The 72,089-nt window shown below is 39.6% G+C and overlaps 1 protein-coding gene across 2 annotated transcripts; it reads left to right on the top strand.

The window, feature by feature from the left end:
• The first annotated feature begins 29,005 nt into the window (after positions 1–29,005).
• Positions 29,006–33,733, top strand: LOC147618448 (uncharacterized). 2 transcript variants are annotated; one of them, XR_015262122.1, is made up of 3 exons: positions 29,006–29,573; positions 29,684–29,877; positions 29,980–33,733. XR_015262122.1 is itself a non-coding variant. In XM_086774884.1 (3 exons), exons 1-3 carry the CDS (start codon positions 29,354–29,356, stop codon positions 30,041–30,043), a joined length of 363 nt encoding a protein of 120 aa, XP_086631010.1. In that variant the 5' UTR covers positions 29,006–29,353; the 3' UTR covers positions 30,044–33,733. The 2 variants fall into 2 exon arrangements, 1 of the variants encoding a protein (XP_086631010.1); XM_086774884.1 differs by having other exon boundaries at positions 29,684–29,762.
• Positions 33,734–72,089: the final 38,356 nt, after the last annotated feature.

Here is a 72,089-nt window from a genome sequence, read left to right on the forward strand (position 1 = left end):
CCATCCACTATCATAAAGTTTCAATTATACAATTGTCTTTGAAAGCCAAGGAGAGTTGTTTGCAAAATGAGGAGAGAGAGTGGATTGTGCTGGTGTTAGTGGTTGTTTAGTGTTTCCCCACTACTAGATTGGAGTGAATCTTAGCTAGCTATAGAGACATTTCATATTAAAGCCCAAGTCTCACAATGGTATACTGGGTTATTGGTCAACTGTATGCTACTTAGGTCATGACAACGGCCCTATCCACGAGCTCACAAAGTGATAGTACACTTTAATATGTTTCATGAATCCTAGCATGGTATACTAGGTTATTAGCCAACTATATGCTACTCATATTGTCATAATAAATGACAGCGGCTATATCCACAAGCTCACCTATATCACCAAGTAGCTTTTAAAACCAACCTACATCATAAGGTGCCATAGCAGCACCCTGTACTCTGCCTCCATACTCAACGCGGCAATTGTCGACTATTTCTTGCTACTCCACCTCACAATAGCACTCCTAAAAAAAAACATAAAGCCACTATGGTAGATAATGGGATTCTAACCCATGTTTTCAAATTCACAATCTGACACTCTGACCCATTGAGTTATACCGCCCTTGGGGATAGCTCCTTGCCCCTTTAGATTTAGAAGGGGCATGTCCTTGAAATCAATTCAAACACATCCATAATCACTATCAGATTTGAACTAATAACCTAGAATATATTCAAAGTCTATCATCTCTTGTTTTACCAATTCCACCAAGCAAGTATGCTCATTATCGATAACCCTTTGAAATTGAATAGATTGTAATTATATCGTGTTTACCATTTTCACTATGAGAGCAAATGGGGGAAGTAAAGCTCTTTTGAGAGAGAATGGATCAAATCTCTTACTACTCTACCCAACCCACTCAAGCCCTCATCTGCCACTTTCTTCTCTAGACACCCCAGCTCCGCTAGATGGAGCTTGCTTTGGACTTGGCCAAACCCATGGTTCTTTACTAAGGGTTCTTAGCAAGCAGGAGGGATTAAGGTGACCATGCCGACCCAGAGCAGCAACCCTATGTTGCTAGCTCAAGGTCGCCTACACTTTTTTGTGTTCTTATCACATCAATACTTTATTTTGCCTTCTCTTCAAATCACCGGTGTGTTCACATAGCATAGTCTTGTGTATAGCCTCTAGAGACACGGGACCCGTCGTCCAAGTTATTCCTTTTATTATTATTACTATCTCTTTCTTTTGGTTGGAAATAGATTGGTACGAGGAATCCCATTATCCTCATGGTGCTTTCACCTCTCGCCTATCGAAGTGATGTTCTTTTGCTTGGTAGGAGGAACAAGTGTCTAGAGAAGGATTTCCTACTTACATGCTTTTAGCAACTCTTCCCTACCCCACTGCTTAGATCTCTTGGCTACAACAATACCAGCCCATACCCATGTAGTTGTATCTCTATGCTAGATTCATTAGAAAAGTCTATAATCAATTGTGGACTTTATGTACCTAAGAATTAATCTAGTGACATCCAAGTGTGGCTTTCTAGGCACCTGTATAAACTCACACACAAGTCCAACAATCTAGCTCAAGTCTAGCCTAGTAATGGTCACATAGATATCAAGCCACCCACTATGTGCTTGTACATAGTGGGGTCCTCCAAAATCTCACCTGTATCTTAGGAAAGATTTGGGTTCTACTCCAATGGCATTGAAATAGGCTTATAGTATGTTATACCATACTTAGACATGTCCAAGACATATTATCTCGATAACAATAAAATACCATAAGGTAATCTTACCACCTCTATACCCAAGAGATACCACATCTCACCCAAATCCTTCATCTCAAACTTTTGCTTCAAAAGCATCCTGACATCATGTTGTCAGAATCACTATCACTAGTGATAATCAAGTCATCCACATAAATGCCTAATAGCATGCATGATCCCTCTATCTGTCTTTTTCACATAAAGTTAAAAAATTACATTGGATATCTAAAATCCAGTGATAGCAGGATACTCCCCGATCTTGTTTGACCATGCTCCAGGTACCTTCTACAAGCTATACAAGGCTTTATGTAACCTACACATAAAATCCAGGTGTGTCACTCTCATAATCTGGTTTTTTTAATTTTCTACATATCTCAACCACTTACCACCATGATTGGTCATGGTGGTCAATGGTTAGAGGTGCCAGAATCCACATCCTAAACCATTAGGAAAATTTTTGACTTAAATTGGGCCCTTTAAGGATTGCTACACAATCTCTCTCTGAAAAATGGTTTCATAGTGAAATTTTTGCAAATCAACTCAGAAGTGAGCGAAGTTTGGACATTTGGCCATGTCATCACCAAATTTGAGGACCTTGAATATGAAAAATTGCCCCATCATCTTATATATCATTGGAAATGTCTTGAAGGGTAGATTCCAAATGTCCAAACTCCGCTCACTTTCGAGTTGCATGCCATGTCATCACCAAATTTAGGGACTTCTTGAATATGCAAAATTGCCCATCATGCTATATATCATTGGAAAGGTCTTGAAGGACAGATTCCAAATGTCCAAACTCTGTTCACTTCTAAGTTGATTTGCAAAAATTTCACCCCATGAGTCCATTTTTGTAGAGAGAGAATGTGTAGTGATCCTTAAAGGGCCCAATTTGAGTCCAAGTTTTCCTTAATGATCTTTAGATCCTTATATATCTCTTTTTATGGAACTGGGCATATGTTACATCACAAACAACTTCTCACTTCTATCATCACCTTCTTTGCTTGATGATGCATAGTTCCTTGCTATACAACTTTTCACTTTTGGAATCATTCTACTTTTTATAGTCATCCTTTACCATATTCCATGTTTGCCACAGTATTAGTACTCTATGCTATTTGCATTTTGATTTCTTTGCCAACCACCTTGGCCTGTCTCGCTCCCCTTTCCTCTAGGGTGACCTCGTCCATCTATATGAGATTAATTTATTGTTTTTATTGTTGTTATTGTTGCTAGTTTTGATTTCCAAATCGACTATCACCTCTTCCTCTAGTAGATGACAACCTACCTATGCCTCTACCTGTATCTAAGTAGAAGTCCTACTCATTTTCATTTTTAGAGCCTCCCCTAATATTTATCTCTTCATGGATGAGGAGAGTAATCAATACTTGAAAAATAAGAAAGCTCTCTTGAACTCTAATGGAGGTCTGAAACTTACTGTAGTCTTTGCCAAGACCATTCAAGGTCATCAAAACATATCATCATCATCTATTAGGGTGATCAAATAGTAGCAAGGCCATCTACTAAGGAATCATTTATACTCAAATTTCATTTGGTCACTTTATGTAGCTCCTGCTTTAGTTGCATCTTCACACTAAGTAATCATTCACTAACCTTCACAAAGTAATCATTTATACTAAACTTTCCTCTGATCACATTATGTAGCTCTCTTGCTTTATTTGAATCTTCCAAGCTTGAGTGTTTTTTGTGCTATACATATTCACCAAGGTGTCCCAAGTCTCCTTAGGTGTTTATTATGTATCATGTATATGCATAATTAGTGAATCTGTTACACTAACAAACAACCAATATGACGCCTTTATGGCTCTTTCATGCCATGCTTTATATTCCTGTATGGCTCCAATCTTTGGTTCCTTTTCATCACCTATGATAAAATCTCATACCCTTGTCCTATAAGAAAACTTCTCATCATGAACTTCCATGCTCATAATCTATTGACAAGCTATTAGAAATCTTTATTTGTAGCAACTTACCAAACAATGCTTGTAAAAAAAAACCTTCTGCAATTGTAGTAGCAAATCTATAGTCTAAAGTGATAGTGTAAACCTGTTATAATGGCATTGTATGTGAGCCAATCATATAAACATATATGACACTTAGATTCTCTACACAGACTATTCTATAACCAAATTTCTACTACAACTTTGCACCGAAACAAAAACTAGGCATACATAGTCAAAATTCACACTTCATAGAGTGCTTGTGAAAAACCTATAAAGCCAAAACAACGAGGTTTGAATTCACCCAAATTGCACCAAAGCATGAAAAAACTCAGTTTTAACATAGTTAACTACACAAAATATAGTCTTCTTTCTTTACCCAGGGGGATACTTCAATCTGAGATAGTGATCTCCTTATCTGCTCTTATAGCTCTCACAACTACCAAAGGTGTTTCTCCGAAATCAAAGAGGGAAAGAGATGAAAATACCCTTATCCATTTATGGTGTAAGATTCCTCCCTCCAGCTTTTGAGGTGTACAGGTGTAGAACCTCCCCTTCTGATCTTGTAATTATTCCTCTCTTTGAAATAAAAGAAAGATTTTGTTTTACCCTATTTTGACCTAGAGAGAGAAAATGTATAGAGAGAGATAGTCCAAAATTGAGATATTTTTGGATATAGAAATCCTCCTAGTGTCTAAAATGGTTTTCCCTGAAATAGAAATTCAAAAAGAACTTTCCAATGTGTAATTGGAATTAATTGAAAATAGGTAAAAAGGACCTTAGCCTAAGGGTCCTGATTTTCAGTTCTCCTATTATCCTCTAAAAATCCTCTACAAATTGAAGAGATTAGAGCTTCTCTCTCTCTTCAATCTTCCTTAGAGTCTTCATCAATATACCAAACCAATTGATTGGTTGAGGACCTCTACTTTGATCAAAGAGTCAAGCAATTTAGAAGGTAAATTGTGGTTTATGGTCTTTTTTCTTTAACCTCCAAATGTTTCTCTCTTCTCAACCCCTCTCAAGCTTGAGAAGCATTTAATTGAATGGCTTTTTAATACAATTGAAGTTCTTTAATGAATTGTGGTGATAAACTTACATAAATTTCCATTTATGCTTAAATTAAATATTTTTTTAAGCATGTCTCTCTCTCCCCCAAAGAATGGTCATTCCTATGACCTATTCTATATTCAAATGAATCTTCTCATGAAGCAATTCTCTAATCTAAAAGTAATTGCTATGCTTGTCAAATTAGAGGCCAAATAAGTGGCTTTTTAATGCTTTTATGCTATTTAATTTATGGAAAATTTAAGAATCAAGTCCATAATTGGATATTGATCCAATAAATGGTTATTCTAATCATAGGGATTACTAAACTTTATGCTTTCAAATTATTGAGAATTATCAGTAATAGCAGCGGAGCTATGGTAAAATTTTAAAAAAATTAACACAAATCATTTTAATTCATAATATGAAAAGAGGAATGAAAAGAGGACTTCCTACCATATTCTAGGATTAATCATCCTAGATTAATTGAATAATTCTCATTATAATCATGAAAATTTTGATTTTTATGTTTATGCATAAATAGTTAATTAGAAAAAAGAGAAATTTTTAGTAATCCATTTTTATGTTAAAAGAGTAATCCCCATGACAATGGAAATCCATGTATTCCAATGAAGTAAGAGAAAAATTGGGATGCTAAAATAATGTATATTTTACTTAAAAATTAAAAAAGGATTTTAGTTAAATTTATCTTTTTTGCATAGATAAATTTAAATGATGAAAGAGGAATTCCCACCATATTGGAATTCAACTATTTAGATGGGAAAAGAGAAATTCCTAGTATATTGGAATTAATGAGTATTGTATTTAAATTCAAAGATGAATTTTAGATAAATTTATTTTATCTAAGAAATATTTAAATGTTAAAAGAGGAATTCCTATGACATTTGGAATTCCATCATTTAGATAGGAAAAGAGAAATTTCTAGCATATTGGAATTAATGAGTATTGTATTTAAATTCAAAGATAAATTTTAGATAAATTTATTTTATCTATGAGAAATATTTAAATGTAAAAGAGGAATTCCTATGACATTTGGAATTCCATCATTTAGATGGGAAAAGAGAAATTCCTAGCATATTGGAATTAATGAGTATTGTATTTAAATTCAAAGATGAATTTTAGATAAATTTATTTTATCTATGAGAAATATTTAAATGTTAAAAGAGGAATTCTTATGACATTTGAAATTCCATCATTTAGATGGGAAAAGAGAAATTCCTAGCATATTGAATTAATGGGTATTTTATTTTAGATGAAATTACTTTATGTTGATGATAAAAGAGGAATACCCATGACATTGGAATGCAATTAATTAAATGCAAAAAGAGGAATTCCCATGGTATTTGAGATCCAAGAAGCTAAATGAGAAGAAGAGGAATTTTTAGTATAATTCAATTTATGATTATTTATCAAAAGTGAAAATATGGGTAGAATTGATTTCTATAAATCCCATAAATTCTTTTATTCAAAAGAGGAATATTGAATATAATTCAATTGAGAAATTGAGAATGAATATGGAAATAGTCGTCGAGAAAAAGAACCTTTAATTAGGCCAAGCAATTGGCAGAAATTTAGAAAAAGTTCCATTATCGAGATCAACCTCGAAAAAGCTATTAAATGGGAATAGCATGTGAATGGATGAGATAAGGTGAAAATAGGATACGACAAGATGTGTATGGGATGTGATAGGATGTGATAAGATGTAAACAAGATGTGATAGAATGAAAATGGATGTGATAAGAATGTGTATGGGATGTGATAAGAATGTGTATGGGATGTGATAGAATGTGAATGGATGTGATAAGAGGTGTATGGGATGTGATAGAATGTGAATGGATGTGATAAGATGTGTAGGGGATGTGATAGGATGTGATAAGATGAAAATAGGATGTGATAAGATGTGATGTAATGAGAATGAATGTGGATGTGTATGTAGAAGAATGGATGTGGATGTGGATGTGTATGTGGAAGAATGGATGTGGATGTGTATGTGGAAGAATGAATGTGGATGTGTATGTGTGGAAGAATGGATGTGGATGTGTATGTGGAAGAATGATGTGGATGTGTATGTGGAAGAATGGATGTGGATGTGTATGTGGTGGAAGAATGGATGTGGATATGTATGTGGAAGAATGGATGTGGATGTGTATGTGAAAGGATGTGATGTCGATGTGAGTGAATGAATGAGATGTGATGTGATGTGAACGGGGATAAGAATGAATGAGATGAGATGTGATGTAAATTGAGATAGATGTGAAATGAATGAGGTGTGATGGGATGTGAATATGGGTTAATGCGAGTGAATGAGATGTGATGAGAGTAAACGAGGAAAGATGTGATGAGATGGAAAATGATGTGATTGGATGAGAATGGGTATACATATGAATTGGATATGGATTAAGTAATGTGGACGGATGTGGAACAATGTGAAAGACGAGAGTTCATTATAAGAACTGTATTTATGACCTGTTTTTAAATGACTATTTCATGTCAAAAATACTTGGGAAGCATTTTGACCGTCTTGTGAATGAGGTCGTGGAGACCTAGCTGCTGGTAAAGTTGCAACAGCTGACGGAGAGTCAACGAAGGACGTCTCATGTAGCAAGGTCGACCGAGGTCTTGACCAGCCTCGGTTCGATTCAAATGGTGAGCTTCCGGTACGGTGGATGAGGGACCAAGGAAAGCGGCCTATGAGTGAAGCGCTAGGTGACCTACGAAGGATCCTAGAGAGTGCTGACCATACGGTGCTTGGGCTCTGGGTCACTGAAGATACCCACACGTGCGTCGGGAAAGATATTGGAACAAGGAGTAAGAGTTGTTTTCTAAAACCGAGCATGGATCTGGTTGATTGACATTGCTGGTCCTCAACGGATGAGTCCATGGCCGTGGTTGATCTTGCTGATCTTCAACGGAGATTCCATCTTGATTTTTATAAGTGAATATATTGTCAGGTACTATGAGCTATTTAGGAACTATCAAAAAGGCCCTGAGGGACAGGTGGTGAGCATTCTAGTTGCCAATGATGCCATAGGTACACCGATGAGAAGGTATGATTGGAAATTAGGATTCAACCGGATATTTTGGAGGATTATGATCAGTGACACTATGGTTTCATTAAATGATTGTTTTAAAGATAGCTGAATCTATGAAAAAGGTAATTTTGGAGGATTATGATCAGTGACACTATGGTTTCATTAAATAGTTGTTTTAAAGATAGTTAAATCTATGAAAAAGGCAATTTCATATTGGGTGTGTAAGTGGTGCGACTCACATTAAATTTGCATGAATATCCGGCTAGGGGGCCTGGAAACTCTTTTCTCTGGTACCCGAGACAAAACCTAACCAAATTCCTAATTGGATCCCATCACTACAGTGGTTGGGTGGTTGGCTAACCCATGGGACTGAGGGTTAGGCTGGACTGATGGATCCCTAAAATAAGACTCAATTCTGTTATAGTACGATAGATGAAGTAAATCCCAAATAGTAATTGTTCTATGGAAAAAGAATCAACGGATATGCCTCTCGATGGGGAAAAAAGCGTTGGTTTCTATGATCCAAGTGCAAGTTTCTTCCTTGATCTGACCAAGTGACTCATAGGCTCGGTCGGATCAATTTGGTCAGTAATGACCCTGACTACATTAGAGTATAAATATCCTGGTGGAATCGCCCGTGCTTTCCGGTAGGGGGAAGTTTTTCTGGGTTTGGTTTTGGAAGAACCAAGGGATTAGTCTCTTGACCGGATATCCATGGGTGAGGCCCTGAGTGAAGGATCTTGGCCCGTGCAAGAAGTGCTACTTCTACTCTAGCACCCCCGAATTCGTTGCATGGAGGGGGTAGGGATCCTTCATATGGCTTCATTTCTTGCCTTGTTCTTACCTCTTGCATGCCTCCTTATCTCTCACATAAACTAGAGCTCTAATACCATCATAAAGAGAATGCAGGGGGGAGAGCGAGAGCTTGACAAAAAACCACACACATACAAGCACACACATACAAGAGAGAGAGAGAAAGGCACAAGAGAGATAGATGTCTATATTTTCTTCTATTCTCTTCTCCTCTACAACCATTAACATAAAGAAATAAGAGTACATACTATAAGGAAAAGTACTCTCCTACTTTAACATACAATGATCGGTCCATAGTGTGAACTTAACTATATGAGATGGTGCTATATCTATGTCATTCCCTAGTAATCCAAATATGTATGTCACACAGCTTGCCATCCACTGGCATCATATCATAATCTCACCAACCATGCCAATGGCATAAGTTTGGAAGCTATCCATAGCACTAGGTAACCGTGATATCTTTATATACAATGTGGTCCTTTTGGTGGTGTGGTTGTCTCACTGGCTTATGTCGACCCTTTCTCTTTGGTGCCCATATTTGCTTTTTCCCTTCATAATATAGCCTTGTCCCTGGATTATTTCTTTTGGTACCTACTATTTAGCACCTTCATCATGGAAACATTGGTGTTGCTATAGGGATTGGTGGGTTTGGGCACCTACAATTTTGATTCTACAAGGTTAGAAGTGTTAGTGGCATGGGTGTTAATAGTGTTAGTTCTTGGAGAGGCAAATAATGTGGTACTTGATGGAAAATGTTGATCTTTCTTGGGTGAGGCATTTAATGGAGCTTGGTTACTTATCCCTACAGCCAAGTAAAAGGATTTTTGAGTAACATGGTCAAAGTATGTTGATCTTTCTTGGGTGAGGCGTTTAATGGAGCTTGGTTACTTATCCCTACAGCCAAGTAAAAGGATTTTTGAGTAACATGGTCAAAGTATGGGTTGCCTTTGAAGCTAGATAAGTTCTAGCACTTCTTTAATTGGAGAAGGGTTTTTTGGTGTTGAGATTAAGCATGGGCTCCTCTTCTTCATCAGAACAATTACCTATCTTGAGACTAGTTACAAGATAGTGATTCATGTTCTAGTCTGTTTGGCATCAATTGTTTCCCACCCACCCTTATCCAAGAAGCGTTTCTTCATGCATCGTACAACTTCCCTTCCAATGGGCTATTCCCAATGTGGAACATGGTAGTGATGAACCTATACATGTGGTTTTTAATGCATTTACTACTTCCACTTGTGCTTTTGTGTGTGTCAATGTGAATGGTTGTATCATTCACTATCTCATGGGACATTAGGTTATCGCCTAGCACTTGTGTCGACACTAACATTTGTTCTTACCGAGTCTTTGTGGTCATTCCTAGCCACAGTCTAATGGGCTTCACCTCCTAGTCTTCCTCTTTTAGGTTAATGACCTGGGCCATGTTAATGGAGATGTGGTAGTTATGCAACTTGACTTGCCTAGCCTTAACTTTGCATTGGGCCTCTCGTTCCTCTTTTATTTTTTCCTTATTCTTCTAGTGAATGACCTCCAAAGTATTTGCAGTCAAAGGGCCATAGTACCATCTTAAATTGCTACTCTAATGTTGAATAATCCTTTTATCTCCACACTATCAAGTGTTTGGATGCATGCAGATCCTTGAGGTGTGAGTTTGCACACTAGGAATGGTACCATTCATTTGTACTTTAGCTTGCACTTTTGGTTCTCCGTGGCATACATGAGAACCATGTCCCAGAATTTGATTTCTTTGTCCTTAAACTTTTCATTGAGCCATTGCTTGCGCCTTAAATTTTCAATGATCATTCCATAGACTACATGTAGTTGAGCTTCACCCAAGCAGTTAAGCTCAAATAATCAATCGGTGATGATATTTTTTGTCAACCTTTCCTTAATGTAAATTCTTAGAATTGGTACTAAGAATTCCATGGGCATGACAAAACGTGTTCCATATGTCAAGTTGAAAGGTGTAGTGTGCATGGTCACCTTGTAGGTGGTTTTATAATCCCAAAGAATAACATGTAACTTTTGTTCCAAGTCATTGTGGGGGCCTTTAACTATATTGGTCAAGATAGCACAAATACTCTTGTCATCTGTGCTTTCAGCATGGCCACTAGCTTGGAGTAAATAGGGTGAGGATTTGTGGTATACTACCATTACTTTTTTCAACATGAACTTGATCACATCATTGATAAAATTGGTCCCTCTACTATTGCTTATTACTAGTTTGAGTGGGTACCCAAATCTAGTAATTATATTCTCATTAAAAAAATTGGTCATTGTCGTGTCATCAATCTTTGTGGTGGCTGCACAGGCCTCAACCCATTTGATAGTGGCAATGATAAACCATTCTTGAGTACCTCAAGTAGTAGGAGTGACTAGTCCGACAAAATTAATAACCCATTTCTCAAATGGTTGAGAGACTACAGGGTGAAGAGGCATTCTGTCGCATGGTAAATTCATTGCAACCTTTTATGAATTTTGTTACACCTTCAAACAAGATACTCCATCACAAGCTTGCTAATAAGACCTTCTTTGCAACCACCCTGGGCTTGCTCAAGAACATTGACATACTCAAATTCTTGAGAACATTACCTCATGATTCTATTTCAGCCTAGCTTGTAGAATTTCCCCACAATCAAGTAGGGGATTTTCTTTTTAATAAGGCATCACGCTTTGTCTCAATTAAGGGTCTCCCTTGGAAAAGACCGTTAGCTAAATAGTTAGACAATCTCTAGAAAAATGTAGAGTTTAAATAGTGGGTGTCTAGAAGTCCATCCTCCAAGGGATGCGCAAACAAGTGGTCGGCATAAACATGCTATGAGCCCTTCTACACACGGTCACATTGAAATCAAACTCTAGCAAGATCAAAAGCCATCTGGTTATCCTTCCTATAGCACAAGTCTTATTCACCAAGTAGAGAAGTGTCTAGTCTACGAAAAACTTGAATTTATTTTCTGTTTTAGCTCATCCATGAAAACCTTAAGGAACTCCCTAAGGTATTCCTTGTATGCTATGCACATAAGCCTTTGTGGAAAGTTCCTGGGGTGTTAGGGATAAGCCGAATGCAATAACTCTATACGTGTAAGTGTCCCATTCTATGGGGTAAATGTAGTCTTATGTTCATCATTCGGGTCTATCTCCACTTGGTTATAACCCAAGAACCCATCAAGGAAGCTATAGGCCTCCTCTCTCGTGCATATACACAGTGAATGGAAAATGGCAATGAGTGATGGTCTTTTGATATGGCTACAGTGACCTTTTTGAGGATAATGCAAACCTGGATTTTTCCATTTGTCTTAGTAGGCACTATGACTATCAGGGATAGCCATTCCGTGTGCTCTATCTCATAAATGAATCTAGCTTTGATGAGTTTTCCACTATGACTATCAGGGATAGCCATTCCGTGTGCTCTATCTCATAAATGAATCTAGCTTTGATGAGTTTTTCAATTTTATCCTTGACCATTTTGGAGTATTTTGAATTCATCTGGCCCTCTGTCTTGACGGCTTTGCTCCTTCAACAATCAGAATAGTGTGTTTAATCGCCCATCGAAGCCTTTATGCTAGTGTATTTTCAAGCAGCGAAGTAGTCTTGGAACTCTATGAGTAGTTCAATAAGGTCTTTTTCTTCTTCTAGAGATAGGCCTTTCCCAACATACACTGGCTTTGGATCTTCATCAAGTCCCGCTAGGTTGACCTCCTTAACTTCAGCTTGTCCATCATAAGACATTACAAGCTTCCCATTAGGGGTCCTCTTTTCCTTCTTAAAATGTATAAAGGGGTAACCCATGTTATACATTTTTAAGTGCTCTAGTACCTACCTACGTTTCTTAAACTGGTAGCTAGGTGAAAGCATGAAAGGGTGCATATACTATTGGCCAAAATAGTACAAAAATTCAAGAGTACTAATATCCTATGTGAGAATATTGCTTAACAATTTTCTTTCACAAAACATTACATCCAGTGTAGCCAAACCTAAAAAGTACGCTAGTTTGACATGCAAAAAAATCAAAGTGCTCACAAGTACAAAATTAGTACCAATTTTTCCTTGGTATTAAAAGGAGTACTTTTTAAGACACCCTTTCATGCTTTCACCGAGCTGTAGAGCAAGGTGATTTCTTTTATCACTTCTCTCTACTTGATCGACAATGGCTACACAAGATCCTTCTCCCTTTTTTGTGTGCCATTCCTCATTATAGTCAAGTGTATCCTTTATCAAGTGTTTGAAAGCTTCCTGTTAGTACTATTGTAGACTATTTTACTAATGTACAATTCTGTACATCACCATGTCCTTTGAGATCTTAATCATCATCCTCTCGATCATATTTGCAACCTTTTAAAGTTTGGATATAGGTAGTGTTTTAAAGCACTCTTATCACATTATTGTCTCTTCGGGAGCTCCTTTTGACAATATAATAAGACTATATTATGGGTAGCCAACTTGACATGGTACCCAAGGATGATTTTTGTCAGGTTAGGTCACCCTTCAAATTGATAGGTTTAGAAGATGAAATGCCTGTATTTTCATAAATTACCTTATTTTTTTATTGTCATCCAAAATAAATGTACGTATCGTATGATCAAAAATCCCAAAAAAGAGAATGACACCAATTAAAGAGAATGACACCAATTAAAGAGAACCTTAGTGGCACCTACTACTGTTGAGCTTAGTGAGTACCTTGCATAGTGCCTATTTGTTGTTGCGACCTTTTAAATTTTGGATGTAGGTGGTGTTTAAAACAAATTTAATAATTATAGAATTATCTTTTCAGGAGCTTCTTATAGTAAAGACTGTTGTGAGTTGCCAGCTTGATGTGGTTTCCCGTTGAGCTTGGTTGACTCACATTATGCCTAGTTGACTTATGTCTCATGTCTCATGTCTAGCTGAACTTCCGCCTAGGCTCACGCAATGACTTATGTCTCATGTCTAGCTGAACTTCCGCCTAGGCTCACGCAATGACTTATGTCTCATGTCTCATGTCTCATGTCTAGCTAAACTTATGCCTAGGTTCACATTTGGTGGGCTCACGCAATGACTTATGTCTTATGTCTCATGTCTAGCTGAACTTATGCCTAGGTTCACATCTAGTGGGCTTACACAATTTTAGAGCAACTTGGCTCATGCAAAGTTATGGGCTCATGTCATTTTGCTAGCTAACTATGTCATGAATTTTTGTATGAAATGGCTACGTGTCATGGCTCACGTCTGGTGTTTGGTGAGCTAAACTCATGGCTCATGGGTCTCACATCTCATGTTTCATGATTCATGGGTGGCTAGCTAGCTAATGAAATGGTTGACATGGGTTTGGTGAGCTAGACTCAGAGCTCACATGTCTTGTGTACTTACCTCTTGTGGTGGCTTATGGTGGCCTCACACTAGAGACTCACACCTTGTGTGCTGGTGGACTTACACCTTATGGTGGACTCATGCCTCTTGTGGTGGCTTATGGTGGCCTCACACTATGGTGGACTTACACCTTATGGTGGACTCATGCCTCTTAGCTCATGTCTAGCTGGACTCACAATTTTTTAAGCAATCTTATGTCACAATAATTTTGCCTATGCTAACATGTAGAAACAACCTCTTCCAAGAATTTTAAGTAGCCATATCACCATATTTTGTGAACGTATGAAATAGTTAGAGCAAAAGCAAGGTGCCTGAAATACCTACTTTTAATACCTCAATCAAGATATGGCTCATGTGTAGGGATGTTGGGCATCAATGGAATGCAACATATGGAGGTGCATAGGTGGCGATACATACGCATCGATCGAGGTATGGCTCATGTGTAACGATGCCCATCAATGGAATGCAACATACATAGATGCATAGGTGGTAATGTATACCTCAATTGAGGTATGGGCATTAAGGCATGTAGGATTGAGTGACACATACTGGTGACCCTTATCATTCCCATTTCTCCTAGGAGAGATAGCAATGATAATGTTGGTGATGCAGCTTTTATGTAATAGTTGTAATGGTTTTCTTTGCTATGTTTGCAAGAGTGTTGCTTTCTGTCTTTCACACAATTATGTGTGCTCCAGTTTTCAAGTTTTCATGTTTACAATAAAGGGATTTTAAATGTCCACTTGCATACTGTGATTATAGATTTTCTACTTTGATGGTTTTCATCAAGCGCTTGTTGCAAGCATAGTTCACTCTATAAATATGCACTTGCATCTATCTTATAATAAAATGGTTATAATCTTAATTTTCATCACATGCCTCTCTATATTTCTATCTCAATATTGTATAAAGGAAGAGTTTCACAAAGCTACCATGTGGAAAGAATTGGGGCATCCTTTGGCCAGGTTTTAGAGGTACCGTCCCTTCCGGGCTCTCCTGCCTCACCTTCTGTGCGGCTGTTACCGCCACTTATGAGATAATGTACCCTAGGTGACACATTGATTACTAAGAATCATATCATAAGTGACGGCTGTTACCGCCACTTATGATAATGTATGTAAGGTTCCCCCCTTCCAAAAATAGGGGAAATGCTTAAGATATTCCACTAAGTCTTATCTTGGAGAAAATTTCCTACTCATCGACACCTTGACCATGCAGAGATTCAAGGATACGATTCATAGGTAAGACCTAGTTCTATCCTGCAGGGGGAGTGTGGTCTTCTAAAAATCAAATCACCCATAGGGTAATTGATCATAATTTGGGTAACTACTAGTCTTGATTCCTAGAGACAATGCTTTTTTCCTCATCCATGCAAGGCACAGCTGCCGCCGCCGCTGGCCTAGTCTTCTAGAATAGAATTGCCCAAGAACCTATTTATCTAACATAGGGCTTTCACTTAATATGTTGGAAAGCTACCCGACTAATCGGGTCCACTCGTCCGTAGGATGGTGCCGTCAGGGCATTCCATCCTCCCACTTTCCACCCTACTCACGCGTCAATTTGTTTTCTAATTAATCCTACCACACTGTTTGACATAAATAAACATGTTCCTTAATTAAGGCCCTTTTCAAAACAGCCTTTTTACACAATACAATAATGCTAAGATAAGATTTTTTCAAAAAAAAAGTTTATACATGAATCAATTTCATACAAGCCAAACCAGCTCTCTTATTCTTTTCCTTTATACCGCCGATGATCTAGAATTTGGCCTTCCAGCCTCTACATACTGGGCAAAACCCTACGGGACCATACACCTCATTGTCGGTCGGCCGCCGCCGCCGCTGGCGAGGACTCAAGCCAACGGCCTGTCGCCCTCTCAGGCTCCATCGCTCAATTCTCCCGCCCCTCAAAGGGATGTCTATGCACTAGGTGGGCTAATTCACCGCACTAGCCTAGGCCCTCAGAACTAGGCAGCATCACAATCACTTGCCTCAATCGGCAAACCTCATTCTCCCCATGGTATGAGGGATACCATGGGCCAACTCCGGGCCTTACTAACATCTCCGCCGTCCGGCTACACAAGCACAAGAACGGGGCAGCGTCAAGGCAGGGAGAAGTTGTACCTGTACCTTAATTTAACCAAGATAACAATCTATTTACTCAACTAAACCATAGGACTAGAATCCATGTTACCTTCTTAAGAAAACAATCCTTTTCACAAAGATTTTTGCATTTCAACTTGAGATTGCGATAAGACATTCTTTATTTAAGGCATATGCTATTGTTTAAAAGAATACAAACTTTAAATAGTAAATCAATCAAATAGATCACTAATTAACAATTAATAGAGAAGCCGGGGTCATACCTCAATCCCTAAGAATTATATATAATTGAAAATCAAAATATGTATTATATACCTTATAGAAATTTGTCGTTTATCGTTGCCTTTGCTCGTTAACAAGAGCTTTAGAACTTGACATATGAGAATAGAGGATTCTAATACCTTCTCTTACGATTGAGATCATCCAATCATCCCCAAGCTTTGTCTCCTCTTACTTGTACTGTGACTCTTCTCTCTTTCTAAGGTCTATGGCAAAATAGCCTTCTCTTACAGGGCTTCGGCATACTATTCTTTCTCTAAAAGAAAAGCTATGGAGTTTTGGTCTCTTCCCCCAAAAGACCATAGCAATCTAAGATTCTTTTCTAATCTATTAGATAAGAATGAATGGATATATACATCTCAAGCTCTAGGATTACCTTGAGGCTACTTGCTGCCTTCTTACCTTGAGGCTACTTGCTGCCTTCTTACAGTTTTCCCTGTGTAGAGACCCTGACAGAATCAGCAAATTATTTCGGCCATAACTCTCTCATAAAAACTTAGAATATGGTCATATAACCAGTCAAAAGAACCGGAATACATTTAATCTACAAGCCATTATGGGTAGAATGGGCAAAAACGTCTCTATATAGCCACAAACGCGCCATCTTTAGAAACGTTGTTTTTCACATTTTTAGTATGCATGGACTCTAAATATGTAAAAGTACTCTAAATACGACCTCTTATCACCTAAATTCGAATTTCTATTTTTGGAGATACTTATCTCTTAATAGAACTATTCTTATCTTCTTATTTCTTTTAGGATTTTTAGAGCTAATATTTTTATTCTAACACTTTCCTAATGTTTCTAGCCTTATTGTCTCACTCTTCTCTAAATGCACTCTCTTTCCTTCTTGAAATCTGTATTAAAAGAGACCCATACATACGTGGCTTGGGAGGGACCTTACAATGTACCCTAGGTTTTTATGCTTATTCATGACGCATTGATTACTAAGAATCATATCATGCTTTAGAGACCTGACGGGTCTCATTTCCACCCCAGAGGATGGAGATTGTAGGTAGAACTGAACAGTGTCGGATTTATTGTCAGGGCGACATTGCTAGAGATTGTACCAAATTGTGAGGCCACGCTAGGAGACGATGTGGTCCTACTACAGCAAATGCCTCCTACATCTACCCAGACTCTAGTTGCCCTTGTACCCTAGCAGACCACACAACATTGGGTTGTCGTTATGGCAGGCACCCTCGAACCCCCGTACCTACCCCTTTAATCGTACCCCTAGAGAAGCACTCCAACCCTTATGCAGCTCTTGCCTCAGAGGATGTGGATCCTTCTTTGGAGGATGAGGCTATGTAGGCATAGAATTTGGATCCCTTACAGGATGATTGCACCCTTGAGGATGAATTTGCGCACTCACATTGTCATGGTACCTCTCCAGTTTTGAGGACCAGTCCTAGCTTTTCCTTGAAGTGGGAAAGATAAGTAAGGTTTTCATCGTTAGATTTCCCCTCCCTTACCCATGCGAGATTCACCCCCATCTCCAAAAGGGGTCCTTCATCGACCACCACGAGATATAGTCATTCCTACTCTAAGTCCTTATAAGGATTGTCTCATGGAACATTCAAGGTCTTGGGGGTTTTTTTCCCCGTGTCAACAAAAATAGATTTTCAAAACTCGGCTGCACAGTGCAATTACAGGTGGACCTGTGGATGTATTTCCCTTGCAAGAGCATAAACTTGATGCTAGCCAATGTGGGAGATCACGCAAGCTTCTCTTAGGACACACCTTTTGGTTGCCAGCAGCCATTGGTACCAAAGGTGGTGTTTGTATTTTTGTTTCATCTATGGTTTTGCCTTGCGTCATTGGATATGGTGTCATTTTACCTGCGAGAGCGTAGTGGATCCTTATTATGCAAGGTGTTACAGGCATCGGTATTCTTAACCTCTATTCTCCTAACCATACAGGTGAGAGGATTGTCTTTTGGAAATCTCTCACTACATTGATGCCTCAAGCTAACCACTGGGTTATTGGTGGGGATTTTAACATGGTTGAGATGCCAATGGATAAAAGAGGTGGACATGAGGGCTTGGTGCATCCTCTTGAGAGAGTGTCTTGGGAGAGGTTTATGTTCTCCATTCATGGCAAAGATTGTTGGCATGAGGATGACATTATGAGGAAACTATCCACTCTTCTTTATTCATGGTCTAACAGGAGAAGGGATGTAGGATGTATTTATGCACGGTTAGACAGATTTTATATGGATGATTGAGTGCTTGACAGAGGGGGCCATACTTTTATTGCTATAAGCACTTCAAAATTGGATCATTGCCCAGTGGTTTTATGCATTAGAGATCCAAATTGCCATGGATCAGCACCACCTAATGTATGCATCTCTAATCATTTGTTCTCAAATGCAAAGCTATCATTTTAAATGCTTGATATTTGGAGATCTCATGATTTCTCGTAGGCCTTGCAAATCCTGGCCTCTGCTCTCTGTGATATTAGCAACTTTTATCACATGCGCACCCTTTCTAAGAGGCAAGAGGCCTTGGATTTAGAAAGGGCTGTTAGACGTAGACTGGCTACCTTACAGAGAGAGCATGAGAAACATCTTCATGCTCACTGGGTCACAAACTCTTTATGTATTGTTAAGGTAGAGCTTCATCACACACTTGAGCAGCATGTAGAGTACTACTACCATGACCAAGAATCCTTTTGGACCCAGAGGGGTGGCAGATGCAACAAACATTTCTTTGCTACTCACGGCCCATCTCATGCCAAAGATAGTGTCAGGTAGTTGCAAGATTCACGTGACACTCTTCATTCACATCCTCTTATGATTAGATAAATTGCCACTAATTTCTATCGCCAACTTCTTAGCGCTGAGCCTCATTCTGACTTAAGACATAGGGCACAGAGGGAGGTTTGGAATGCATTGCCACACCTAATTTCTAAGAGATGTGTGCCGTTCTAGATGCCCCTTTTTCTATGTAGGAGTTCAATCATTCTCTTCATGCCTTACCTCATGGTAAGTGTCCAGGGGAGGATGGTCGTTCCCTTGTTTTTTTCATTACTTTTTGGGATGAGATTGGGGTAGAGATCACATTGGCTCTCCAAGAGATGTGGGACACAGGTTCTATGCAATCTTCTCTCATTGAGGGGCTTATCTTCCTTATCCCTAAGAGTAGGGATAAGACTTTGATTGGATAGTGGAGACCTATCACTTACTTGGGACTACATATAAGATTCTTGCTAAGGCAATGAGCATTAGATTACAGTCAATTTCGCAGGATGTCGTTCATGATACTCAGATGGATTCTTACACAAAAAGAGCATCTTTGATAACATTTTCTCATTTTGGGTGGTCGTGGAATGGGCCAAAACGAGTAATCAGCCTTTAGCCATTCTACTTTTGGATTTTGAGAAGGCTTATGATAGAGTGGATTGGGACTTCCTTGAGGCTACTCTTAACCATATGGGTTTCTCTCAAAGATGGATCACGGGAGTTTCATGCATGTATCGTGAAGCCAACAACGGTGTGCTTGCTTGCGGAGATAGAGGAGAGTGGTTTCAGATCTCTCGCTCAGTATGGCAAGGATGCCATTTAGCCCCATTATTATATATCATAGTTGCAAAGGCAATGAGAATTTTCCACTGCTCGTATTTATGGATTGAGGTTGCCTCTTCGTAGATAGTCAGGAGGGGCTGGTTGACTTTGAGTTAGCTAATGACATTGTTGGCATCGGCAGCAGAATGATTTATGTGAACACTCTCAACCATGAAGATTTATGTGGACACCCTATATTCATGTATGGCCATGCACTATTATGTGCACACTATTTGTATACACACACTCTTCACGTTGTCGTGACGTGTGCGGTACAGCCAGGAAAGTACGAGACTTCTAGCTGTGAGAGTGAATGTCAAATCTAACAAGGAAATTCACGCACAAAATTTCCCAAGGAGTATTGAACATCACTATTTCCAATGACAATTACATGTGTCGATTTACCTCAATACATCCTTGAATTCATCCTGATGATTGCACAAAATTTCATACCAAGTGTTTGTTCCTTTACTCACTGACTTCTTTCTCGAAATCCTTTGAACCATTCACATGTAGGCATAACAAGGCCTTCAAATTTTTCCAATATACATGTGACCAGTTACATCCTTTACATCCAGTGCCATCAAAACCATCATATATAACTGGATGTTTCTAACTTACCCATGGGCTCTGAGTAACAGCAAAACCATCACCCTCCACACTCATATACAATGTCTCCTCATAATTAATCCCATGTGTCTGTGCATATTCTTTGGCTACCAATCTAGCCTTGTACCTACTTATGCTACCATCACTGTTATGTTTCACCTTATACACCCACTTACAGCCAATAGCTTTCTTGCCTTCAGGCAATGGCACCAAATCCCAAGTCTCATTTCCATACAATGCATCCGTCTCCTCATCCATATCTTTCTCCCAACACACATTTCCAATAGCCTCATCAAAACATGTGGGTTCTACAACCTGCACAACTTTTGCCATATACACATAGTGATGTGCCACATAACCATCATAAGTCAACCTTTGCACAAGATTTTTGAGTCTTCCAAATCTTTGTAACTTTGCATTCATGGCTTCCATAGCCTTCTTCACACCAGGTGTCCTCATTGAGGCTCATCTCTAAGCCACTAGAATTTCCCATCAATAAAGAGAATGCCCTGTAGAAATGTCACCCAAGCTCCTCATCAAGGCTCATCCCTGAGCCACTAGAATTTCCCATCAACAAAGAGAATGCCCTATAGAAATGTCAACCATACCAAGGGACTCAACCACCTTCTCTTTGCCTTTATGTGATGTACCAACTATAGTTTGAGGACTGGTATTATGATGGAGCCTACCACTCCATGGTCTATCAACAGAATTACTGGATGATGACTCTCCTGGTCCACTCAATGACTGTGATTGTTGGCTTGCATTCTATGCACCCACATTTCCACTTACATGAACCCCAACAACATCCTTTTTAGCAGCATACCAGCTACTCATCTCATCAAATACAACATCACTGCGTACCCTCAATTCACGTGTAACAGGATTATAACATCTATATCCCTTTTGCTCAAGGGAATACCCAATCAACACACATTTTTTTGCTTTTGGATCTAGCTTGGTATGTAACTCATTTGGCACATGCACATATGCAATACATCCAAAAACTTTCAAGTGAGACAAATCAGGTTTCTTGCTAGCAAACTTTTCCTCTGGTGTCACATCATGTATGGCTGCAGTAGGAGTCTTGTTCATCATATAAACCCACGCTGCCCTCTGGTCCAGCTCTCGCCTGCCGCCCATGCCCGCCCTTCGATCCATTTCACCCACCGTGCTTTGTCCCTCAAGGTAACCTGCAAAAAAAAAATGTTAGTTCTCAATGCCATGGCCATTTGCCATGGTCTATGGCCACAATGGCCATGGCTACAGCACACAAGCCGTCTGCACAAACACGGATAGTCTACGTGCTCTAGCCATGGTTGTGGCCATAGACCAAGGCCTATGGCCTGCTTGTTTTTTTTTGGAAATTTTTTTAGTTTTTTTCAGGTTTTTTTCAAGGTTTATTAGTGAATGTTTTTTGTTTTTTTGGGGGAACTTTTTTGTTTTTTGGATTATTTTTAATTTTTTACACACACATATAGATAAAATATTTGATTTATTTCTCTCTCTCTCTCTCTCTCTCTCTCTCTCTCTCTCTCTCTCTCTCACACACACACACACACACACACATTTACACAATAGTTTTTTATTTTTGTTATAACTTACATATATAAGCATACTTACATATATAAATAAAGCATAATTATATACTTATATACAAATAAATTTAAGCATACTTTTATACTTATTATATACTTATATAGTTACATACTTATACACACACATAAAATACTTACATAAATAATTATATATCTACATCTATCTAGATATACTTTTATATACATATATCTACATATACTTATATACTAATATATAAGCTTACATACTTACATACAAATAAATATAAACATAGATACAAATATAAATGTACTTATCTCCCACACACAAACCCAAATCATATCATTTTAATCTTGTGGTTACTATCTATATATGGGTGTGAGAGTGTTTGCCTCCACTTTTCAGGTGCTAGCTAGAAACAGTGACTCTAAATATAAAAAAATTTGTGATGGAAGTACATCTTTTATTATTGAAATATTTAATTAATGTTTTTGTGGCGGAAGTGTATTTTTGTGGCCGCAGACCCTTTGTTATTATTGAAGTATCTGTAAGAAAAAGCTGGCATTGATAACACAAGGGTCTCTTGCAATTTTTGGTATATCTCACACATTTATACAAAAATTTGTATTTATCTCCAATGGTGGTACTATTTTTTTGTCAAATACACCCACGCATACAAATACACAAATACCAATACACATATACATACAATACACATATACATACAAAACACACACACACACATACACCCATGCATACAAAAACACACACATGTTTAGTAAATCTTGACCACATTTAAGTAGAATCAATTCTCTCAATGGAGTCCTATTTGAGTTCAAGTGTTGTTGTGGTCCTATCTATCTTGTTGTCTTTACCAATGTGGATCCTAGAGCTAGTTAAAATATGTGCAATTAGTTGTTCCAGCTTGTTGTAAATGGTAGCAAATAAGGGTATGTAAATGAGAGGTATAGGGTTCGAAATCATAAAGCACTATGTTCTTTTTTTTTCATAAAATGAAGAGATGTCTTTGCTAGTAATGTTTTAATGTAATCTAAATGTTTTAGAAAATATTTTTATTCAGGTCTTGAAGAATGTTTTTTATGTCCACATGCTTTTGTTTTGAAATGTTACCCTATTTCATCCACATACATGCTTACTCCTCAAATTCATGCTCTTAACGACGGGTTTATGAGAACAGTTTTCACATGGGTCCCTAGCGCGCAGGGGCAAGGTGAAAGTGTACCAATGTGGTCAAGAAGTCGTGAATTTGTGGGCAGGTCCTCTAACAAAAAGGCTCGCATTTTATGAAGAGGCCACCTCTAAAAATATGCACTACACTTCTCCTAAGAAACATAGGAGAAGGCCTAAACGTGGTCCTTACATTGATGATGAGGCCTTCGAGGGTGGGACCATGGAAGAAGAGCCAAAAATAGAGAGGGACTCAAATGTTTTTGTTGCCACTCCTAACGATACAGTGGCACCAACCATGCATACCATTCCCCAAAGCTAACCCTCAAGAAGCTTGACATTTGGCATAGACAACAATGAAGGGCATGAAGGGCATGAGCCAAAAATAGAGAGGGACTCAAATGTTTTTGTTGCCACTCCTAACGATACAGTGGCACCAACCATGCATACCATTCCCCAAAGCTAACCCTCAAGAAGCTTGACATTTGCAATGGAAGGTGGGGGCATAGATAACAATGAAGAGCATAGATAACAATGAAGAGCATAGATAACAATGAAGGGCATGAGTCAAATTTTCAACCAAAACAGAACCGACATTTTGGAGAGCAAATATCATTGGGGCTCATGAATGATGCTTTGGGTCAGTTTAATGTGACTCGAGGCTCGGAGACTCCTTTGGTTCCTTTGTGTCACTCGGTTGCTACAAATGCAATTAGAGTGTTGGGATTTCTGTGTCTTCCAATCTTGATCCCAATATGTCTTCTTCTTGTGTCTATTAGTGGTGTAGTAGAGGCCACCACACATAGTTTGGTGCCCCCACTAAGGATCAAAAGGATTTTGTTAGGACTTTGGTCCGAAGGTTGGAGTCCACGTGCTGAGCAACTCAAGACCAATGGCTGATTTTGGATCATCTGATGTGTTCAAAGGTGAGAAGGGTGAGGATGTTGTTGGAGTTAGGGTTAGGATTGAAACAATGCACACACAAGATAGAGAAGCTTGAGAGCACACAAACTCACTAGATTAGAATAATCAAATGTGTACTAGATACAAAAGATAAGTATACACCCCAAAATGAGTAGATAAGAGGGTGTACATACGCACGGGGGGAAAAACCTCCTAGTGAGGGAAAAAGTACCCCAGCGGTCCTAAGTGCATTCACACATCACTACCATATAATGCTATAAATCCCCCCTAGAATGATGATCTGAACATGTACAAGATATGGCCAATCAATCCTAAAAAGATAGTAAGCCCAAAGCTTTATGAAAAGCTTCCAACTTTTCACGAGGAAGAGCCTTTGTGAATAAATCTGCCATGTTGTCATGTGTAGGCACATAGACGAAGCTGATTTCTACTGCAAAGAGTCTTTCCCTGACATAGTGGTAATGCACCTCAATGTTCTTAGTGCAAGCATGAAACACATGGTTCCTCGCAACTGCTAATGCGCTCTGGCTGTGAGTGAAAATTGTAGTGCTAGATGACTGTCCAACACCCAAATCAGCCATAAAACGTCTGAGCCACACACACTCTACTAGCTATAAGAGCTACCCTTCCTATACTCAGCTTCATAGCTAGAAGTGGCAACTGTAGGCTACTTCTTGTTTGCTGAACCATGATATACATGAATCACCAAGGCAAAAGCAAAACCCACTAGTGGACACTCGTGTGTCATAAGATCCAGCCCAATCTGAATCGCTGAAAGCATGCAGTTGTGACTCACCCCCCTTTGGATAAAATAATCCAAAATACTAAGTGCCTTGTAAATAGCAAAAAACCCACTTAACAATCTACCAATGCTTCATACCTGGGCTATGCATAAATCTTCTCAATTGTGAGTCTGCATTCTATATATATGGCCTCGTGTTGCACACATAAAGAAGAGATCCAATAGCCTGTAATACAAACTAGCATTAAAAGAGTCTCATGCATCTTGAAGACTAAGTCAAGTACCTACCTCCATAGGTGTAGCCACCACAGGTTTACAACATTCAAGATTAAACCTCTTCAATAGCATCTGTATATATTTAGATTGCAGCATAGCAATGCCACTGCATAAATTGAATCCCCAAATAGTAATGCAAGGGCCCCAAATCAGACATCTTAAACGATGATTGCAAATCAGCCTTAAAGGCTGAAATTTGATCTATATCGAGTCCCGTGAGTAGCATGTCATCAATGTATAGAACGATGACCAAAAATGTGTCCTTACTCCTCTTCACATAGAGGGTACTCTTTGTTGGATTGTTGCAAAAATCATTTGCAACCAAGTATGCATGAATCTTCTCATACCATGCTACTTAAGGCCATAAAGAGTCTTTTTCAACTTGCATACTTTAGACTCTTCTCTTTTCACAAAAAAACCAGGAGACTACGATACATACACCTCCTAATGTAAATCACCATTCAAGAATGTAGTCTTAATGTCCAACTAATGTATATTCCACCCATGATGTGCTACCAAAGCAATGAGACACCTAATGGTAGTCATACGAGATGTGGGTGCACCTAGTATTTGATAAATCTACCTCATGGCAAGAAGGCCATTGGTACTAAGTGGGTTTAGAAGTTAAAACGCAAAGCAGATGGTAGCATTGATCGCTAGGCCAAACATGTTGCAAAGGGGTAAGGGTGGTAGTTCTAAAAGACTAATTCAAATTGTTAAAGGGTGGCAATCTCTCTCATCACTCTCTCCCTTTCTTACACACACACAATGACCATCTCTCTCTCATACATTTCTTGCTTGCAACTCCCATAGCTCTTTCCTTCTCTCCCCCACACACAAAGATAAGTCTCTCTCTCTCTCTCTCTCTCTCTCTCTCTCTCTCTCTCATGGGCTTAGTATTTTGTGTGCAAGTGCTGGCGTAGAGCTTATTTTTTGGCAAACTCTAAGCATGGAGCTCTCTCACATTAGCATTCTCTCTCTCTCTCTCTCTCTCATGGGCTTTATTTGCTTGCATGCAATTTGAAACCCTGCAGAGGGTGCATCTTCCCTCTCACATAGCTATATTCTCTCTCTCACACAAGAATTGTTAACTTACGTGCAGGTTGAAACGTGAAGGCAATTGCTTCTCTCATTATCGGTGCTTAAGAGAGAGAGTCTATATGTGTGTGTTTGTTGCAGGGAGAGAGAGAGAGAGAGAGAGAGTCTATATGTGTGCGTTACAATGCTGAAGGGGAGAGACACACAATGAGACAAAAGGTTGAAACGTGGAGGCAATTGCTTCTCTCATTAGCTGTGCAATTGCCTCTCATTAGCGGTGCTTGAGAGAGAGAGTCTATATGTGTGTGTTTGTTGCGGGGAGAGAGAGAGAGAGAGTCTATATGTGTGCGTTACAATGCTGAAGGGGAGAGACACACAATGAGACAAAAGACTGCATGTCATAATGCTACAGTTGTCTTTTGAATGGTATACCAAGCTCCTAGCGTCCTACCTGCTACCAATTGGAGACGGGCCATTGCACTAGTCATTAGAAATTACTGAATTCTAGAGGCCGTTGTCCGATGTCGTCCTTGCTGCCTTAGCCACCTGAGTCCTCGCTGCCCAGTGCCCACGTCCCCACCACGATGCCGACGAGTTGCGTACAGGTAGACGTGCGTCCGCGGCACTCCAGTCCATGCCAGAAAGACGTTCGTCCACGGCACTCCAGTCCACGCCTTTCTGGCAGTGGGCCGGAAAAATCAATAATCATTCAATTGACAAAAGCCGGTTGCAGGTTGCGTAATGTGTTCAAGTCTTTCGGCACCACTGAATTCTCATCATCAACTACTTTGTAAGGCTGGAATTACAAGTCTGATCTAATACTTCTTCTACTGATCATAAGTCAGTAATTACAAGTCCGATCTGAAACTTCTCCAACTGATCCATTGATCTCATACTCTGTTTCTCTCTCTCTCTCTCTCTCTCTCTCTCTCTCTATAACCTGTTACAACGGTGAAGTGATCGTAACCAAGGCAGGAGACCTTACTGAGGAATGTTTTCCTTTGTGCTTCTCAGGGCTCTGTCCCCATTTTTCTATAAAACACATTATAGTGGTTCTATCATTATCGGCTTTATTGGAAACGCGAATTGAATACGAGGGAACGCAGATCTGAGGTGAGTGTGACCATGTTTAATCTATATTCGTCCGGTGTTTTCTGAAGTTCTGGCGTGGTCATGTTTAATCATGCCGTTCTCTGTAGTTTTGGCCTTCAATTGAAAACAAGAGAGGAAGCGAATCTGCGTATCTGCTTTGGCTTTGATGTTGCTCGATGCTGTGGAGCTCATGTGTTTTCTACGTGTTTTCTTATGCTCTCTTTATTCATTGCATGTAGACTTCTCCAACATGGCACACACGTAAGGTCGTATTGCGATATAAGGAACTTCATTTTATTTCCTCCTCTATTTTTAAACTCTCTTTCCTTGTTCTTCTTATTATTAACTCTTTCTTCTTCTTATTAATTCTATTTCTTCTTCTTCTTTCTCTTCACCTTCTCCCTCTCTCTCTACATATACATCACCTTCCTCACTTTCTCTCCTCCTCTCTCTACGTATATATATTGTGTCCCTCCCTCTTCTCTCTTCCCTCCCCTTTCTCTAATAGTTTAGTCCTAGAATTTGTACAATAGAGTCTTTCCCCTCTTTCTACTAGTTAAGTCACAACCCCATCTACTACTGACCACTAGAGATCGGGCTCATATTAGAGATGGGTGGCGTTGTAGCCTAGTACATATGGCGAGCTAGATGTAGTAAAGCCATCGAGGGTACCCACACTCGGCTTGTGGAGTCCATCAAAAGCATTTGGCTCGACATTATCCATCCCTTCCACGATCAGTGGAGAAAGTTGCAAGGTGGCTCTGCCCACATGTGGAAGCGGCACAAACCTTTCCTGAGGCTCTAGCAGCCAGCCCCTTTTCTCACCGATAGAGGAGATGATCCCACTTGGCATTACAAACTACTTGTGTGGTTATTCCCTCCCCCCCTCCCCCTGTATGAGATAGCTTTCTCCTTATAGAGCAGCCAACTGGAGAGGAAGTGCATCTTTCTTCACCTTTTGATTATTTGATCCCCGCCTTGTATATTGTATCTAGCCTTTCATGGTTGTATTTAGCCCATCGTGATTGTTTTTTCATTAACTAATAGAAGGATCTATTTCTCGAGAAAAAAGAAGTCCTATAATTCATACAATATAGCCTTTCCTTTGTTTAAAGAAGGTGGGTTTATGTTACCCCAAGTACCCCACCATTTGCAATAGCTAGGATTTGAACTTGTGACCTCAACCATGGGGCTCCAATTCCTTACCAACTTGGCAATACATAGAACTTCTTGGTGGAGCTAGCTCTACTCCAACATCACTTTTTTAAAGTAAAGGCAAGGGGAATGCTCGAACAAGACGAGTGAAGGGTAAGGATTTTGTACTAAAAATTACCACACGTGTAAGTTTTTGAGAAAAATTAGACATCTTTTTCTTTTTCTCCCTCCTTTATTAGATCTTCTTGATCTCTTTCTCTCTTTTCGTCCTCTTCTCTCTATCCAACCTCTGGTCTTCTCCTCTTTCTATCGTCACATTTTGTATTTATTTGCATATCATCCTCTCTCTCTCTCTCTCTCTCTCTCTCTCTCTCCCTCTCTTCACTCTTCCCACCCTTTTCTCTCTTTCCCTCTTCTCCTCTTTTTAGCGCTCCCTCTCCCGCCCCTCTCGCGATGATTTGCGTGGGACCAAAAGTCCTGGGTTCAAACTCCCCCCCCCCCCCCAAAAAAACATTATCGAATAAAGTGCACTCAGCATGTGTTTACTAAGAACGGTGTAACTACAGGAGAATCTTGGTTCTAAGGGTAGTTGGAAAAAAAAGATTCAACTCGCATGTGCATTGCTGCCAAAGCCTAACACATGCAAGGCCGCGCTCTAAGGCCCAATTTTTTAAAGCTGGTGCATGCTGCCGCGTGGCGTGCGCAGCAAGGAACCCCTTCCACGGTGCCTGCGCAAGCATACTATGACCCAATACGCAATACGCGGCTTTGCGGCCATTTTTTAATTATCGCTTAAACTAGTTAGACTCAGGAGTATCCACTCCATATTTTTGGTTCCCTCAAGCTCTGCATTACGATCATGGCACTCTTCTTCACTTCACCGTCGTCTTCGTCTGATGTTTGTTCTGATTCTCTCTCATCTTCCAAGTCGCATCGCTGTCTGTTCAAACCGCCCACCGACTTCTCCCACCAACTCCCGCCCCCTCGCCACCGCTGTATTATCACCACCGCCGCTGCCAGAGCCATCCATCGCGACGCGGTTTCTCTCGCCAGGAAGGTTGCGCGCGTGATTAACTCAGGTAGGCCGCTGATCTTAACTCATTCATAGTCACGCTACCCTGAGTTCTGCTTATTTAACACGGATCCATCATTATCAACTGCTGATGAAGTTTCATGGAATGTGCTGTAGGTCGAAGAAGGAGGTTGGCGCAAGTGAATCAATGGCAACCAGCTACAAGGGATCCCGCGCCACCGGTGACAATTAGCAAGTGATTTGTAAACCTTGGAATCTGATCATTAACTTAATCCAACGCATTTTGATTAACTCATGCAAGAGGAGTTGCAGCACACATCTTAAGGTCGTTTAGATCAGTGTACCAGAAGGTGCAAATCTGCAGTCGTGATTAACGTTGATCTGATTAGAAATGATATCACTTCTGTTAACTGCATGTAAATATTGATGACTCGAGTTGTGGTAATGAACAGATCGACCGCCTCCTGCGCTACTGTTATGGACAATAAACGCTTTGATGGAAAGGTACGTCTCTAAACATCTAATTTTGTTAGGTAGAGGTTGATGGGCATGTCAAACATGTATAATTAGCATAGTAAGCTCACCGGGCCGTGCCTTAGGTAGAAATATTTACTGTGTGTCAGGTTGTCAAAAGGAAAACTAGTAACAGTCGACCTCATCCAAGCTTACTTGGAGATGCACACACATGTGCGTCCCTTGCTTCCCATGATCTACAGTCTAGATAGTAGCTTGTTGATAGTCGGATGGAACTCCAAAGAGCTCAAGTTGTTGGAGTTGTTGGTGAGTTGAGCCGTAGGCAAATGGTGCTGATGAAAGATAATTAGGGTTCATAAGGTATTGTTGGTGGAGATTCACCTAAGTTGATTAAAGGTTAGGAAGGATTAAATAGATACCTGGTTAACGCCAATCCTAAAGTGAGAATTAACAAATACGACGGCAAAGTGAAGTGAAATACGAAAATGCCACAAGCTAACTCTAATGGTCGGTATACAAAACTTAAAGCTTAACGAAGGTTAGTTAATGAAGGTTATTTAAACGTTGGCATAGGTAAATAAAGAAACTAAATGCAAACGTTACTGGTAATTAGGATGGTTGATAAACCCCACATTCGATTCTCTAGTATTATGTACAAATAAATGGAGGGAGGCTTACGGTGACACTTTTATTAAATAAAAATTATAGCCAAATATTATATTTTCAAATGGTAAGGCCCTCGTATATAGGTGGTACAGTATAAGCTTAATAGGAGTCATTTCTAGACATTTAAAAATCTATCCTGTATTACTTACCATACGCTAATTGATCTTCACTAGTTCTATACTCTTCACACTTTTTGTAATGTACTACTTTGTGTTGATATGATTTTCAACATCGTTGTTGCAAGCACTAATAAAATAGCTTAATGATTTAGTGATGGATGGGGTTAGCTAATTGGGTAAAGGAAAACATCAAGGATATATGTGACATTTTGACTGATGAAGATATCTAAGTGTCTTAATGGCAATAAAGGACTTAAGTGAGTTAGAGTGTTTTAGGCAAAGTCCACAAAAGAAAACAACCATCTAAAAGACTAAGGTTGAGGAGGAGGAGGAGGAGAAGAGGGAGTGTGGAGATGAAGATTCGGAGCTACCTGTTGAGTCATCCAAGCCCTTAGATAGAGCAGTTGAGGGTTGAGTAACGGTGTTGTGAAGGGTGAGACTCCTTGCCCAATATGGGCCACAAGATAGCGTGCAGGCTCAGAGGAGGATGGGGTTGGTCAAGTGGCAAGCATGGTTGTGCTTTACTAGTTGTCTTCACCTCTGAAGTACTAGTTATGATAGGGGGATGGGATAAGCTTGGTCAAGTGGCAAGCATGGTTGTGCTCTACTAGCTTGGTCAAGTGGCAAGCATGGTTGTGCTCTACTAGCTGTTTTCACCTCTTAAGCACCAGTTATGATAGGGAGATGTAGTCAAGTGGCGAGCATGGTTGTGCTCTACTCGTCGTCTTCACCTCTTAAGGACCAGTTATGATAGGTCGCAAGTGTGTTCCTCGTACAAATGATGACGATAGTAGAAACAAGTTACGTGCTGCATCTAGTAGCAAGCAAAGCATTGGAGGAAAGATGAGAATTGGATCCTTTGGAGGAAGGTAGCCATCCAACCAAGGAATCTCAAGGTGGCAAAAGAGGTTTTCTGAAGAGGTGATGAGAATTCAGGGTCTAGAGTCATGCTACCCTTATTATGGTTGTGGGGGGGCTGCTACTAAAGGTGTTTTATACGTCGAGTAATGGAGTGCCTTATCAAATCGAAGAAGATCAGTCTACTCTTGGGGAAGCAATGCAGAGAAGCAAACCAAAATCGAGAAGCCAATTAACACCTGGTATTATGTTTGAGCATGGAGAAAATCCATACCTCCACTTTGCAAAGTAGATATAGGCACCGCATATTTTAGTGAGGCTTGGCGAGGTAGTTGCAAGGAGCCCATGAAGCCCAACTCCATCCGGTGGAAGACCTTAATATTCGTGATATACCAACGCTTACCATCAGGTGTGACGTAAGTTCACTTCATATGAACTTTTATAGCAAAGTTGTGGTACTTAATGAGGCTATTTAGCTTGAGAGGAGGAGGAGGTATGCATCTATAAATTGGTAGATAAGAGAAATCTCAACCGGAGAGGAGTGATTCCATGGAGTCCTCTAGAAGAACAAAAACAAGAAGCCATTTCTAAGTGTATATTAATGGCCGATGAGGTGATAGCTCAAGTGGTGAACATGTTTGCCTAGGAACAAGAGGTTCTCGGTTCAAAACCCCCCTTGGTGCTTCCTCGGTAGCGGTGAATACTTAAGCACCTACAGGTGGTGAAAAATCAGTAACTACAAGAGGATCTTGGACTTAAGGTCAGTCGAAAAAAAAAGTGTCTATTAATGAGCATAGTTACAAGTAGAGCATTTTAAAAGCATGAATTCAGAAGGATGTCTTAAGAAGAAAGAGAAAGAAGTAGCTCTAAGCACGATAGCCAAGAGGTTATGACATAGTAGTCATGAAGCTTAAGTGTCAACATTGCCCATAATCAAATAGCTTTGAAGGCAATGATGAAATATCAGAAAGAAATTTTAAAACCCTTGATTGATTATGTCACCCTCTTTTGTTCAAGTCAACGTCTCAACTTGCTACCCAATTTACCCTATGGCTTTATTAGTTGGTACCTTTTTTGGGTGTAAGAATAGGATGATTATTAAACATGTTTGGTGCAAAACTAGGTGAGGTTATATTGAAATTTTCACTTGTTTATGATGGAGTAGATGGAGTATGATGAGAATTTCTAATTTCTAATTCTATGGAGTTGGTAAAGTCTCAAAATTGGAAACTCTACTCTTGTATCATGCCAAGCATTAGATTACCCACCAATTCGGATTCAAGAATCTAATTACATTTGAGTTTTAGAAAATTGATGCTTTTCTCTTCTTTGATTTCTTGCACATTTTGATAATGTGATTTTCATGACTATATGAAGGTTATTTATGTTTTTATTAACCAAAGTAGCTTCTTTAAAATAGCCAATGTTTATGCCACAATTAATAAGGGCCTGTTTAGGGGATTTAGGATTTAGGTTTTAGGGAAAAAAGGAAGATGGATATCCAAAGGTTGTAGGCACCTAGGTGCTACTATAGACATTTAAATGATGAAAGTACAACTAGCCCTCAAGGTGAAGGTGTCTAGGAGTAATTGACAATGTTAAGTAAGACCAATCTCATTATATTAGCAGGAAGATCAGGCATACCGAGTGCAAGTCCATTATAAGGTTGAGAATCATTAATTTTGTATGACACTACCTTTGTCCACGTGCACTTTAAAATAATGATTAGTAATTAATTCTTAAAATCTCATAGAATAAGACCTCTTAAGCATTTCATGCTAGTGTGCTCTCTTCATGGTCATTACATGTTTTGCAATCCATATGTAGCCCTTCATCATGGCTAGTTCTCCATAGTATGCACATCCCTTCATGGACCTTGATTTAGGGCCATGTGATTTAGGGCCATGTGCTTTATAGTTTGATCATTCATACATGAGTGTCTTTTTTCACATGGACCTTGATTGAGGCCCATGTGCTATATAGTTTGCTCATTCATACATGAGTAGGCCTTTTTCCACATGATCATCCATAGACCTTGGTCACATGATTCTCCATTCAAATATGGCATTTCATAGTTTTCTCCTCGGGAGTGCACTACTAAGAAACCCTTTGTATCACATGTGCTCAAGGGGTATCTATAAAGCCCCTTGCCTGTGAATTTTTCATGAATAAAATGACCCATGTCTCTTTATGGACTTATAGACTTTTTTTCAAAATCGATCAAAAAACCCTTTTTGTAAATATATTTCTGTAAATTTACCTTAAATTTTTGAATTAAAAAACCCCTTCATTTGAACTCATGGTCATCCATAGACCTTGGTGGCATTCACACATGGTATTTCCTAGTTTGCTCATTCATAGTAGGCCTTGTTCTACATGGTCATCCATAGACCTTGATAGAGTGATTTTTCATTTATACATGTCATTTCATATCACTCCTTCCACATGGACAAGAAAAGTCCTTGATCGAGGTTGAAGTTGGTCTCTACTTTGCCAAGGTGGCCTTGCTTACTCCAATTAGTATCCTAGGTGGCCTTGTGCATAGATATTCTGGAACAAATATTTGTGTGGGTAGTCTGACCCAACAAAAAGTGACTCTCACGAGAAGGGAGAAATGCTAAAAGCTAACTCTCTAAATTAAAACAAGTTATCAAAGGGTTTAACATTAAACTGGTTACATATAGAGGCTTTCAAACTTATTACACAACTTATTACACACTGCATCATTTTGCTAAGAAAGTCTTTGACACTTGCAGAAACAATATATATTAGCCTTAGTATTAAAGGTACATGATTGGCCTTCTAGTGATAATATAGGTATAGGTATATGCTTAGAAAGTTAGAAAACAAAAAAAAGTAATAGTATTAAATCAAAGGGTCGTCTTGAAATCGAAATATTTTTTTTAAACAAAAACACATCACTCATCAATAATGAAACTAAGAAAAAGGTACTTTAAAAAATTAGAGAGCATTTTACCTTGTGTCACATACATAAGTGTCATTGGGCCTCTTAACAAGCACTATCTAGCAAATGGTTAGTAAAGTAGGGTATGCATCCCTCCACATTGTGTTTCTTGCAAATATGTAGGTAACATTTGTTGAGATGTCAAGCTCAACCAAAGTTGACACTCATGAATCACGAGTTGTTGGATGTTTGTTCCTCATGTACATCACTAGCACGTTTGATAGCCAACACATTGGATCTTCACCAGTGAATCTATAGGTGGACTACTCCTACATAGTCCACTCCACACCGAGTCATGACATACATATCTTGCTAGCTCACCTACTTAGCGTATAATTTAACATTATGGACCGCTTGCCCATAGTACTCGTCCCTATGTTGGTTTTTACTTATCTTCTATAGGCCTCTTTTAAGTAAAGAGAAAAAGAAGATTTCAATTTTCATTTTTGTGTGTGTGTTATCTATTATTGTGTGACTGTGTGTGTGCTTGCAAGAGCTCAAGCTCTCTCTCTCCCCCCTCGATATTTTCATGGTATTAGCGTCTAGTTTAAAGCTAAGGCATTGAGAGTGGTAAGCAAAGGAAGCGGTGCACATGTAAGAGCATCATCGTCTCTTTTCCTTCTTGTTTAGATACGATACCCCTTGGGAAGCTACACATCTCTAATTTAGAGGCTGTCTTTAGGCGTGCAGGTGCATGCGTGTGGCGTGTAGTCCTTTGTACTAAGTTTGTGGCCAAAATCATGTTTTGGGCATGCTTCAATCTTCGTTTAGCCACTACAAAATGTTTTTCGGCACTTCTGGGAAGTTTGGGTTTAGAATTCTTTCTATTCGGTGTCCAAACAGAGAGCACATGTATTGATGATTGTGGGTGTATGTACATGACCTCTGATTTCATTTGGTGTGACATATAGGTTGTGCAAAAGTACCGTTGATACTGTTGTGTTACAAGTTGTATACATAAATTGTGTGTTTGCAGGTTTCTAGCTATTGCAAGCTAACATGTATGACATGCTCAACTAGATTATTAGTGAGAAGCTAGGCAAGTACAACTTCCATGTTTGGATGTTGATCGTTAACGCGGTCGAAAAAGTGTCGTAAATTTGCTTGCATATTACGGCATATGATCGTTAACGCGGTCGAATAAATGTCGTAAATTTGTTTGATTTGACTTGTATTGTTTTTATTGTGTTTGATCCATGCGATACTTGGTTGCTAACGCGGCATGAGTATTTCATGGATCAAAGATTGTGATTCGTGATTCGTAACTCGAAAAATATGAATATCTCTCTCTTCTTACCCCCCTCTCTCTCTCTCATGATACACTTCACAACTCTTTCTCTATCTCTCTCATGATTCACTTCACAACACGATAGATGTGTAGATAATGATTTTTTTTATTTCTCTTAAATTATACATAATTCTTAATAAAAAAAATTTTCTCCCTCTATTTACTTAAAAATTAAAACAGTACATTATTTTTCTCTTTAGGAACTCACAAAAACATTAAAAATGTCATCTAATGTTTCTTCTCTCTATCTGTCACAACTCTCTCTTCCTCTCCTCTCTCTCTCTCTCTCATGATACACTTCACAATTCTCTCTCTCTCTCTCGCAATGATACACTTCACAACTCTCTCTCTCTCTCTCTCATGATACACTTCACAGCTCTCTCTCTATCACGATAGGTGTGTAGATGAGGAGTGCTTTAGGATTACAAAACATTATTTTTCTCTCTTTAGGAACTCACAAAACTATAAAAAATGTCATTTAATTTTTCCTCTCTCTATCTGTCACACCTCTCTCTCTTCCTCCCCCTCTCTCTCTCTCTCTCATTCGATAATGTATACACTTCGTAAGTAATAATGCACTTGTTGCAGTTGTCTCACGTTTGATGATATATTGGATAATGTTGAGTTCATTAAAATTATTTGATATTCCGTTTTTGTTTGAACATTGATAAGTAATGATATACTTGTTGCTGTTCTCTCACGTTTGCTTGATGTTGATTTCAGTAATGTTTGATATTCTGTTTTTTTGTGTTTAGTGATATTTGCTAGATTTACGAAGACGATCAACATGCTTTCCCCCGAAGAGCATAAAATCGTTCTGCGAGCAATTCGCATTGAAGCAGTCATCACAGTGTCACAATGTACTGATGATGTTGTCAAAAAGATCAATGAGTCTGAGATACTCATGCGAGATCTAATAGACCAAATATGGGAAAATGCACAGCGTCGGCGGCCGGAGGCAACGCTGAGTTGCTTGATAGACAGAAGATAGCAGATTTCAACCATCAACACATAACACGAACCATTTTGGGGAGCTTGTATGGAGCGAGCAAAGAGTCTAGAGCAAGCGCATGAAGGCGTTGGATGCAGAGTCCCTCCCCAAAAGAGTGCGCATTGCCCAGGACGTCGCTGCAACGTCCAGCCAGGCAGATGCAAGTGGTACAGGTGTCATTAATCGTACCATCTACAATTCTATGTGCACACATCTCATTGGCATCCCGCACGAGGCTCTGTTCGAAGGGCGAATAATAGGCTCCGATGTTTTTGGCACAGTAAAAGAGTATACAGTTAAAGGTATATCATTTTTACCGGAGCACATTACTTTTTGCGGAAAGCACTACAAAGGAGAAGGCAGCGCCAAGTTCGAGAGCTTCCAAGTAGAGCAGGGTATGCAAGTGCTACATCCATCGATTGTCCGGTGCATTGCCTTTACAAAAGAGGCTCCTTGGATCACTATTTTCCCGTACTATAATGGCGGCGCTCTTGGTGATACTCTTCTGAAGGTTCCCTTCAGATTCAGTGAGTTCACCAGAGCAATTTTACGGTTGGATCGAGGATGGAGACAACCCCCGCCTGATAATATCCCTTTAAGTCATCTAGAACTTTCGAAAATAAAACAAATAGTAATAAGCATGCCACATATTCTGCATGCCCTGGTGGAAGGCCTAGCGGCAGCACATATGGCAGGAATTGTACATACCGACCTACATCCATTCAATGTAGTGTTGGATTTTACAAAAGAGCTAAAGCCACGCATAGGTATTATCGATCATCATCATTATTATAGAAAGTGTTTACCACTTTATAAAAATCTTGCACCACCTCAACGTTGGACATCAAATCCATATTCCAATATTCAGGATCTAACATGTAAGCAGCACTGTGTAGTGGTGAATGCGCTCCAATCCATCTAGCATGAAAGTACTTCAACAGAACTTTTCTTTGTCTACTGGAGAATGGTACACGCCATTGCTTTTCCACCACTGAATGCTCTAATATCTCAGGACACTCCAAACTCCGCTGGACAGTCCACCATTGCATCCATGCTTTTCTAAGATTAGGCGCTCTTTGATCAAGACTTCGTACAGCATACATAACAGGCATCATTACATGGTATGCATCCATCACACTGTTCCACCAACTTCTTCTCGTAAGCGCTCCCTTCAAGACTTTGATTTTCTCTTTCACTTTTTCAAGTTGAGTGTTCTCCCAGTCATGAAATGCCATGCATGTAAATGTTTCGTAAACTGCATCTTTATTTCTAAGAAGAGACTTAAAAGTGTAAAAGTGAGTGCAAAACCTAGTCTCCGCTGGAAGCTTTAACATAACTGACATGCGAGGTCGAAACATATCTAAAACTCTCTGTCTCTTGAGCATGAATTTCACAAGCTGGCGAGCAGTGTCGACGATTGAGGCAAACCATTTGGTATCATCAGATTTATACCAATCTTTTAATACAAGATTCAAACTATGAGTATTATAGCCTACCGGAAAAATATGCAGATATTGTCGCTGTAGGATTTTGGATGCATTTTTACAATTTTTTGCATTGTCCATGACGACTTGGACTACATTTTTGGCACCCACTTCCTCTATCAAAGAGCTAATGACTTGAGCAATGTAAGCCCCAGTTTTGATTGAACCAGCTGAATCCACGGCACGGATGAAAGTCTCACCTCTAGGTGAAATAACCATTATATTAATTAATGGTTTTCTTTGCACATTAGACCATCCATCACTTACTATACTACATCCAGAAAGCTCTATATTGCTAAGAATTATTCTTTGTACACGTTCTTTTACTTGCGCATAACATTTCTCTAATAGATCATTTCGCATAGCATGGTACGTAGGCGGTGAAAACCCTGGTCCAAACTCACCAATTTTCTTCCATGCTCTCTTCCAATGCTCACTGTCCACCATCATCATAGCACTCCCAGAAAAGTAAATCGCTTCAGCAAGGACGAGTTGTGCATCATCGAGTCGACCTTGACGCAGGCTTTCTTGCAATGAAGTTTGACGCATGGGTATATTTCCTACATCAAAGTTTCGCTTGCAAGAAGATGCACTGGGTAGATTACTTTCTGGTTGCACATTGCCGTTCGGGGTACAAGTAGGCGATGTAGCGGGAGTTTGATGATTAGAACAACACTGTTCTTGCTGCCTTGATACATTAACGGTAGGAGTGTCATGTTTTCTTGAATCTTTCTTTTGAATTTCTTCTCTTATGTGTTTGGCCACTATAGGTGCAAAGGGGTGGATACATGACTTTTTCTTCGGTCCGCCTAAAAAGTGTTCTCTTAGTCGAGGCGCCCCACCTGATTTTACTGCATGGCATAGTTTACACTCCCAATCTATGAATCGATCACCAACGTTAATTGCATATTGCCACTCTATCCCAGGTGCCTTTTTTTTCCTGCTATTTGAAATTTGGATTCTATTGGAGGTATCACTGGATCCAACATTGTCCTCCATCTCAACGAATAACCTATTCAACCAAGCATATAACAATGAATACACAAATGAAAAAATAACAAATCACTAACGTATAACAAAACATACATTAGCAGACAAAGTACTTCGAAACTATCTTGACAAATACAAAAGATCATCACATAACACAAAACTACTTCAAACTATCTTGCAAGGTCTTACTACAAAACTACCTTGAAACTATCATGCACATTGCACCCCCAATGAAGGATGCCTTTTGTACCCAATTAAGGATACTTTACACAATCAAAGATCTATGCTTGCCCAATACTCTAGTATAGGACAATAGACCTTCTCTAACATTCACAAAACAAATCAAAGATCTATGCTTGCCCAATACTCTAGTATAGGACAATAGACCCTTGTCTACTCTAAACTATATCAAGTATCAAGAACCAATACAAGCCCCTAAGCAGGACTCTTGGCTCCATCAAACCATTCATAAAGCAGAATGAGGTAGATTACGTACGTGGCTCAAATGCAAAGCTGAATGACTCCAAATTTGTCCCTAAATCTCCGCAAGTATTAGCTACGAACCACACCCTGCCCCCAGTTCAAAGAACTAAGGACGAGTGGCTCAATAGCCTTAGGAGTGCCTACAAGGAAAGACGACAGCCCCTAAGATAAGGACGTTCTTCCCAAGAGGACACTTCTAGCAACTCGAGAGCTCTACAAGTACTTTGAGGAGAGATATCACGCCCCCAAAACAAGGACTATCTCACCAAAAGTTGTACGATGGGTGTCGGGCAGTGTTTATATACAGAATAGTACCTCGCCGGTGTTCCTTGTTTTTCCCGGCGGGCCCGTCAAGAAAGATAAAAGCCCGGAGGTGTTACGGGACTAGTGGGTTCTGGCAGGTCATTGCTCAGGTCATGTGAATATACAATGTGATCACGAGTTTTAATATGTTAACAATAGGTTTTGTTAACGTGATCACGAAATTGTGAAGACGTTAATGAAATCCCTGTTTGTCATGCCTGTAGGTTCCATGGAGGAAGAGATGATTCTAGGAAGATCTTGGATCTGTGCTAGTAAATGCAACATCCAGTGGGAAGAACGAATAGCATTAATAAGCACAAGCAAGAAGGTCATGTCCATACCCTTATGGAGCTCGACAAACAAAGAAAATCACATCATAACTGATGAGAAAACATCGAGTGCAATGGGAACACCTCAAAGGACAAGACTAGTGCGGCGATGCTTACCCACACAATACCCTACATCTAAGGGTACACAGAAGTGGGTGCCCAAGAATCAACTAACAGATCAACCAAACAAGATGGACACCATAAACGATATAAGTAAGCCAAGAAGAGCCTACAAACAATTCAAAAGTCAGACTTTGTGGACTCAATCCAAATGGCAAGACTCCAAAAATCCAAAGAAACCACAAGGAGCACATGAGCAATGGGTCCGAAAGAATCTACTACAAGCACAAGGGTACTACCAAGGCATTGCAACAATATGGGTACCCAAAACGAACTCAGTGGGGCCAATATCGCAAACAGATCAAGTCATCAAAAAGAGGGTGGTAAAAGTGTGCAACATCTACTTCCAAGCCATGCTAGCCCCACACCAACCCTTATGTGGAGGAAAAAACAACCTTAGCCAAATGGGTTGGGAACTCCCAAAGCCACAAAGTACCCATTTTGGCTACAAAACTGATCAGGGAACTTAAGGGTAAAAATAAAGGAATCCAACAAGGAGATGCAGATGGAAGCCCTCCACAACTAGACACAGCAACAAAATTGTTCAGTTGGATGGAAGGAACAATAAAAAACTCCCACATGGAACTAAAACGACTGCAGTAGCAAATGCCCAAAAGTGCCCAAGTGACCCCTTGGTTCTCATGGCCATAAACAAAAGGTATCCCCCACTGAGTGTATAAATGGGTACAAGGTAAGCAATGCATCATTCATTCATCATGTGCATGTTTGACTACGTGAGCACAAAAAAAAAAGAGAAAATTTTGATCTTATTCATTTCACGTGAAACTGTAGAAAAAAAGCAGTTCACGACGTGAACCCCATTACATTCGTTCATGCAGTGAACCACCTTATAGAGTTTCATGCCATGAAAGAGTTCAAAACATTTCATGCCATGAAACGGTAATTTTTTGATAGCCAATCACACAATGCCACCTAGCATTCTTCATTAAGAGGGCCGTCCTGTGTCCGACGACTGCATTATAAAATCGATAGTTTTTTCCTTTTTTGTTATTTCGCATCGAGTGTTTGAGTGATCATCACCTTTGCTCCCCTGTGCATCATCCGAGCTCGCCATCCCCCTCCGACGATTTTCGGCTAATCTTTCGAGGTGGGAGCTTGATACTTGTTTTTTCTTTTTTTCTCTTTTTTCTTTTTTTTTCTTTATTTTGGTATCCGTTTTGTGTTCATCTAAACACAGTGAGTGTTAGCATAAATACTCTAGCTGTTTCACGAAATTCAATCACAAAATTTATGAAAGATTGATGTCTCTACATACACCAAATCATATGATTAAAGATAATGTTACACTCTCAAAATTTGTCTGCACTCTCACGGAATTATGTCTGCACTTTCACGCTTGTGCATTTCATGCTAGAGTGTTTCACGCCTGAGAGTTTCATGCTTGAGCATTTCACACCTGTGTGTTTCATGCCTGAGGTTTCACGCCATAGTGTTTCACAACTAACACTTTCACGCCAGTGCATTTCATGCCTAAGCGTTCCACGACTAACACCTTCACGCCAGTGCGTTTCACGACCACTTTCACGCCAGTGCGTTTCATGCCAGAACGTTTCGCGACTAACACTTTAACGATAGTGCATTTCACGCCAGAGCGTTTCATGCCTGAGCGTTTCACGAAACAAATCCTGCACCTTCAAGGCCTCACCTTTTATGGCCTACACATTAACTGACTATTAACCAACCAATGAATTGCTCATACACTAACACTCTCTTCAACTATACTAACTTATTCCCACTGAATGACCTTTTTTTTTTTAAAGAGAGAATAATATTAACCCCAGTCATTCGGTTGATCTTATGTGCTTGATACAGATGTCGGCTTTGGAGTCTGAAGCCCACGAGCACCTATCTACCACTCAGGCAAGCAGTGCCACTGGATCCCTAGGCAGTCAGAAACGACGGGGGGCACAAAAACCAAAGCTGAATTTCTTGGGTCCTTACGCCCAACCGCTCCATGGGACCCTCATCCGGACAGAAGCTGTTACAGCCTATGGAAAGGTAGCTCTCTAGTACCATAGCCCAGAGTGTCTACAAATACTAGAAGATGCTGAAGTGAAGTCCAAATTAGACAAAGTCAGTTTGGGAAAAATGGCAGAGATACTCCCCCGAACTATTGAGACAGAACTCTGCACGGAGTACTTGAAGACATATGACCAGCAGCCAAAAGAGGGAGGATCACCAAGGCAGATGGCACTACGGAAGAGCTCCTCATTATCAGAGAGGACTTGATAAGAGAAGCTCTACAACTCCCGATTGTGCAATCAGGGCCCACATCCACAACATTGACAAGATGCCTTTGAAGGACATGCTAAAGAAGAATTCCTTTAATTTGAATTGTGCAAAATATGACAGTATCCAAGATGTAGCTACAGAGAAGGCATGCAGGGTGATGTCTTTAATAATGCAGATAAATCTTGTCGATAAGCATGAACTTCAATTTTTCTGCCTCATGACCATCATAATGTTCCTTTGGTTGGTCTATGAGGACCACCACTAACTTCAAAAATTTGACACTAGCTACAATGGCGGGGTTGGGGATGTTGCGCCATGCCTAGATCCATGTCAATATTTGTTGTCTTTGTTCCTGTAAGTGGCCAAAAGTTACTGGTACAAGGATTGGGAAGTTGTAGCACACATGAGAGTCACGTCTTTTGGCTTCGTGAAACTCGAGCGGCATCCAACGTCTTTTAATTGGCATGTACAATGGATCAACCCACAATGTGGGTGGCACGGTCATGTACACATGGCTGTATTCTGGAATCACTAAGTACTCCTTCCTCCATTCGGGTTGAATTCCGAAATCCTCCAGACGGGGTTGCTCTTCAGTAGTGACGATTGTGGTGTAGCCACCTCTTGTGTGCACGGGGTTTGCTTTTTGACACCTGCGAAAATAGTAGCTGATCATAAATGTTACTATTCTGATCTCCAGTAAGTCAGCTAACTATGGGTTGGTGAGCTTTGTGTGCTTGGCCACATTTGCCCATAAGGTGTCCTCTCCCGCCAATTGAAGAAGTTCTTCAAGATCAGGTCATGGGGTGCGGAGAGGGTATGGTACATTATATTGCTTTGTTGGAGTGACCTCTAAGTATGCTTCAGGCATGATCCGTCTTGTAGGCTCAAAGGGAATAATTAGCATTAATACCTTGAACATTAGTTTGGGATTCAAAAGAGGATTGCTTGCTCTTATGAGTCCCTCGTATTCTGCAGAGAATCCAATACTATTTCATCAGTAAATGGTTGAAGATTATCTTGCAGTATAGTTTGTCTTACCTCTTGAGCATGCCTCGTTGGAGATAGGGTAGGTGCCCGTACCTCCTCGGGGGCGAGAGTGTTAGCGGAAAAATCTATCTCCAGGAGGATAAAAAGATGAGAAAATGTATTTTGCCTGAGAGGTGTTACTAGGTGTCGAGCTAGGATATGGGTTAAGTAGCTTACTAGTGACATTGGCATATATAGGGTAAGTGGATTTGGAAAATGAAGAAGAAGTTTCTTCTTAACCCTATCCTGTGCCAGGTGGTGGGTGACTAGGCTTATGAGACTTAATAAATTCCTGTAAGTTTGGAATTTTCCCTTCGTTTATAGTTGGATACTCTATATGGGTAGCATCAAAATTGTATTGTACAGTTGTCAGCATGGTTTCTAAATGTTTGTAAATATTACTGTAGAGTTTTAGAATGCCATAAGGGTGATAGAGAGTGGACTCACAGAGGTTTAGATGTTGGTGAGTGTTATAGACCTCTAACCAATCGGTGAGTTATGATCCACTGGTAGCTATGTGCTATGACTTCGTAGTTGGCGGGCGTCTCTGGAATGTCATCTGGGACAAATAGAGTAATCATGCTTTATTACCACCGTCTTCCAAGATACATGCACATCACTTTTGAAAAAAAGGTGGATACTGGATTTTGGAGGTCCCATTCAGCTTTCAGACGTACACTTAAAGAGCTCCAATCCAAAAGAAATTTTTACCGACATGAGTTCGGTGACCACGTCTTCCGACCTAGGTAACAGGTTCTGAGGACAAAACCTACATTAGGAAGGGGGGGATGTTAATCCCATTTTGGATTAACAAACATGATCCTCAATTGAGGACATTAATAAGTGTCATGAAACGGCACTATAAAAGTTGTACATTATGAGATATTGGCCACCCAAGGCCTCATAAGTGAGTTTTGGGCACCCAAGTGTGAATAAGGGCCAAATGTATGTAAGGCATTTTCTCATAATGAAAAGACACAATCCCCTTTGTGCTTAGTGTGTTGAGAGAGATTGAAGGAGTGATAGCATTCTAGCATTGTGCCTCTTTCATGCTTGTGTGATTCATGCTTGTGTGAGAGTGAGAGAGAGAGAGAGAGAGAGATTTCCCTGTGCGAAGGTGTGAGCAACTTCACAATGACAGTGTGGAGGTGGAGTTTCGAGTTTGGAGCTTAACGAACGAGCTTGGAGGCCTTAAGGGACTCAAGATCAAAGCATTGGTTAAGTACCCTACGACAGTTGTGATCTATTGCTCATCCATTAAGTGAATGTGTAGAGTTCCCTCTTGGAGGTGTGGTAGCCCATAACACTATGGTGGTACTCCCTTGAGTGCATGTGGTACTCCATCATGAGTGCATTCTCCTTCTTTCTCTTCCCATCATTATAGTGGTATTAGAGCTTTGTAATGAAGGGGGCTTGGTATTAGACATAAGGGGAGCCCATGGGCATGAATATGGCTGGGGAAGTATGGAGGCCCGACATTAATGAGTGTGAAAAGGTGGGCAAGTGTATAAGTGAATATAGTAACTAGGGGCATCTTATCATTTTGACTAATCAAATCTTACTTCTTGGAGCTCTATGCTTCTATGGCTATGGTGGTACTCCATCATGAGTGCATGTGGTACTCCATCATAAGTGCATTCTCCTTCTTTCTCTTCCCATCATTACAGTGGTATCAGAGCTTTGTCTTTGATCCAAATTTTTTAAAATTTTTGCATTTTCTTGATTTTCTTAATCTTCTTGGAGTTTCTTGGAAACTTTATTGATTTTGATTCATTTCTTGATCAAGAAATGGAGCATGGGAGTGTGGAATGCTGAAAATTTCCTTGATTTTTGAATTGATTAAAGTTTTGGGGGGTATGGGTCACTGTGGACCAAAAATTGGGGCAGTTGCTTTAAAATTTGAGGGATAAGACCAAAATTAGGGACTAATCATGATTAGTGGCATTAATCCAAAATGTTTATACTTTTCTCTTCTCCTCCATCTATTTGATTCTGAGGAAAATAGAGTTTCAATCCCCTAGCCACCATTGAATAGCATTGATTTAGGGTTTTGATGAAGCATCTCATGAACTTCTAAATGATCTCCACAATTTGTGATTCACGTTTTTTTTCCATGGAGAATTCCAAATCTGTGCGCGTTGATTCTGAGGGTTCTTAATGTCGTTTCACATCAAATTTGTGGTCATGGAGCAAGCATAAGGTTGTTTAAGCTTTGCATAAGCATAGGCAAGCTTAAGCTTAGCAAACAAGAGCTTCATTAAGGTTGCATTTTTATTGTGCATGATGACTGGTGCTGCTGTGAAGGAAGGCGCCTCTCAAGCTACGATTTAGCACGATTGTGATAATCTTCTTCAAGTCTTCAACAATCAAACAACTATGCATAGAGTTAGGCTTCTTCTAATGGTGATTACCATCGTTAAGCATCTTTAAGTCTGCGTTTTGTTTCAAAAGATCTCTTAGGCTCTTGCATCATCATTACTCTTATCAATCACATGCTACATACATTGATGCTATGCCATGGTAGTTGGAAGCTTTTACTTGGTTAAATTGCCCACTCTTGAATGAATTGGGGATGTGGTACAACTGAAGCAACAATTTCTTGGCATCCTCATGAGTTTTTGCTCAGCATTAAGCAAGCTTTTACTTAAGCATCAAGCAAGCATCATACCTTTTGTGGTCATTGAGCCATTGGAACTTCTACTTGCCATTTGGATGATAGCTTTGCTCATTGATGATGGCTATGAAGTAAAGGCAAGGGGCTAAAGTGATATACATGGAAACAGTGAGGTATGGCTTCATATTGTTGCCAAATATTACTTTGGGCATTATGTCATGATAGGACATTGGACAAATGCTTATGGATTTTAATTGAGATTTGGTCCGTATTGCGGGGAGAGTATGGCAAACTTTTTGTGATTTTTCTACACTCTGCAGTGAGTACAAAAGTGTAATTCAGTCCCAAACCATCTCTCAAGGGTCTTTGGAAGCCTTAAAAAAGGGCATCTTTAGGAAAATCTAACAAGCTATCAAGTGGTTGATTTGGACACCATTTCGGGGTGCAAAAGGGACAGTTTGGTCAGACTGAAAACCCTAATTCAATCAAAAACAGTGTGGACTGAATTCAAGGTATTTACATAGCTTAAGAGCACTACCTAAGATCTTCCAAATGAGCCAACAAGTTCCCAATTCCATTACCGTTTGGATGGTCAACCTCACATAGTTGACTTTCAGCTAAAAGTCAAAACAAAGAGGTATATGGGTGGCTCAAAGTGGTGATTCAGGGTGGTAGGAGTGTTCCTCTCATCGAGACAAACGCGGAAAACCTTTTATCATTCAATTCTGACATAGGTAGCACTAAAAACCCTAATTTGGTACCATGGGTGACCGTCAACAAGAGGGAATGCCTTTACATGACATGAGTGATCACATAGTGAATGAGAGCATGTCAGGGCACACAGTGGAAGTGCACAAGTTTCTTCGAAGCACATTACTTTGGATATGCTAAAGGTTACCTATCAATAAAGCTATGAAGGATGCACAAAGGGATATTTGCTTCCAAAACAGTGAGCTTTTGAGGCAAAACAGTGAGCATATGCGACAAAGCAATGTTCTCATGGAGTCAATGTTCAATACTATGAATGAGGGCTTCAAGAAGCTTGGTGATGGGATAAATGAAGTGCAAAGGTGTGAAAAAGATTGACACTTCTCGTGAGATAAGACAAGATGCTGGTCACAACCATAAAGGTCATTTCCAAATCCATCATCTCATGGGCTTAGTCGGCATGGAAATGTTGTATTTGAGGTGGGAACACTCAAAATATGAAGACAGCACTTCAAAAGAACCTAAAAGATGTTTCTCATGTTGAATCACCATTGTCATAGCCCTATGGAAAGGAAGAAAAGGATAGGCAAGATTTGATTAGTCAAAATGATAAGATGCCCCTAGTTACAATATTCACTTATATACTTGCCCACCTTTTCACACTCATTAATGTTGGAACTCCATACTTGCCCAACCATATCCATGCCCATGGGCTCCCTTTATGTCTAATACCAATCCCCCTTCATTACAGAGGATGACCAACACCATCTCTTGTTTGAGTATCTTCACTTTGTGGTGACTCTAGTAGTCAATTTTCTTTGGTTTACCCTTTTGCTTTCTATCTTGATTTTCCATAACATACCCTAGACAATGTGAGTTGTTTTCCTCCACACCCATTTATCTCCGTTTCTTTCGGTGCACTGTTTCTCTATCTCTATGGAAAGACCTTGGCTGCTCATACATAGGGGTACCTATGAGACGACAACCCCATGTGGTTTGTACTATTTATGGGAGAGTTGGTGTGCTTCTTGATGAAGCTCCTTCAATCAAGGTATCTAAGCTAGGGCCACCATGAACATGCCTACCTAGCGTGTAAGCATATTGTTTTACACTTTGAAGCAAGGTATTCGCCATATCTAATGAGACACAAGCATCATAGAGAGTGATCTTGCTTTTGTATCCCTCACTTGCAATCCAGCTTCCATGTATGCTTTGTCTTCAAGTGGACTACTATAGCATTGTAGTCGCTCATGCACCATTACATACCTCATTGTCAATGAAGACACTAGGACAAAATGCTTTGTTCCATCAATATCTCAATATGAGGAAGGCTGTATGAACGTATTGCTACCCTCAATGTCAGCAAAATCAATGAAATGTTCTTGTGGGTACAAGCTTTTGCAAAAATGCCAAACTAACAATAATCTTCCCGTCCCTAAATGGGACAACTCGATGCAGCTTACCAGCATACAAATCCCACTCAATCGTAGCTTCAAAATCCATAAGTAAAATGAGTAAGGTGGGTATAGAGGTTGAAATGCAAAAGAAGTATGATATGTATGTAGTGGTTTTAATTTGACAACCTGAGGTGGATATGTAGCAAGAGATTTTACTAATAATAAAGAATCTAAATTTTACCAATTGATTAATGGTGCACGAGTTCAATTATTCCTTTTCATTATACCCAATCCCTATTCCTAATAATATTCACCTACGCTCTTTCAAGTATTATTGATAATATATAATATCCATAAAGAATCTAATATTATATATTGATAATGTATAATATCCATACAAAACCTAAAAAATCAAGTATTATTGATAGTATGATCTTGTACTTAGCAGTAATATCTACTAGATTGGTAAATAGTATGAATTAGCTTTTAATAACTACCATTATGTATTTTTTCCTATAATAATTACCACCTCTCTGAATTGGCTTTTAATACATTTGAAATAATATAATATCTAGAGTATTATTGATCATTTAGTTTAAGGCTTCCTTTTATTACAACAAGCAGCTTAACATTATAATATCCAGAGTATTATTATCACCTTGTTTAAGGCTTCATTTTATTACAACAAGCAACTTAACATTATAATATCCAGAGTATTATTGATCACCTAGTTTAAGGCTTCCTTTTATTACAACAAGCAGCTTAACATTTTTAGGAAATTCATATTTATCTCTAATAAGATCCATACTCCAGAAAGGACTGAAACATAAGAATTTGCATAAATCACCAGAATCTGCATCATAGGTTGAAAATAGCCTATAACCAAATGTATATTTTTATGTACATCTACCATCATCTAGAATATGTACCAAAAATGGCAGAATACCAAGAAATATGTCAATAAAGCACATGGTGAATAATCATCACCATAAAACCATGCCAAATAGAATCTCAACAACAACTGCATATCAAGAAAGCATCGATGGTGCTCAAATCAACACCATAAAAACATGCCAAATAGGATCTCAGCAACAAACAAACTACATCAAGAAAGCATTGATGGTTGGATCATCCTCCTAAAGAGAACCTATCATATTAGAATGATCCACCATAGGTACTAGAGCAAGAGTATGCTCCTCCAATAGAACATCATCTAGAGCACCAGCATGCTCTAACTCAGACATAGCATCATAAAATATCATCATCAAAGGAATAATCAACATAATATGACACCATGAGGACTTCACTCATTTCCCATATTTTGGTACAAAGTGATTAACACCAATACTCCCCCAAAATAGAGGTCCTAATTGTTATGGGCAATATTCTAGGGTGCTAACCATTAAGGGTGAACCTATTAAGTTTTGAATTTTTTAACCGTGCTAAATTAGGAGAGATGTGCAATATGTAACTCAGAGTGAACTTAAATTCTTTTGTTGAGTACTTTTTCCTAAATAAAATGACTAGAGATGTTGCAACATTTATCAACATAATCACCTGGCTTACGTATACATGAGTATGAAACAAGATCTGGTCGTGGTGCAATGACCCACATCCGGAAGAGAAATCAACCATACAAAAAACATGATCAAAAATATCTTTCCAACTAAATTGTGTAAATAGTAACTACTACATTTCATGTTGTTCATTTCATTAATTTTCATCCTATGTCATGGCACAATAAATCAGAAAAAAGGAGGGGGACCGAGAGCCCCCCATGGTTTGCATTAATGCAGACCATGGAGGGGTTCACGGCCCCCTCCTTTTTTTATTTCTTATGCTCTATGTGTGTGTAATGTCATGGGGTTATAGAGAGGATGCATAGATTGTTGGTGCTAAGGAAATCATGTGAGGCATAGTATGTGAGAAATTATATGGGAGAGTATGTATGCAAGAGAGCATGCAAAGTGTGTGCAAGAGAGTATATGGCAAAGTGAGACTATAGTAGAAAATAAATTTAAAAAAAGAGATGCATACCGAGGGGCTTTTTGAAAAAGAGGGGAGCCATGAGCCTCCCCATAGTTTGCGTTAATGCAAACCATGGGGGAGCTCACGTGCCCCCTCTTTTTTTTATTTCTCCTGCTCTGTGTATGTGTGTAATGTCATTTTTGGGTGTTGTACTCTTACATTTCCTCTACACTCACATTGCCTATATACTCTCTCATCAATGGGGGCATGCCCTCTTAATGTAGACTAAAACATACATAGCACACACACACACACACACACACACACACACACTACACTACACATTACACACATTACATAGCACACACACACATTTCACACACACACAGAACAAGAAAGAAAATAAAAGAGGGGTGTCATGAGCCCCCCCATGGTCTTCACTAATGTGGACCATGGGGGGATCATGGGCCCCCTCTATTTTTTGTTCTCTTGTGCTCTATGTGTATGGCCAACCCTTCTTCAGACAACACACACTACACACACACAATACCTAGTATTACCAGCCCTCTTCAGAGCATCCCTCTTCACACACACACACACACACACACTACACATTTTGAGGTGTAAGGGGAGAAGAAAGGCAAATACTTAAGGGTGTCTTGGAGCAGCATAGACGTTTGGAGCAATAGGTGTGGCTCTTTCTTAATCTCTCTCTCACACACACACTCCTCTAGTTCTATCCTTCTCTCTCACACACACTCTTGTAGCTATATCCCTCTCTCTATCTTTCTCTCACACAAACTCACGTAGCTTTATATCTACTCTAGTGCTCACAAAAAAGATAGAGAGAGAGAGAGAGAGAGAGAGAGATGATGATGATGATGTATTAGCATCCTCGAGAGGCTAGTGAGACATGATCTATGGGACCTAGCAAGAACATTACATAGTCTCCTATGAGGGATCAGAGGGTCCAACTCATGCATTTTGTCATGGATTCTTGTCTATGCTCAAATAAGAGACATAAAAATGTGCCCAGGATAAATGAATGCTATGGCTGACATCAACAAGGAGTTGGGGTCTCAGGTTGGGGTAGATTGGTACTGTGACATGAAAATTTGATATCTTTTATTTTCAATTTTGTACATATTTTGACAGTTTCTCAATGGTAATAAGGTGGAAGCTTGTCCAAGAAGATTGCAGTGCCCACAATGGAATAACGACGTGGTGATGCGGCGGCTACCCTGATAACAGCATTCTATCTTCAAATATAATGGTTTTACTTGATTTAGGGTGCACACATTGTAAATGCCACAAGTATGCTTGATAAATACTTTGGTATGGTAGATAGGCTAGTGATCACAGGAAAATAAAAAAAGGCCTTCATGCTCACATGGATTTTAATTGTATTATTAATACAGTATTCACTAAGGCTACAAGTTGGGGAGTATGGAAGGCATGTGGAGGAGTGTGTGTAGGTGCATAATTGGGAAAGATTCTTCTAGAATGCCTACATGGAAGAATTTTGCCATGTGTAAGTGAGATCTCCACCTATATGCCACTTAGACTTGGCTATTATCTCATCACACTTTCAACTTTCAAAGTCAAAAAGTCTTCAATTTAATAATCAATAGAAGACTTAGCCTAAGAGGTCAATTGATGGTGACATCTACCCTTATGTCACTGAAGGGTTGAAGATTTTTATGTTGTAATTTGTAACAATGGAAGAGAAGGTGATTCTCCACCTATAAAAGGAGCCCTCCTCTCCCTTTCAAATGAAGGAATGAGCCTCCTCAATTGAGCATTTTGTGTCATTGCCATTCTCTTATCTTCAAACCCTTATTCAAACACTCTCTTTACATATGAATGTCTCATTTAGCATTAGCTCCTCATGCTCAGCCCAATTTTGGACCTCTTTGATGATTCATGATAAGTGGGATAAGGAGTTATTATCTTTGTGGGCCTGTGACTTCTCACGGTAGCCCTTGCCTTATTGCCGCCCTCCTTTGGAGGTACCAATGGTTTTAGCGGTAATGAGTATGTGGAATGACTTTGGGGACCATAGGTTTAGTCTTCACCCTTTACCTTCTGAGACCCTGCAAATCATTACACGAGATCATTAGGCCACAACCCAGTGTGTCTGCAAAAGTGACCCTAAAGGGATAAGGATCAGATGAAACCCAGTATGTCTGCAAGTGACCCTAAAGGGATAAGGATCAGATGATAGCACATTGTGAACCAGCTGAAACAATTTAACCCCACTCAATTTATTAACGAAGCATATAGACCAGCACATACATATACATTTATGCATCAATCCACTAACATCAATTCCTGTATCATAAGATTTCTGAAACACAATATAGTTTCTGGAGTTCCAAATTTCCCATAAACAACAACACCTGATAATATTAAAGATCACATCAACATGTCCACCATTAGTTGTCCATCTGCCAATCAGTCAGTCCCCCCATTGACCTTGCACCCCTAAACAGCTTTGGACCCGTTTCCCAATCTTAACCTAGGCTCCTCTTTACGATTGTCCACTGAGCAATGTTAACCATTACCCTCTAGCTTGAATCATGAAGGAGATGAGAGGCAAGAGGCTATGTGAAAATTGAGGTTTCATGCAAAGAGAGGGAAGTGCATTTTTTGTGGTCCAATACCCAAATTTCAACTGGTAATTACTCATCACTCGGGTATTGGTTTCTACAATTGATCATATGGCTAGGAAGCTCTTTATATTCTCTTTCCACTCATATAACTAATTTCTTAATCCTTCACTTCATTGATGATCAGAATTTCTCCCAAAGTTACTAACTTTTGGCAGTTTTATAGTCTTGTAGTAAAATGCTCATAACTTTTCGCTCGGTTGCCCGTTTTTGGAAGTTTTTATATAGGCGCAAAGCTCTCTTCAATTTCTACACACCTATGTAATCCTCTTTTGCACAGTCTATATGGATTTAAAACTGCAATTCTCTGTGTATCTCTTTTTTTTATAGACTTTTGGTCATTATTTCTTCTTAATCATGATTAATTCCTCCTAATCTCTTATCAAAAGGCAAACCCCATGTGTCTTATCCTCTTGTAAGTGATTGCTATATTCTTTTTCTTTAATATGTTTCGTCCAAATCGCCCAATTCGAACGGATGAACCTTACCACCAACATTCCCCGTATGTTTCTGTTCACATAATCCTGAGTCGGAAGATTTTCTTCCAACAAAGAATTGCCCTCTTGTTTGGAGCTGCCAGACTGGCAAAAATTCTTGCTTCTCTCCTGAGCCTTTCATCTTTCCTTCCATGAATTATGATCTCACCTTTGATGTGTATATCTTTATCTTAACCTAGGGAGAGAAAGGGAGGTGAGGAGGCTGTGAGGTTTCATACAAGTGTGTTTTGATTCTAAGAAGTGACCGAAGTCAAAAAATCCCAACTTTGTGTCACATCTTTTGGTGGAGACGGCAGGCAGGTTTTACTTAGAATTATTCTATTTTAACCTCAAGGTCCCGCATGATTAAAGAAAAGATATTTTGAAATAAGAAAATTTTCCTTGTTGCTACTCATCTTTTGCTGCAAGATGTTCAACATTCCGGTGTTCCAAGGATCAGAAGAAGACCCGGGCAGTTATCTCCACGAGAGTTTAACCAAGCATGCCGCTTGACGGGTTGGTCTATGAAGGAGAGGGCAGAACTACTTCCAGATTTCTTGGAGGGTGTGGCCTTAACTTGGCATGAGGCTTTGCCAGAGGAGTCCAAGAATGATTGGAAAAGGTTGACCAAAGCAATGAAGGAGAGATTTGGGACAATGGAGTCACCAAATGCTTTACTATTCCAATTGGATCAAATTTTCCAAAAGGAAGGAGAGTCAGTTTCTGCCATTTCAGTGAGGTGGTATGAAGCGTTGTTCATCAAATATCAATAAGCTGCTTTACATGTTGTTGCTTCTTCTTCTTCACCTTCTATGGGAGATTCAAAGAGTTCTTTAGCAACAATGGAGCACCTTCAGATGAGCAAGTTTATCAGGGCTTTGGATCCCCGCTTGCATGGAAAAGTTCTTAGCAAAGATCCCACTAATTTTAAAGAGGCTCTTCGTATTGCTTTGAAGAAGGAGGCCACTCTTCATATTGAGTCCACATTCCAATCTTCTCCAAGTGTGTTGACCCCACCACGAGTAAAGATAGCCTCAACATCTCAGGTACAAGCTCCATCCTTGGATCATAACATTGCATAACTTATGTGGCAGAATTTGCTGATTTGAAGTTACACTTAGTCAATGCTGCAAGGCCACCTAGGGTTCCACGAGTTGAGGATAAACCTAGGGATAGAAGTAGTGTCACATGCTATGAATGTCAAGAGAAGGGACACTATCACACTGAGTGTCCGAAATTGAGGAAAAGAGAGGATAAAAGTTTAGCACTTTTAGAGGAAACATGCTCAGAAGAAGAAGAAGAAACATTGATGCCATTAATGGCCAAAAGGGGTCGTAAAACTAGAAGCCAGGAAGAAGAAGAACAAGAAGATAAATCTGAAGAAGAGGAGAAAAATAAGAAGAAGAAGAAGTCGTCTAGGAGAAAAATTGGACAATCTGATTTTCCTCTTGGACAAGGATCTCTTAGTTATGACCTCTTGACAGATCTTAGGGAGAAAATGGCACAAATCACATTTGGGCAGCTTTTGGCACTCTCTCCAAAGCTCAGAAAGGAATGGGGTAAGCTGGCTAGCACAAGGGAATCTAAGAAAAAGAAGAAGAGGAATAATGGGACTCCTATGGTTCAAAAGGTGGATATTGATGTAGGAGATGATGTGCCTGTGATTGATGTCATCATTGAGGGGCAAACAATTTCTAATGCATACATTGATGGAGGTGCGTCAATCAATGTCATGAGTGAAAAAACAATGAAAGATGCCGATTTAAAGTTGTCTTCTACCAACTCTCCCTATCGCATCAAACTTGCTGATAATACTAGGGTGAAAACCTTAGGAATTGTCAGGAATTTGGGAGTGGATGTATGTGGTATTTCTGTGCCTAAAACTTTCCAGGTCATTCCTACAAAGCCTGATGCTAGGGCTTACCCACCATTGATATTGGGTAGGCCATGGCTTCGCCAAGTGAAGGCAATTCAAAAGTGGGAGACAGGTGATCTTATTCTACAAGGTGAGAATAAGAAGGCCCACTACAACATCAAGAGTCGTCGCAAGAAAGTGGTAAGAGGTGAACCTTCAACTTCCGAAAGTTCAGAGTCAGAGTCATCCGATGAAGAGGAGACAAGTGGTAACTCCGAGGATTCCATCTCAGAAGGGGAGGTGGAGGGAGTTGCATTTGGTCTTTCCCTGGGAAGGGATCAAGGGGATGCTGAAGACGATGGAGCCTTGGAAGGGGAAGCTTCTTCAACCATGTGCAAGAAAGGAGATGTGGACCTCACTAGTCTTCATCAACAGAATGAGCTTCTTATTGATGAGTCCATAGAGCAGGTACTGAAAGGGAGAATTACTTAAAAATGTTGGATGGATTTCCTAACCTTTTTGCAAACAGCTACTCACAAGTATGCCAAGTTACCCTAGTAGAGCACAAGATTGATCTCAAGCCCCAAAGTAAGCCAGGCGTGGCTAAGGCGTTTGGGAGTAGTGCAAGAGCTGAGGTCCTTAAGAATGAGGTAACTAATTTGCTTAAGGCTGGATTTATTTTTCCAGTAGAGAATTTAGAGTGGATTTCCCCAGTTGTAGTCACTCCCAAAAAGGGTGGAAAATGGCGTGTGTGTGTGGACTTTCGCCCTCTGACAAAGAGGAATTATTATCCTCTACCCTTTCAGGATGAGATTTTGGATCAAGTTGCAGGTCATGAGTTGTATTCAGTGGTGTGATGGATACTCTGGATACTTTCAAATCCGGATTTGTGAAGAAGATCAAAGGAAAACCTCATTTATCACACCTTGGGGAGTGTAAGCCTATAGGGTGATGCCATTTGGCTTGACCAATGCACCAGCAACTTTTCAATGCTTCTTGAGTCAGGTATTTGCACCTTACTTCAAGTTTATAAGGGTCTTTCTGGATGATTTTTGCATTTATTCAAGCCGCATGGATCACTTGGAAAAGTTGAGGTTAGCCTTGCAAAGTATTGATTTTGCAAAAGGGTGTCTTAGTTCTGGAAAATGCCACTTGGCATGAAGGAAGGTGGTTCTCTTGGGACATATTATCTCAGAAGAAGGCATAGAGATGGATCCTGATGAGAAGGTGCAGGCAATTGTGGTAAGGGAGGTAAAGAGGATTTTGGGTAAAACAAAGTATTACCAACGCTTTGTTGACGTTCTATGAGAAGATGTATCCTATAAATCTGTTGACAAAGAAGAATGTTTCTTTCCAATGGGGGCCCAATCAAATTCAATCTTTTTGTTTGCTCAAGGAATGCATGAGTCAAAGTCCAATTGTGCAGTCTCCTAGGTGGGGGGAGGACTTTTATGTGAACCCAAGTGTCTCATCACATTCAGTGGGTGCTATACTCTTGCAAAAGGGAGAGCAAGGGCGTATGCAACCAGTGTATTATGCAAGCTGACAACTCACTGATGCCGAGGAGAGGTATGGTGAAATGAAGAAAGGTGGTTTGTCTCTTGTTTTTGCAGTAAAGAAGTTCAAGTCATACTTGTTACCTCGCCCTTTTTTCTTCCTCACATCTCAACCTTCTTTACAATTCTTGGTCCACAAACCCAATCCTGCAGGAGGGAAGTTTGCAAAGTGGATTTGTGAGCTTCAAGAATTCTCTTTCACTTTTATTACAGAAACACCACTAGGGCCTCTCTTGCAGATTTGCTTATAAGGAAGGAAGAGGAAGAAGGAACAGGGGCAGGGACAAAGGAAGAAGTATATGAAGATTTGGAGACGCCACCAATTGCTTTCACTATGCATTTTGATGGAGCCTTTAGCCCTTCCAGGCAATGTGGGGCTGGGGGGATAGTTTTATTTGATCCAGAAGGAAAAGAGGTATGGGCCAAGGGTAGGAAATTTCCAAAGGCTATATCAAATAATGTGGCTGAGTATAATGCATGAATTTGGGGATTAGAAGATTGCATACAAGATGGAATTAAAGAGGTAGAGGTTAAAGAGGATTCGCAATTGGTCATCCGCCCGCCGACGACAAATGAAAGGAGAATATAAGGCAAGGAGTCCTAATCTCCAAGAATTGTATAAAAGGGATTCGCAATTGGTCATCCGACAAATGAAAGGAGAATATAAGGTAATGAGTCCTAATCTCCAAGAATTGTATAAAAGGGCAATGGAGTTAAAAGAAGCGTTTGAGTTTAGTAAATTTGTGCATTTTAACAGGAAGGATAATCAAAAGGCTGATGAATTGGCTACTAAAACCTTAGCTTCTTTCAAAGTAGCTACTCTTGCATTAATGGATACAGGTTGGCCTGAGCTCCAAGATGTTCAACACTATTTAGATACAGGATACTTCCCTCCTAGATTGAATCCTCAACAGAAGCAAAGGCTTACCACCAGGAAAGCTCATCCTTACATAATTCTAGGGGATGTTCTTTACAAGCAAGGTAAGGATAAGATTCTTAGGAGGGTAGTGAGCCTGGAAGAATCTAAAAGGATTACGGAGGTCACTTTGCCTCAGCCAGCACAACTCGGAGGATCCTTAACACAGGTTATTATTGGCCTTGCCTCAGCAAAGATGTCTATGAGTGGTGTAGAAGCTGTGAAGTATGCCAAGCGTATGGGCATAAGCAATTAGTTCCCGGACCCTTAAACCCTATCCCAGCATATGGTCCATTTGAAAGGTGGAGATTAGATTTTGTGGGTCCACTTCCTCGTTCCTCACATGGGAAGTATTACATATTGGTGGCCATAGATTATGCAACAAGGTGGGACGAAGCAAAGGCAATGGTCAATAATAAAGCAGTGTTGGGTTGTGGCATCCTTTCTTAGGGAATACATATGTGCCCGATTTGGGTGTCCATTAGAAATCCTTACAGATGGGGGGAGGTCTTTCAGGAATGACTTGATTGAAGCTTTGGTGCAGAAATTAAAAATAAAGCATGCTATGTCAGCTCCCTATTATCCCCAATGTAATGGTTTAGTAGAAAAAACTAATGGACTGCTTTGTGGATCTTTGTCTAAGCTAGTGGATACTATGAAGAGAAAGTGGGATGTGCATTTGCCAGAGGTCCTATGGGCCTATAGGACAACTCACAAACTCTCTCTTGGTTTCACACCTTTTCAGTTAGTTTATGGAATGGAGGCTATTTTGCCAATAGAATTGGAAATCACAAGCCTTCGCTGCACGCTTCTTGAATAATGAAGAAGAAACACATGCCCAACACCTAGCACAACTGGAGACCTTGGATGAGAGGCGACTTCAGGCACTTCAAAATTTGGAAGCAGTGCAGATGGCGAAGGATTTCGCCAAGGCCTTTGATATCAAAGTCCCACCGAAGCCAGCACCATCACCTTTCAAAAGGTTTTTAATTCCAAAAGGTGATTCCAACCTTCCTCTGCCTAAAAGATATAAGCATCCAAGCCCAGGATATGGGAAGTTCCAGAATGGAAAAAAATGTCCTTTTCCCAAAACCCAATCCCCTGGAATTCAACTTCAAAAGTTCCAACCCTTGAACAAAGGAGTGAAATGCTATAACTATTAAGGATTTGGACATCATAGTATGGATTGCCCAACTCCTTTTGTATCAAGGTTTTTAGGGTAGGGAAATCAGGGATCAAGATTCCAGACTCCAGCTCCTTCCTTCCAGAGTAATCAGGTTTCTTTCCCCGCCAAAAATCAAGGAAATCCCAGAGAGGTAGACCCTCTAACCAACCCGCAGTCTCAATCCAAAGTAATGCAAGACCTCCACCTCAGAATAGGGAAAGTCAAAGAGAGATATTCCCAAATTGGCCGTCCACTTCCAAGGCAATAACGCTGGAAGTGATTGAAGAAGAAGAAGAAGAAGATGAAAGAGATCATACTCCACATGCAAGATGAGGACATCTCGTGTTTTTTAAGTGGGGTAGGATATAAGATTCCTCCCCAGCCTCTCCAGATGTCGAGTTTCTCCCCCTGTAATCAATCCCCTTTTTAGAATAATAACAGATCTTGTTTCTATCTTTTTTGGCCTCCTAGAGAGAGAAAATGTCTAGAGGGAGGTAATTTAAAATTGAGATATTTTTGGATATAAAAATTCTCCTAGTGTCTAAAATGGTTTTCCTTGAAACAGAAATTCAAAAAGAACTTTCCAATGTGCAATTGGAGTTAATTGAAAATAGGTAAAAAGGTTCTTAGCCTAAGGGTCTAGATTTTCAGAAATTTTTGGATTATGGTCCAATTAAGGTTCCTATGGACCAATAAGATTAATCCAAATGTAGGGAGGAGATAAATTGAAGAATAAAAGAAAAACCCTTAAAAATAAGTAAATGCTCACATAAGATGAAGAGTTGACTGAGTACAAGGTTTATTAGTTAAAAATTAAGAGATATTTAGAGAAAATGATGCATTTTTGACACCTCAGTGTGGGGATCTCCCCTCATGAAAGAGGTGCCTATTTCACATGTGTGGAGGACTTTTAAACTCAAAAATAATGAGGTATTTTCATCTCTCCTCTCTCCTGTTTTAACTAGATCCAAAAAGTAAGCTAAACTGACCTAAAAATGGTCAAAAATTGACCAAACTGATTTGGAAAATTCTAGAATCAGTTTGCTTGGTTAGAGGCTCACTTTTTCCTATCGATAAAAGCCTCCCCTCTGTAAAAGCTTAATGGTGTTTTATGCACTATTACTCTAGTCCTACCCAGAGTCATTTACATTGAATTTTCTTGATAATTCAATTGTTTTTGGCTTAATCCTCTCCAAAGCAATTGGTGGCCACTCTTGCTTCAAACAAGAGTAGAACCCTCAATCCCTCAAGCCAAAGGAAAGCTTACAACTCTATGTAAGCTTCGAGGGAAGTTTTTTTCGGGTTCGATTTTGGAAGAACCAAGGGATAAGTCTCTTGTCCAGATATCCGTGTGGGCGAGGCCCCGACGAGTGAGAGGCTCTGCCCTGCGCAAGAAGTGCTACTTTCGCTGCTAGCAACCCTGAATTTGTTGCACGGAGGGGGCAGGGATCTTTCAGCTGGTAGTATCAGAGCAAATTACGAGAAGCCAAAAATGTCAAAAATTTATGAAGTAGCAGTAAAAGGTTGTAATTGTGTGATGAAATTCATACAAATTGATATTCAGACTGAAATTCATAAATTAGTAACTGGGTCTTCAGATGGAAGTACCGCAACTATATGGAATCCCCGACTTGCTTGAGGCCTAGACATGATGGTATTTACCTTATAGTTCCAAGGACCGTGACTACCCATATATACCGAGGGTATAATTGTAGCTCTTTACTGGCAGTATATACGAGTAAATCTAAGATCTTTAAATTATAAGCGAAAAAAATGCTATCTAGATGATGAATTCGAATGTGGTTGATATGATTTTAAAAATCTTGTTGAGAACTGATGAGTTGATTTGGATTCTAATTGAAAAATAATGATTCCTGAATATTGGTTGAAAAATGAGGATGAATGGGACGAGTCCTTGTGATGATGTTCGTAACTAGAATGACGTTAATGACTTCAGCAAATCACACTGAGATAAGTGGATTGTGCTGACAAATTACTGCTGTTAACACTTGACCCAGTGGATCAAGTTAAGGGATGACAAATTAAAAATCTGTATAATTGAAATTCCCATGGAGGACTGTTCAGATGGAAATTTTGGTCTAATGGACCATTATTGTGTTAAAGATATGAATGATATGTTCTGAATGAATTGTTATCTAATAATGATATGTTCTGAATGAATTGTTATCTAATAATAAGTTCTATATGAGTATCTTTATCCCATGATTCTATGAGGAGCTATCCAATCTAAAGAACCCCAGAATGAGTTGAATCTAAAATCGGATTTGAATCATAAATAAAGGGACTTAACAAGAATTTCATATTGATAAGAACATGGATCGAGGTCGTCGTGGTAGAAATGATAACCCCCAACTCGATGAAGAAGAGCTCGACTTGGATGTTCGTAAAACTCTTCATAGATCGTGGCCTCGACCTTTCAAGGGTGAAGGGAAAAATTTGGGAGAGATTGTGGAGAAGTGGATCGAAGCAATGGAAGAGTACTTCGATGTCACCGGGTACAATGAGGAACAAAATGGCTCTTGCAAGGCTGAAGATAGTAGAAACAGCTAGAGTGGCATGGAGAAACCACTGCGAGACAAACCGTCTGTTAGGAATACCCAGACATGGAATGATCTCAAAATTTACCTAAGGAACGAGGTTTTCTCCTCTCGGGTTTTTGGAAACAAATATGAACAAATTCTTAGAGTTAACCTAGGGGAGCTGAACTATTGAAGTATATCACCAAGCATTCGCTCTCCTCCTCAAATTCTCGTTACCATTGGGATGAAGAACAGCTGATGGCCACGTTCTTTCACGGACTAAACGAACCTTTGAATATCCTGGTGAAGAATGCCAAGCCAGTTTCCATGGCCGAAGTAGTGCGGATGGCGAAGGATTTCGCCAAGGCCTTTGATATCAAAGTCCCACAAAAGCCAGCACCATCACCTTTTAAAAGGTTTTTAATTCTAGAAGGTGATTCCAACCTTCCTCCGCCTAAAAGATATCAGAGTCAAGCCCAGGATATGGGAAGTTCTAGAATGGAAGAAATGTCCTTTTCCCGAAACCCAATCCCCTGGAATTCAACTTCAGAAGTTCCACCCTTGAACAAAGGAGTGAAATGCTATAACTGTCAAGGTTTGGACATCACAGTATGGATTGCCCAACTCCTTTTCTATCAAGGTTTTCAGGGCAGGGAAATCACGGATCAAGATTCCAGACTCCAGCTCCTTCCTTCCAGAGTAATCAGGATTCTTTTCGCCAAAATCAAGGAAATCCCAGAGGTAGGCCCTCTAACCAACCCGCAGTCTCAATCCAAAGTAATGCAAGACCTCCGCCTCAGAATAGGGAAAGTCAAAGAGAGATATTCCCAAATCGGCCGTCCACTTCCAAGGCAATAACTCTGGAAGTGATTGAAGAAGAAGAAGAAGATGAAAGAGATCATACTCCACCTGCAAGATGAGGACATCTCACATTTTTTAAGTGGGGTAGGATGTAAGATTCCTCCCTGGCCCCTCAACATGTCCAGTTTCTCCCCTTGTAAATCAATCCCCTTTTCAGAATAATAACAGATCTTGTTTCTATCTATTTTGGACTGGAGAGAGAAAATGTCTAGAGGGAGGTAATTCAAAATTGAGATATTTTTGGATATAAAAATCCTGCTCCTAGTGTCTAAAATGGTTTTCCCTGAAACAAAAATTCAAAAAGAACTTTCCAATGTGCAATTGGAATTGATTGAAAATAAGTAAAAAGGACCTTAGCCTAAGGGTCCAGATTTTCAGAAATTTTTGGATTATGGTCCAATACTCTACTCCTACCCAGAGCCATTTACATTGAATTTTCTTGATAATTCAATTGTTTTGGGCTTAATCCTCTCCAAAGCAATTGGTGGCCACTCTTGCTTCAAAGAAGAGTAAAACCCTCAATCCCTCAAGCGGCCAAAGGAAATCTTACAACTCCATGTAAGCTAAATTTTTCTTACTTTTTAATTTTAAATCTATGGTTTTCTTGATTTTCTTGTTTATTTAGTTGATTAAAGTAAATTCTAATGCTATGCCTTGATGAAAAGGCCATCCCCTTCTCTTCTTTACAATTCGGCCTTTCTTTATCCTAGAATGTTTAACAAAAAGATTAATTAAACTTTTCTTATTGTTTACTCTCTTGGAAATTGAAAATTGTGTAGATTAGAGTTCTTTACATCTAATTGGGGTTAATTTAAATTGAAAATAGAATGTTAAAAATGAGAAATGGTCAGCCATACAAAAGAGGTTATGGTAAAATTTCCTAGAATTTTATGGAAAAGAAAGTTTATTTTTATGTTATTCCAAAAGAGTAATTCCCACCGTTTGTGCATTCTAAAAGAAATACTCTAATTTACTCCATGTACATATTCACCTATGAATATGCATGGATATCACTGATATTAATTATTGAATTTAATTTCTATGCATAGAAAGGTGCATAATGAAAATTTTTATTATAAAAGTGTTGTTTTCATTGAATTTAATTTCTATGCATAGAAAGGTGCATAATGAAAATTTTTATTATAAAAGTGTTATTTTCATTGAATTTAATTTCTATGCATAGAAAGATGCATATTGGAACTTTTTTTAATTATAAAAGTGTTATTCACATCAAATTTGATTTTTATGCATAAAAAGATGTATAAAGGATTTATTTTTATTTGAAAAGTGTTATTCTCATCAAATTTGATTTTTTTGCATAAAAGAAGCATAAAGGATTTATTTTTATTTTAAAATTATTATTCTCATTAAAATTTATTTTATGCATAGAAAGATGCATAAAGGATTTATCTTTTTTTCAAAAGTGTTATTCTCATTAAAATTGATTTTATGCGTAGAAAGATGCATAAAGGATTTATCTTTATTTCAAAAGTGTGATTTTCCTTAAATTTGATTTTATGCATAAAACAATTTTTATAAAAGTGTTATTCCCATTGAAGTTGATTTTTATGCATAAATAGATGCGTAAAGAGTCTTTATATCAAAGTTAAAATTCTCTTAAATTCTATGAAATAGATGTGAATGAATGGATGGATGGATGTGATGTGAATAGAGGTGATCAGATGTGAGGTGAATAGATGTGATGAGATGTGATGTGAATCAGATAAATGTGAATGAATAAATGAGATGTGATGTCATGTGAATCAGGATGTAAATGAATCATATGGGATGTGAGTGGATGTATGTGAAAATATGGATGTGAATGTAAGCGAAAGCATGTGATGTGGATGTGTATGCGAAAGAATGTGATGTGATGAAAAGAGATGTGATGTGACATGAATATATGTGGATGTGAAGTGATAGATATGAATGTATGAATAGATGTGGGTAGTCGTACAGGTGAACGATTGGATGGATGTGTATGAATGAGGTATGATGTGGATAGAAGTGATGTGTAATAATGTGGATAGAATGTATGTGATGGGATGGTTATGAGAATGTTTGTGGTGGATATGAATGAACGAATATGATGGATATGAATGAATGTGATGTGATGGATGTAAATGGATATGATGTATGTAAATGAATGTGATGGACGTGAATTGATGTGATGTGATGTGAATCGAGATGTGAATGAAGGAGATGTGATGTCATGTGAATCGGGATGTGAATGAATGAGATGTGATGTCATGTGAAGCGGGATGTGAATGAATGAGATGTGATGTAAATGTGAAGCGAGATAGATGTGATATGTGATGTGAATGATTATGATGTGACCAGAATGGGAATACAGATGAAATAAATGAGGATTGATGTGGAACAATGTGGAAAGACAAGAGTTCGCTATAGAAACTATATTTATGACTTGTTTTTTAAATGACTATTTTATGTCAATAATGCTGGGGAAGCATGTTGACCGTCTTGTGATGAATGAGGTCATGGTGGAGACCTAATCTGACAACACAGCTGACGGAGAGTCAATGGAGGACGTCTCGCGTAGCAAGGTCTTGACCACAATTAAAAATGGTGAGCTTTCAGTACGGTGGATGAGGGACCAAGGAAGCGGCCTATGAGTGAAGCGCTAGGTCACCTGCGAAGGATCCTAGAGGTTGCTGACCATACGGTGCTCCGGCTCTAGGTCGCCGTCAACGAAGATACCCACACGTGAAGATATTGGAACAAGGTGTAAGAGTTGTTTTCTGAATTCGAGCATGGATCTGGTTGATTGAACTTGCTGGTCCTGAACGGATGAGTCCATGGTTCTTTTATATGGATCTGTTGGTTGATCTTGCTAATCTTCAACAGAGATTCCATTTTGATATGTGAATATATTACTCAGTACTATGAGCTAGGAACCATCGAAAAGGCCCCTGTGTGGACAGGTGGTGTGAGCGTTCTGGTTGCCAATGATGCCATAGGTACACTGATGAAGGAATGATTGTTGGAAATAAGGATTCAACCAGAGATTTTGGAGGATTATGATGAGTGACACTATGATTTCATTAAATGATTGTTTTAAAGAAATTGGGTGTGTAAGTGGTGTGACTAGTTTTAAGTTTGCATGAATATCCAACTAGGGGGCCTGGGAACTCTTTTCCCTGTGGTACTTGGGAAAAAACCTAACCAAATTCCTAATTGGATCCCATCACTACAGTGGTTAGGCGGTTGGCTAACCCATGGGACTGGAGGGGGTTAGGCTAGACTGATGGATCCCTAAAATGAGACTCAATTCTGTTATGGTACGATAGATGAAGTAAATCCCAGACATTCCTTGTTTTATGGAAAAGAATCAACGATTGCACCTCTTGATGAGGAAAAAAGCGTTGGTCTCTATGATCCAAGTGCAAGTCTTTTCCTTGATCTGAGGATGTGACTTACAAGTTCGGTCGGATCAGTTTGGTTAGTTAAGGCTCTTGACTACATTAAAATAAAAATATCCTAGAGGAATTGCCCATGCTTTTTGGTCGAGGGAAGTTTTTTTCGGGTTCGGTTTTGGAAGAACCGAGGGATTAGTCTCTTGTCTGGATATCCGTGTGGTGGGCGAGGCCCCGAGTGAGAGTCTCTGCCCTGCACAAGAAGAAGTGCTACTTTCGCTGCTGCTAGCAACCCCGAATTCGTCGTTGCGCGGAAGGGGCAGGGATCTTTCAGCCTGGTATCAGAGCAAATTGGCTAATGTGGATCAACTGAGAAGCCAAAAATGTCAAAAATTTATGAAGTAGCAGTAGAAGGTTGTAATTGTGTGATGAAATTCATAAAAATTGATATTCAGATTGAAATTCATAAATTAGTAATTGGGTCTTCAGATGGAAGTACCGCAATTATATGGAATCCCCGACTTGCTTGAGGCCTAGACATGATGGTATTTACCTATAGTTCCAAGGACCGTGACTACCCATATATAACGAGGGTATAAGTGCAGCACTTTACTGGCTATATATATGAGTAAATCTAAGATCTTAAAATTATAAGCAAAAAAATGCTATCCAGATGATGAATTTGAACAAGGTTGATATGATTTTAAAATTCTGGTTGAGAATTGATGAGTTGATTTGGATTCTAATTGGAAAATGATGATTCTTGAATTTTGGTTGAAACATGAGGATGAATGGGACAAGTCCCTATGATGATGTTCGTAATGACGTTAATGACTTCAGCAAATCACTATGAGATTAGTTGATTGTGCTGACAAATTGCTGCTGTTAACACTTGACCCAGTGGATCAAGTTAAGGGATGACAAATTAAAAATTTGTATAATTGAAATTCCCATGGAGGATTGTTCAGATGGAAATTTTTGGAGAGACGGAAAACTCTCTCTCTTGTAGCAAGAGGAGTACGATCCACACTAAGCTCAATCCAATGGGATTTGCATCCCTTTCGGAGCTAGGGATTCGACCCGTACCGGTGCACAAGAGCTTATCCACAAATGGAGAGAATGCTCATGGCTACCATCACTTGACACTAGACTAAGCATACACACAAGCTCAACTTGTCCTCATTCCTACACACCCCTTCATTCACAAATACAAGCAAGAGGAATACAATCACTATGCACTCAAGCAAAGAGAAAGACCTCACTCCACTCCTATCTTCCTACAAGCATGCACACATTCAAGCATCAAGCTTCCATGAAAGCTTCAAATCAATCCATGTACTCAAAAATGAAATACTAAAAGCATGCATAAGAGTAAAATGATTAGAGAAGAGGATGAGAAAGACTCATGACATTGCTAATGATTCAATGAAGAGATTTACCTCATACAATGATGTAGATGGGGTGAGAGAAGAGTCTTCACCTCTATGGAGAAGAGGGAGAGTAGGTCTCTCAAAGGAGCTCTTGCATGAACTAAGCCCAAAGTGTGTCTAAGCTCTCAAATGAGCCACCTTTTATACAAAAATTCTAGGACTCCCATAAGTCCCCATGTGGGATTATTATCAAACCCTCTCCCACATTCATCTACAAAGTGGAACTCTTTTCAGGAGCCCTAAGTATCGTTTTTGTTGCATCCTGGTATTGATCTTCATTTGCAAGCAACACTCCCCCCTTCCTATTTTGCGCACGTCCTCGAGCGCGGTAGTAGCAAGAGCTGCAACAAAAAAAACAATTGATACAATTAAAGTCCTTTATTGATAAAAAGAAAAGAAAAGCAAAATCAGCAATAATAATTACACACGTGAGCATACAAGTGCAAGGCTGATTAAAGTTTTAATGAGTACTAAAAGAGGTGAGTAAAAACTAGTCAAAGTGAGACTTAGGTAGTAGATAATGCTATGCAAAGGCAAGTGTCTTTGTACACCTCCGGTTATGACCGCAGTCTCAATGTCCTATCAGTATGTAAGTTACTCCTAAGTGGCAACCCTACTCCTAAGTATAAGCAAAGGTGATTGGAGCTCTCTCTTGTTGGTTTTTTTTTTTTTTTTTGATATGTGTGTAGAAGGTGATAAAGATTAAGGTTCTATCCCCATGAGACCCGAGCAATGGCCAAGAGACCTCCGCCAAGAGAATCTAAAGACTGCTAAGTATCTCAAGGGCGACAGACCCTTTTTCTCTCTGTTATGACCTAAGGAGTACCCCTTGAAGATGAGGGCATCGGTTTCGAGGGCCCATAGTGTACCCCCGAGTCCTACCAACATCTATCAAGGCGATAGATTCCTCAAAGGTCCTCTATTGAAGCTTCTAGACATCAGTGTTCACCCCATGGAAACCAAGGCATCGGCCCCAAGGTGCTGAGACATCCCCAGGTCCTACCAAGCACTTCGCATGGCGGTAGACACTTCATGTCGCAATTCACCTTGTATATATATTTTTGTAGGGTATATTTTCATAAATTTTTATTACTCGTAGCACCTAGCTCATATCTAAGAGATAACTACCACTAGGGATAACTAATATACCTTGAAGACATAAGTACTTGGCATACTCCCTTGGTATATATCCTACACTGTCTTTGGATAGAAACATCTTTTACTAAGTCTTCTAAGACTCTAGAATTCACTCACCATATTTTAACTACAAATCAAAAACTCAAACCAGCCAATATTGTGTACATGCAAACCATATATTCGAAAGATAAGAGCACTTAAAGAAATAAAGATTAAGATTTGCATACACCTGTTGTAGTGCCCTGTTGATGTTGTTCGTTTGCCTTGATGAATTGCTGATTTTGTGCAGATTGCTCCTCCTTGACCTTTGTAAGCGTAGCATATCTCCCCCCTTCCTAATTTGTGTGTACGATAGGTGGACTGTAGGGGCGTATCTGATGCTCTTCTTAAGCTGAGATCTCTGCACAAAGTTTTATTAACAAACAAAGAAAAAACAAAAGAATAAAATTTGTTAGTGGTGCCAATCACCAAATATAGCCGAGGGGAAAAAACCCAATGGGAGAAAAGTGCCCTGGCTTGTCGTTCTTATTGTGGAGTCACTGAGTTACTCTTGCGCTGATGGTGTGGATCATCGAAAAAAGAACATAATTCTTTAAAGGCATAAGGAACCACACTATTCAAACATTGATCTACCAAAGAGCTTCATTTGTAGTGTTAATGCCTTATCTTTGGTTTTAGGTATGTCCTTCTTGGGTGGGAACATTATCAATTGTCGAGGAATTTGAGCAAGATAAGAGGTTTTAGGCTTTGAAATGCTAGAATCTATGCTCAAATGAGACTCCTTTGGACTTGTCTTAGGTACACCAGTTGATGGTTGAATTATGTAACAAGGAGAAATCGGGACAACAGGTGTTTCAATACATGTTTTAGGAAGATCAACACAAGTAGATATGTAGGTGCTATCACAGCCACCTTTCCTTTCTTGAAGATTTTGTGTTGACTTCTTTTGCACCCACCGATATGGAAAATTAAGGCTCTTGGAACCTTTCTGAAACACTCTTTTACCTTCAGCAATCCATGGCATTTTGGAAGCCAGATTGATGTTGCACCCTCATAATAACCTTGTGCTTTAAGAACCCGTTTTGGGACCCATCAAGTAACAATCCGAGGTTTAGGCTTGGAAATGATGTGCTTCTTAAGAGGCTTAGCAACTGGACTAGATGGTGCAAGTTTGTACGCATATTTGGGTAGCCACATTGATAATTCCTTCTTGCCCAGCCTTCTTTGAGCAGCAACTAGAGTAGTTGGAACATGCCAGCCATGGCCCTCACTTGAGTACTCATCAATTATCCATATCATTTGTTTTGGAGCTTGTGTCTCTTTCTTATCAGCATCATTAACAGATTTGAGTGTTAAATTCTCAACTGAGACTTCCTCGACATGCATAGCTGTTGTTTTGGATGTATCCCTATAGTACAAATGATCTAGAAGAGCACGTGGTTGTACCATTCGTATAGGTATAATGTCATATCCATCTGAGTCACAGAATTGAATTGGCTTCGGTAAAGCACATGTCGATAATGTTGCAAGGACATGACTCCATTCTAATGGATCAATTAAATGTTCAGGGAAGGGTTGTGGAATGTATGCCTCGTCAGATACACTTCGATTACCCTTAAGTCTCTCAGTGTTGAAATCCCTACATGAGGCTCCACACATCCATAGATCTTCTCGCCCATCTGACAATGTAATTCTTGAGCCTTCAGATGAAGCAGAATCAAACTCATCTATTGGAGACCTTGTTACATCACGATACGAGTGATTCCTTAGGTTGACCCTTGTGATGACAGAATCATGTCTGAGGTACAAGTAGTTGTATCCCCAATCTTGAATCATTTGAAATTGTCGCATGAATGGTCTACCCAATATTACTTCATAGTTTGGATGCTTTCCAAAATCCACCACTGCAAAGGTATGCTCATAGTCAATCCCACATGTGGTGACCAATATGTTCTCAAGCAGCCCAAGGGGATGTTCTAAGCTTCCATCTGCTAGCTGCAAGCGCATCCTTGTACTCCTAATAGCTGGTTTGCCCCATTTCTCCCAAATGGACCTTGTCACAATGCCCACTCCTGCGCCACTATCAAGTATTGCAGTTGAAGATACTTTTCGCACTTCCAATGGGAGGGTAGCATTTTCCTGATCGTCTTCACAAAATTTTCCAACTTTGTTGATAGGAACTGGCATTACATGCTTTGTCTCAGGGTGTATAGTACACTCATGGTGACCCTTTTGTAGCAATACCTGCTCTGACAAACATGTGGCAATATCATTCCACAACTCAGGTTTAAGCTTTATCAATTCAAGCAAAGGTAAGTTACAAGCCACTGGTGTAGACAAAATAGCGTGCACCATACTCATATCTTTTTCCTTTGTCAACCTTTTATGCATTGAGGGTATCCTCAAGGTTTGAGAACAGTTCTCATATTCTCCCAGATAGGATGGTAAGGTTTTCATTGTATGCTTACTTCTAGGAGAAACCATTGTTTGACCTTCCTCCTGGATGCTTGGGCGTCCAAAATTGTTTTCCGAATCTCTGGTAAAATCCACCTCAGAGAATGGAGGCGAACTAACAGAAGACATGTTCTCATTAATTTTCTCATTTACTGCGGCCCACATGTCATTTGCCATGTCCTCATTAGCATCAATAATTTCATCATTGCATGGGAAGACAAGGCTAGGTGGTGGTAGACTTTCCTCTTTCAATGGAGTGTTAATTGGTGCCGATCTTTCGCTTTGAGCTTGTGAAATGAACTCACTTTTCATTTCCCGACTTGATGACACTTCCGGTATGGTTTCTAATGTTGGCTTAAGAGAGGCTGGGCCACGAGGAATAGGTGGTGGTGGTCCCTCAAGTATTGACTGAGCTTCCCTAATGATTTGCTGATGTACAGCTAGATTGATCTTCTCCTCACGAGGGTTTGGGTATTCTTGAAGCTTTTTGGGTAGCTCAGATAAGGCTGCAATGCGACTTTTATGAGCATCAATGATGGCCTCTAGAGTCTCATTCACTTTATCCACAAAAACAAAACCCCCAGAACTAACCTCAGTCGTACTAGCCTCATCTTGTTTAACACTAGGCTCAGGTTGAGGTTCCTCACGCACTTCTTGGGATGTAAAAGTTTTATCCCGTATGTTTTGTTTAGAGGTCTCCTGAGAACTAGTCGATGTACTTTTAGTTTGTTTGTTTCGGTTCTTCTTTCTCCTAGTGGTTTTTTTTCTATTGGACTGTAGGGTCTTGTCCACTAGATTTGTCCTTGCGTCCCTAGTTCGAGGTGTCTCATCAGTTTGTATTTCAGCGTTTCGTGTCTGTGATCTAGTCATGACTCTAAGTGGCACGACATCCTCATTCTCAGATGAAGGTGGGGATGGAACTGTACCTACAAGGTTGAGTGAAACCTTTGGTTGAGAGGTGCCTTCCTCATGTGGTTTCAGCAGACAATCTTTTGGGAAGTGTTCTACACAACACCCTAGACAATATCTTTCGATTGGTGGAAACTGTTGTACTGTTGTATTTGACCGAGATGCTTGCCTTGAGCGATGTGGA

Source organism: Cibotium barometz, chromosome 35 (assembly GCF_041138505.1).
Source record: "Cibotium barometz isolate CiBa-2024 chromosome 35, ASM4113850v1, whole genome shotgun sequence".
NCBI classification, from domain to species: Eukaryota; Viridiplantae; Streptophyta; class Polypodiopsida; order Cyatheales; family Cibotiaceae; genus Cibotium; species Cibotium barometz.

What these genes read in the sequence shown, in the direction of transcription:
- LOC147618448 (XM_086774884.1), top strand. Translation starts at nt 29,354, where the DNA reads ATGGCACTCTTCTTCACTTCACCGTCGTCTTCGTCTGATGTTTGTTCT. An exon ending in TGCGCGCGTGATTAACTCAG is followed by an intron (nt 29,574 to 29,683) that starts GTAGGCCGCTGA and finishes AATGTGCTGTAG; the next exon opens with GTCGAAGAAGGAGGTTGGCG. An exon ending in CCACCGGTGACAATTAGCAA is followed by an intron (nt 29,763 to 29,979) that starts GTGATTTGTAAA and finishes GGTAATGAACAG; the next exon opens with ATCGACCGCCTCCTGCGCTA.